The 60,948-nt window shown below is 36.9% G+C and overlaps 2 protein-coding genes and 1 pseudogene across 2 annotated transcripts; 2 read left to right on the forward strand and 1 right to left on the reverse strand.

Moving 5' to 3' along the window:
- The first annotated feature begins 8,708 nt into the window (after positions 1-8,708).
- On the forward strand, positions 8,709-11,824 carry LOC113311534 (annotated as a pseudogene).
- A 30,797-nt stretch (positions 11,825-42,621) lies between these two features.
- LOC113310285 (protein MAINTENANCE OF PSII UNDER HIGH LIGHT 1-like) lies at positions 42,622-44,188 on the forward strand. Its single transcript, XM_026558899.1, has 3 exons — positions 42,622-42,916; positions 43,207-43,341; positions 43,525-44,188. Exons 1-3 carry the CDS (start codon positions 42,740-42,742, stop codon positions 44,002-44,004), a joined length of 792 nt encoding a protein of 263 aa, XP_026414684.1. The 5' UTR covers positions 42,622-42,739; the 3' UTR covers positions 44,005-44,188.
- LOC113310284 (G2/mitotic-specific cyclin S13-7-like) lies at positions 44,045-47,122 on the reverse strand. Its single transcript, XM_026558898.1, has 8 exons — positions 46,916-47,122; positions 46,179-46,384; positions 45,854-46,063; positions 45,624-45,752; positions 45,278-45,526; positions 45,018-45,176; positions 44,745-44,923; positions 44,045-44,625 (listed from the first exon to the last, which is right to left on the reverse strand). Exons 1-8 carry the CDS (start codon positions 46,950-46,952, stop codon positions 44,490-44,492), a joined length of 1,305 nt encoding a protein of 434 aa, XP_026414683.1. The 5' UTR covers positions 46,953-47,122; the 3' UTR covers positions 44,045-44,489.
- Positions 47,123-60,948: the final 13,826 nt, after the last annotated feature.

The following is a 60,948-nucleotide window of genomic DNA, read 5'->3' on the forward strand; positions in this document are numbered from 1 at the left end:
ATATAAAACCATAAAGATTAATACTGCAAACATCATCTTCCAAATCACTTTAGAATTTAAATAAATAAATCTAAAAACATTGCAAGATGAAAACGTTGGACATAGCTATGTGTACTCACAATAATGGCTATTCCAAACCCTAGTTATATTTCTTAAACAAAACAAGAATAAAATTCTCTTAAGAAGTTTCCTAGACAAATGAGAGTCAAAACAATTTAACACCAATAAAAAGAAGCACAAGAGGCTATTCATCATCTTCATCTTCGGAGACCATGAAGGTGGAACGAACTTTGTCCATGTCTTCTTTAATATCGGGATACTTGGTAGCAATCACAAGTAATTGTTCTTGAACACAATTTACTTTGGTATTCAACTTACAAACACCTTTGTAAATTTGGTGAAGAAGCTTCGTAGAAGAATCACTCAAGCCATCAATTGTGTCACACCTTTTCCTCTTGCATTCATATTCCCTCATTCGACTGAAGGAACACGGTCGAACAAGCTTGGGAGTTCCAATGGAATTCCGAATTGGCTCAATGGAGAAGTTGCGACAAATACGCTCAATCAAGCAAGGGAAGCCTAACTTCTTGTCAACGGATGTCATGTCTATCATTTGCAAAACACGAATCCACAAATGTCAAGACCTTTGGTCTCCATCACAAGGTAATAGAATAATTCCGCAAACTCACGTCTCCAAAGAGAATTCTCAACTGTGGTAGGACAAAGATTCGAAATACCCAATTTTCATAAGACTTTAAAGGAAAATTTAGTTGATTAGTGGCAAATTTTTCTCTATTCCACACAACACTCTTTCCACAAAGCACTTTTGAAATAGCTTCTTGTGAATGTCGTTCATCGCTTGGTCTAGGGAGGCGAAAATCACCCAAAGGAATTCCGGTAATTTTCGAAATCAATTCTCTATTAACTAAAATCCTCACTCTATCAACCATGGTATTGAATTCCATGTCCTCAGGGACAACATCGTAAACGTTGGCATAAAAGATTCTAGTAAGAGTATCAAAACCTTCACCAAGGCCATCAAAGATGTTTCCAATCGTGAATTTTTCAAAACAAGATAAATCCTCCTTATACCCACTTGTATTATCCAATTTATTTTGTAAAATAAACCCAGTAGAAGAAATCTTTTCAAATACTTTGCTACAGGATTCATCTACAAATCTAATCCTAATAGAATTTTGTTCAATAGGAAGATCCATTGAAGAGGATGAAGAACCTAGGTTATTTGGAAAACCTTTTGAACCCTTAACCTTCTTCATGATTCTAGAAGGAAATAAGGGAGTGGGCAAGAGATTACTTACTTGACTTTTATCTTGAGGAATCCCTTCACAAGTTGTTCTCCAACAAGCTTTAATGGAGAGGAAAAAAAAATTGAACCCTAAAAGTTCACGAACGCGGACCAATGAGGGAGGAAGGAGGGTTTGCGTACCCGTACTTCTTTTATACCACCAGTTGGGCTTGGACCCGTTCAGAACCGCGACCCACATAAGGAATGTAGGATTTTTAGACATACACGTGCTGGGATAAAAATACCAGCATGAAGAAGAAATACCTGCACAAAACTTTTGAAAAGATTTTGTCACAAGGAAAATAGGAAAAAGAATTCATAAACAAAGTCAACAAGTTACTTGCCCCATTTCAAGTTATATACAAATGGGGTGACACCATTCCTGAATTTAGGTGGTGTAGAATGCATAGAATTTCTCATGCAAATTCTTTGGTTGACACTTGTGGCCAGAATTAGGAGTAAAATCATAATGATAAAACTCAGAATCCGCTGGGCTCTTTTTCTTATGACACAGAAATGACTTTTTCTGATAAATGGTTCCTTTACCAACCTTACAGGAAACCTTTTTATCAACTTCAAGTGAGTTGGTGGTTGGAACAGTTTGTACATCATTAGAACATGATTTGACCGGTACAAAAGTTTTATCAGAACGATTCAATTCTTTTATGGAATTAAGCTTTTATAAGAATTTCAAAACATTTTCAAACGCTCCAAACAGACCCTTGTCAATTGATCTATTATGATAGTATTCCTCAAAGAGATTAAGAGTAATTCTTGTGAGGGTCCATACCTTTGCCCGTCGATCATGTTTCCTTTGAAATTTCATTTTAGAAGGTTTTTTAATTTTCCCTTTAGACTGTTTCTCATCATCTAGTTTCGAAGGTATACTAGATGGTATAATATTATTAAAGACGATCGTAGGTCTAAAGCGTAATAATCTTTGAACAGTTTTTAAGGAGCTCTGGTGTGCGTTACAGATGCCATGAGAAAGGTGTTTGCCTTCTATGATACCAATTGAAAAAGCGAGGGTTTAACAACCTCACCCAATATTTCGATTAGCAACCTGTATGGACTAATTCCAATATACTTTCTAGAGAATCAACTAAACAGTCAGACTCAATCTAAATAAAAGTATATCAAAGAGTTAATATCTCAATCTCTCGATTTGATCTATACTCAAGCAAATGGAAGTCTGCGAGTCTTTATCAAATACTAGAGAGATAAACTTGGATGGTACCAAAGACCAATATCCAAGTGTCAATCAATTTAAATCAACAACCAAAGGTTGGATATTATAATTGATTGATCTTAACGCACAACCTGTGATATTTCAATTATATAACAAAATATAATGCGGAATATAAATAACACAGACACCAGAAATTTTGTTAACGAGGAAACCGCAAATGCAGAAAAACGCCGGGACCTAGTCCAGATTGAACACCACACTGTATTAAGCCGCTACAGACACTAGCCTACTACAAACTAACTTCGTTCTGGACTGTAGTTGAACCCTAATCAATATCACACTGATTCAAGGTACAATTGCGCTCCTTATGTCTCTAATCCCAGCAGGATACTACGTATTTGATTCCCTTAGTTGATCTCACCCACAACCAAGAGTTGTTACGACCCAAAGTCGAAGACTTTAATAAACAAATATGTATCACACATAAAATTCTACGATGATAGATAAATCTGTCTCCCACAGATAAACCTAAGAGTTTTGTTCCGTCTTTTGATAAAATCAAGGTGAATAGAAACGAATTGATAACCCGGACTTATATTCCTGAAGAACAACCTAGAATTATCAATCACCTCACAATAATCTAAATCGTATGGTAGCGAAACTAGATATTGCAAACGATGAGACGAAGATGTTTGTGATTTCTTTTTATCTTGCCCTATCGGAGATATAATCTCAAGTCAATTATTCAATTGAACTTGTACGATAGAAAATGGCAAGATCAGATCGCTCAACTACAAGAGAAGTAGTTTCGTCTGGCTTCACAATCCCAATGAAGTCTTTCATTCGTTAACCTACAGGGTCTCGAGAAGAAACCTAAGGTTAAAGAAGAATCGACTCTAGCAAAACCAACTAGTATCACACAAGAGGTATGGGGATTAGTTTTTCCAGTTGCTAGATGTTTCCTTTATATAGTTTTCAAATCAGGATTTGCAATCCAAGTTACCTTGGTAACAAAGCATTCAATATTCACCGTTAGATGAAAAACCTGATTTAACCAAGCTAATATCTTTCAACCGTTAGATCGAAACTTAGCTTGTCACACAAAAATGAAATGTATTTCATTTAGGTTTGAGTAACCGTACCTAAACGTGTACACTTAGTTGGTTCACAAATAGTTAACCAATGGTTAGCCATATGAGCACTTTCATATTAACCGTATTCATCTTCTTCACATAACTAGTTCAAATGACTCATAAGAACTAGTTGAAGAGTTGTTCAATTGCTTAGGTCTTTATGAATAGACAAAATTGAAACAAAATCGGTTTGATTCACTTGAATCAATTCATGAACAATATAGCCACGGTTTGCAAAGATTGCACTCCTTATTGATTTATTGTTTAAGTTCATGATCTTCCGATTTGAGAAATATAACCAGCTTAGGTACGCGTACGGGTACATGTACCATAGCTACCGGATTTGAGTTTACAAACTCAGCACAAATTTTCGATCAAAAACTTCCGTGGGTACGCGTACCTAAGGTGACTGGTTTAACAGTTTGCAAACTTACAAACTCAACAGCAATTTTCGGTTCGAAAACTTCTGCTGGTACGCGTACCCAACCTGTCTCCTTTACCAATACCGCATGCACACATATGTACACACTTGGTTTTCGGCACATGGATTTATACACTAATGTGCGAACACACTATATATGCTTATATCCATAGTTGGTTACGTAATCTCAATTCTACATTTCAATCATTGAAACATTCTTCTATAATATTATAACAGTCGTTATTCACAACTATCATCATCAAAGCTACTTTCAAGATTGAAACGTCATCATGACTTTCGTCACGGGTTAAGATGAAAAGTGGTTAAAGCGAAAGCTTACCAACACATATTTCGAGAAAAAAAATAGGCGAGTAAACTCGGCTCGAAATAGCAAATGTGTATGTATGAAAACTATCAAATGAGTAGGAGATAGAGTAGATAGACTTTTGAGTGATAGATAAGTTCAAGTCTCCACATACCTTTTAGTCGGATGAAGTTCCACTGGTTCCTTGAGTAGTTCTTCGTCTTCGTAAGATGATCTCCATGGATCTGGAGCTCAACTACACTAAATTGTCCTAAACCGAGACTTAGCTATAAGTAGTCTAGAAATCAAGACATATAGTTTTGACAACTAAACTTGAAAAACATGCTTGGGATAGCAATGCACGCGAGTTCGTCCGAGCAATGCTCTAACAATGTGCTAAACCAGTTAGCACTCCTTTCAACACATCCACAAATATACGTCCAGTCGGCAGTCCAGCATTGTCAGATGTTACTATGTTTCACAGTCTTGTTGGTGGCCTTTAGTACTTTCCAATATTGCTTTTGCCGTTAACAAGGTGTGCCAGTTTATGCATAAATCGACTGAATCTCATTTACTTCTTGTCAAGCATATCCTCCGTTATCTTTATAACATATCTACCTATGGGGTTCTTCTCCAACATGCTCCTTCTCTGTGCATCAATTTTAAAACATATATGCCGATGCTGATTGAGCTGGTAACCCCCTTGATTGACGTTCTACAAGTGGATATTGTGATTTCCTTGGTCCCAATCTCATCTCTTGGAGCTCTCACAAGCAAAGGACTGTCTCTAATTCAAGTACGAAGGCGGAGCATCGTGGTCTAGCCATTGCGACATCTGAATTGGTGTGGGTGGAGTCTCTGCTTTGATAACTTCAGGCTTCTGTTCAGTTTCTCTTACTATGAATCCCATTTTTCATAGCCGCACGAAACATATCGAAATCGATTACCATTTTGTCCGTGAGAGAGTTCAATCCGGTCAACTTGCGGTTCGATTTGTTTATTCAAAGGATCATGTTGTGGATATCTTTACCAAGTCGACGCCTAAGGATCATTTCGGCTCTCTACGATCTAAGCTCATTGTTCTTGATCACCCGCTCCGATAGAGGGGAAGTATTGGAGATATGAATCACCCATCTGTGCAGCGTCAACCTACGAGTCTCCAATAGCTGCAAGTTTCCTAATTGATATGTTCTTCGATTCCAAGGATGACTTGTTGTAATCTTTCTGTCATGTATTCTTGTACAGTAGCTGTAGGGTGTATTGTTTCCTACTAGAAATAACTCGTGTTGTAACGGCACGACATAAGGTTTACAAAGAGCGCTAATAAATATCTAGAGATAGCTCGTGCCGTAACGATATTGTTTTAATATGATATCTGACTGGTGTAATTTTTCTTTTTTACCAGACTTTCAATTGTGTTCCTTTGCAAGATAGTTTTCTATTTTGTTTTAAGCGAAAATAATGTCTATAAACACATGTGAAATTATTCATACACATTATCCAAAAATGAACACAAAATTATTTAAGTAATAATATGTATGCATATCTCACTTATGAGTTATGAATAAAAATAAATAAATATCATTTCCCATTAGATTCATTATGCCACCACTATATCCAATTAATGCATATATGATATATTATGATTTCATTTAATGTTTCTTTGAATATTTTAAGTTAAGAAGTGATGCAACAATTAAAGATTAATAAATTTGAATTCATAATGAGAGGGGTTATAGAAACGACGACCGTCAGATGTCTTTCGCTGGGATGAGATTGGGATGGTCGGATGCAACGTTTGCCTCTCAAAATGTTATCTGACCGTCCAAGCTTAAAAACCCATTATGTTTTGTATTATAGACTAGGTTTCAACCCATGCCGTTATGGCACGAGCAAGGATATGTGTATCAAATGTATCTATCGATTCATACATGTCGTAATTGTCTGAGAAGAATCAGACCGATCGATACAGGTCTAAATGTTTTGAGAAGTTGGTTAATAAACATGTCCTTATCCTCGAATTTTTTAATATTGTTTATGTAAGTCATACAACCCTTTGGGACAAACATAGTTAATCGCTTGAGCAAATTCTATGGACAGTAGAACATTACTTCGTTCATTACTTCAAAAAAATTATCATCAAAGGTCATTCACCAAACTTGTAAAAACACTAAAAACACCTAAAATTACTTTAAAATCAATTAGATTAATCTTGCAAAATCTGTTAGCATTAGAATTTATTTTTTCTCTTTGATATAAATTGTTGGGTTCCCAATTTATATAGATTTGTGTTTATTCATTTTCCTAAAATTTATAATAATATTTAATTCTTGATCCATTTCTTTTCTTGTCTCTTTACCTATTATCATGAACTATTTCTCAAGCATGCATAATTACACGAAGTTGGGGAGAAATGACAAAAACAGAAATCATGACAAAAAAGGGGATAAAGAGATATGTAAGAAACTGAATCAATTACAATTAATTCACGCATAGCCTTGCATAATCCCATGAAGTAGGGGAGAAATAATGACAGAAACAGAAACCATGACAAAAAAGGGGAATAAAGAGAGATGTGAGAAACTGAACCGATTACAATTAATTCGCGTGTAGCCTTGTGTTTGGTCAATTTTTCATAGGTTTCATTTTTCTTCTTGCCCCCCTACCCGGCAAATCTTAAAATCACAACATCTTCTTTTTTGGGAAAATCTGGCCTTTAAAAATTGTTTTAATTTTAAAAATAATAAAAAAAGTAATTTGAAAACTAAAATAAAATTAAAACAAAACATAGAAAATTAACTAAGGGTGACTAAGTAATTTACCTATCTTAGGACACCTTTTCTCACCCTACTACAACTACTTCTTCCACCACCACATTATCGTCACCATTCCACCAGTCTCACAAATACCCACCACCATCATCCCCATTGCCGATCCACCACCAGCACCCACCAACTATCTTATGACCCCTTTTCTCACCCTACTACCACCACCACATTTTCATCACCACTCCACCAGTCTCACCAATACCCACCATCATTATCCCCACCACTGCCCACCATCGCAACCACCATTAATGCTTACTGATATTGTTAATATCAAATAAATTTATTATGTATTAACAAAAATATATTCATTTGCTTAATTAAAGAAATATTTATTATGAAATATCAATTGAACATTTATTATTAAACTTTAATTAAACGCGATCATTTATAGCGGTAGATTTATGTTCTGCAAGTATAAATTTGATCGTTCTTTATCTAGCCTAACTTGTCCAAACTTTGTTTTGTATTCTGGAAATGTAATCAATTTTATTTTAATACTAAAAACCGTGATTTATTCGATCGGGTGCTATAAATAGCTGGGATCCCATTTGCTTGATCCAGCGGTCATGATCATATTGTCTTATATGATTTAGTATCCTCCTCAAAATATTTTTTGTTTTGTCCTTACCAGTTGTGCTAAAAACAGGCAACTACATCTATCACAATAAAATGTTGCCCATTTTGTAAAGACACAAAACTATTATTGTCTACTACTATTCACTAACATCCACCATTGTACATAAAAACTATTATTGTCTACTACTAGATATAAAAGATCTTACTTGAAATCATAGCAGGCTATTTGTGTGCGATCGTCTGACCCTCACCTTTATTCCATGTCACCCGATTTATTTATACACGTGTTAGACCCAACGAAGCTACGCGTAAGGGGGCATGTTGATATTATTATATATATATATTTTTTTGGCTTAGCTTCCTAATAATTTCCTGCAGTAGGTGAGAAATGGGTACATAGTGCCATAGTGGTTGCTCAAAATACCTGCCTTCTACCTCGTGCTACCATACGAACAAAAAGTATCAACTCCGGCTTTCCTACTGCTGTAGTGGCAAGGAACCATTGAAGATCTATGGTTCTATACTAGTCGCAAGTCATTAACTTAACTATCTTACGGAAACTAACACCTGCCTCTGCCGATGCACAATAAATGAGCTCGTACACAAAGCACGGTTTATTTCTCCCCCAACGCTGAAGAGTTGACTCCACTCGCAGAAAACAATAATATAAGACCACTAAAGGTTTACAAGCCATACTCTTTTACATCTCGGTTACTCTATGTGTCCGTACCACCTACGTTTACAGTCATCCGATGCTCTTTCTCAAAAAATCCAACGGTAATCAAATGCTAATCACATGATTATGCATCTTGTTTGCTGTATGGTTGAACAATATATATACTGTGAATTAAAAGGGAACGGGTGAAATAACTAATTCTTTTTGGAAGAAATGATATAAAGAAATTTTTATGATGGTGTTGGTAAGAAAAAAAACTGACTCTGACGTTTTGCGAACTAGTTTGGTGTTCTTTATTGTTGTCTGTATTTGTTAAGAAACAGAAAGAAAGAAAGAGAGACAGAGATAGAGAAGTAGAAGAAGTTCTCGACATTATCAAAATCTGATGAAAGTTTTGAGACTAACTTTTTGATCTGTGAAGCTCTCTTATCAAGTGTATCTTCAGATTCCAATTTTTACTGTGATTTTTTCTTTAGTGGTGATAATGAAGTTATTATTCTTGTGATGAGAGATGGAAGGAGGAACTTCTTCGATTGTGCAGAGAGGGGTTCGGTTACAAGCTCCACTAGTAAGCAAAGATCTCTACTTTACTTTAAATAGGATAAACCCATTTCAAATTTTTGATAAATTTGCTTTCTTTTTTGGGAATTGTTATTGTTTGGAGCTGATTTTTTATAATTTAGTTTCAATACAAGTCTGTTTTGCTTAAAGGAATTTTGGGTCTTCAATTCTGGAGTTTTCCTAGTTGAATGACTGTACTACATTTCCGTCTGGGGGAGTACCAATATGTAGGATGCTGGGTGGTTCAGATCCGTTGGTTTTGAAGATTGTTAGGTTGAATTGTCTCCTCATGGTGAAAAAATGAAGCTACTTTGATATGTTTTTGCTATGTTTATTTTGGTTTAAGAAGGTGTGTGAAAGAGTTTTCATTTTTGGTTTCTGTAGCCCTAGGTTCACAAGTCATAATGCATGGAACTTACTCCTCCAAAGTCCAAAGTCTAAACTGAATTTTCTCTATGTTGTCATGGTGGTTGCCCTACTTTGTTTGCATCTGTTTCATTTCTACTTGCATTTTGTGGAATTAGAATTGTTTTGTGTTTCAACTGTTAGATTCACTACTGGTGGTTGACTTATGACCGATTAGATTCACTTGTTAGTTTTTGGTGGTTGTACACATACCTCGTTCTTAACTTGTGTAGTATCATATTTTACCCCAAAAAATTTGGTGAAGTGTGCACTAGAAATGCAACAGTGAATTATTGGGGCTGAAATGGCAGATTTCGATAAGATGCGGTTAGTTAAACAAATTTAAGGCTCAAAATCTTAGTTAGACAAATTTAAGGTCCAAAATTAACATACTATATTTTATGGGGCTAGAAACCAAGTATTAAAGAGATAATCACCCTCCTAAACTACAAGTCCCAGAATGATCATCTGCAACAGGTTTTGATGTGTCTAATTTGCTGTCTCTAGATTGTCACATCTCCTGTCACAGTGCCATTAACACTGCAAGATTGCTCAAAAATGCTTCAAGGACCGTTTTTTTACTTTTCAAGAGTCAATGCTTATTGCTCAGAACTGCAGTAGGGATTGTAGATTGGTTAAGGCTCTGTTGAGATTATTGTGTTCATGCAAATGGCTTACTATTGCTTTTGTCTCTATATAAATCTTCTTGAGACACCAATGTCTGTGCTTCTTTTCGTGTTGGACTCTTCTCACTACTGTGTATTAGGTATATCTCCATTGCAGGTGATATAACGGTTTCATGTGTACTTCAAAACAAAATCATCCTTTTTCTCTCCATCCTTAGCAGAAATATTGCTCTATATTTTGAATTTTTCTCTTGTACTATTTCTGCTGTTTCGTGCGTGTTGTCAATATGTATTTATTTCTTGCAGGTTGATTCTGTATCATGCTACTGTTGAGTGGACGCGGGATTGAAAACAGTTGCCGGTGCTACAAAGTTTGTTCCTGGATCAAAACTTTGCTTACAGCCTGATATCAACCCTCGGGCACACAAGGTTAAGAACCCACGCAAGGAGAGAACTAGAATTCAGCCCCCTCTCTTACCTGGTCTTCCAGATGATCTTGCCATTGCTTGTTTGATCCGGGTTCCTCGTGTTGAGCACCGAAAACTGCGACTAGTGTGCAAGAGATGGTACCGTCTTCTAGCAGGGAACTTCTTTTACTCACTTCGGAAAAGTTTGGGAATAGCAGAGGAGTGGGTAAATGTAGTTAAAAGAGATCGCGATGGACGGATTTCATGGCATGCTTTTGACCCTACTTACCAACTCTGGCAGCCATTGCCACCTGTTCCCGGAGAATATTCTGAAGCACTTGGGTTTGGATGTGCTGTTCTCAGTGGTTGTCACTTGTACTTATTTGGAGGCAAAGATCCATTACGAGGATCTTTGAGAAAGGTCATCTTCTATAGTGCAAGAACTAAGAAATGGCATCGAGCTCCAGATATGCTGCGGAAACGCCACTTTTTTGGATCTTGTGTGATAAATAATTGCCTTTACGTGGCTGGTGGAGAATGCGAAGGTATCCAGAGGACTCTGAGATCAGCTGAGGTTTATGATCCTAACAAGAACAGGTGGAGTTTCGTTGCGGATATGAGCACTGCAATGGTTCCTTTCATTGGGGTTGTTTTTAATGGGAGGTGGTTTTTGAAAGGACTAGGGACACATCGCCAAGTCATGAGCGAAGCATATACTCCCGAAACTAATAGTTGGTCTGTGGTTAATGATGGTATGGTTGGTGCTTGGCGAAATCCTAGCTTGTCCTTGAATGGGCAGCTTTATGCCTTGGACTGTAGAGATGGATGCAAATTGAGAATCTATGATGAAGCTACAGATTCTTGGAACAAATTCATTGACAGCAAAATCCACTTGGGTAACTCACGGGCAGTGGAGGCCGCAGCACTCGTTCCTCTCAACGGAAAGCTTTGTATAATCCGCAACAACATGAGCATCAGTTTGGTGGATGTTTCTAGTCCCGGCAAACATATCGAGAGTAACCCTCAACAACTCTGGGAGAATATTTCCGGAAAACTTCACTTCAAAAATATATTCTCAAATTTATGGTCGAGTATTGCTGGTCGAAGTGGCTTGAAGAGTCATATACTGCACTGTCAGGTACTTCAGGCATGAAAGAAGTGGATGCTGTAAACTCAACCAAGCTTTGCAAACTTCAGAACCGGCTTATAGACCAGGTCAGCTAGGCCAATGCATAGATCCTCAAATTGTTGGGCCCAATTTTTTAAATTCTTTTTGAATACATCCCAACTGATGTTCTATAGTTTTAGATTTGAGCCATTACACCTGTCAAAATTGATACAAACTAAATTAATAATGTAAGAAATAAAATTGGTATAAGTTTCGATTCTGCTTTTTTTTTTCTTTTTCCTTTCCAGAATAATTAGTGCATCGAGAACCATCAAGTGGAGGATGTTTCTCGGGATCCCTCCCACTGCGAAAATAAGGGTTTAAACCCCGTAATTACCAAACCAACTCCTATTTAAAGGAGTTTGAATGGAATCCACGAACCACTATACTACCCAATCAAAAAAAGATCTACTTGCCCCAATCTTTCTGGGACTTTTCAACCGATTGCGGGAAAAGGGATTCCTACTTTGTCTAGTCAAATTAAGGGGTCTGCCATCCCCCAATTAAAAAGATAATAATTAGTGCACCAGTGCAGTGGGACTTTGTCCCATGCTTATTATTGTGTGGGAGTTCCCACCATTATCAATCCCGCTAATAAAGTCATTTCATATCACCACCCATTAGGATTTTCACACGCTAAAATATACGAGATTTGTCTCGGTCAGTGTAGAATAATTTTCTTTTTTGAAATTCTATTTAGATGAATAATGACAGAGTATCAACAAATTCTTCTCTTTTATCAACCTCGCGTTTTTAGGGGCCACTCAAAAGGATTAAGGGGCCATCAATTTATACCCATCCAAAGACTCTAGTTAAGGGGTACCCTATATGATATTGAAGTTACATAAATGCCCTTCTGGTAAAACCGTATAAAAACCAAATCAAAAAAAATTCTACTCATTTCAACTCTTCTTCTTCCAGTTTCATATCTTCCGATTGTGGAAGAAAAAAAACTTTCCTCGTTCAACCGAAACATCGCCGCGAATCGTAAAATCAAAACATCGTCGGTTCGTTTATAAAACAATGGATAAGGGAAATGAAACCCACAGACCTAGAACCAAAAATGTTGCTCGGGGTATCGATCCAAAGATTGGGATTTTAGCAAGAAATAAAGAAATTCTTGCTGCAAATGAAGAAGAACGCGAAGAACAAGTACCCGACAATGTAGTCGGTGGTGGCGATTCCGATAGTCAAACACTTCGTCAACTTCAAATGGCCCCAATTAGGTAAGAATCTATCATTTTTGGTGTTTATTTCGCTTTAATTCGTCGAATCGAGAAAAAAATTTTCTAGGGTTTTCGGCTATTAATCCAGATTCAGACGATATTCATGCTCATTTACTTCCGAATGTAGTCGTGTTCTTCATTTCTCAAGAACATCGACAGTATTCGGGAGAAAGATTTGATGATTATCTGCCGAATATTGGTGACCATATCTTCCTGGATACAAACTACTAATAATCGGTAGTTTAATGAATTTTTTGGCTACCGAATATATTTAAGTAGACACAGAGTATTCGGAAGAACACTCACTACCGAATGTATATATTGAAAAAATCTCAAAATTTCTGATATAGGAAAAATCCCATTTTGGGGCCAGTATTTATTCGGAAGACAATATAATGTTTTATACCTCCGATTGTGTAGGATAAAATTTTAGAGTTTCTGAACTCCAGTTGATGAATATTCGGTTGTAAACATGTTTAGTTATATTCCGATTATTTTTCATTCGGAAAAATATGTGTCTTCTTACTTCCGAATTTGTACATTCGGGTTATAGATGTGCACTTTGTCTTCCGATTGTGTAGGATGAAAAATTTACAGCTTCTGAACTCCAATTGATGCATATTCGGTTGTAAACATGTTTAGTTATATTTCGATTGTTTTGTATTCGGGAACAATATGTGTCTTTTTACTTCCGAATGTGTTCATTCGGGTTATATTTCCATACTTTGTCTTCCGATTGTATCGTTTGTAAATATTGTTCTTTGTTGTTTAGACAAGTCGAGAAAGGAGGAAGAAAGTGACAGCTAGTGCTAGGAGGGAAAGGAGCGCCAAAGATAATTCAAGTGCTCAACAAAGCTTACAAGAACAAAGCAGTCAACAAGGAGTGCAACCAAGTGCTGAACAAAGTGTAGAACAACAAGGCAGTGAACAAGGGGTGCAACCAAGTGTTGAACAAGCCGCTCAACAAAGTGCAGAACCAACTGCTCCACAAGTTACACCCCACCATGAAATTGAACCAGTTGATCCAGTGCCAAGAGTAGAAGAAGAAGGACAACCAAGTGGTACCCAAAAAGCCAAAAAAGGAAAAGATGGTGTAAAGAAGGATATTGCTAAGAAAGCATCACATCTTGTCCCTCAGCACTTGAAGAAGAAGGGTATTCTAGCAGGCACAATCCTTGGGCTACCGGCGGATGGAGGAAAATTGCTATTTGGATACAAAGACTCATGGGCCAGAGAAATATACGAAACCGAGGTAATAAAATTACTATTTTTTATTAATGTATTGTCTATGTGTTATATCGTAATATTTGTATTAAGGATTTTTTTATGTACTTTAATAGGATCATCAAGATGCGGTCCGTCTACTCAAACCTACCGCCGCACCAACAAAAATGCTTGCGTGGCCTTTATCCGGTGAATGTGAAAGGTTCAAGTCAATTGTTGCCAACTCGGGGTTAGCTAATGCCGCCGAGAATTCATTGTTGGAACATGATCGTGTGGCCATATCGGCGTTCGTGGAGAGAATGTATCCTGAGACCGATACTTTCCATATGCCGTTTGGGGAGATGACGATTACTCCGGATGATGTTGTGCAGATTCTTAACCTTCCCGACCAAGGCACAGCTGTGAAGTTTAACTACACAAAGCAGTTAAGTTGGGCACAACTTTATGCTCTAACTAAAAAGTGCTTAGGTTGGGATGAAGAGACAACAACAACAGAGTTTAGGAGGCATGCAAGTTACAGAACAAGACAGATCAACATTACAGCTTTGATGAATATGTTTCGAGGCACCTTGGAGAAGGAAAAGAATGGAACGTTAACTGATGAGCAAGTGAACCACGCTGCCACCGCATATCTCCTTTGTGTATTGGGATGTGTCATATTCCCCAATACTTCTGGCAACCGGATCGACGCCAACCTTATACAACTTTTGGATCCTCTCCATGAAGTCGGTGACTATTCTTGGGGCACGGCATGCCTAGCATTCTTGATGGAAGAGTTGAGAAAGGCTTCGAGGCTAGGAACCTGCCAAGTTGCCGGGAATGTGGCTCTATTGCAGGTTTTTTCTTTAACTCTAAACTCACTCTATAGTTATTCAGTAGACAATACATATGATGCATATCCATAACCTCCAATGACGCATATTCGGTAGAAATTATCCATCTCTTTTCCCGAATGTTGGTTATTCGGTGGTTAGGTACTTACTTTTTTTGTTTTCCGATTATATATCAAACAATCGGAAATTCTTTTGATATTAGAACCGAATATACAGGCCAGAAAAGCTATAGGTTACTGAACTCCAAATGACGCATATTCGGTAGGAATTGATCCATCTCTATTTCCGAATGTTGGTATTCGGTGGTAGGTACTTAATTGTTTTCCCGATTATATACAATCGGAAATATTCTTTTGATATTAGAACCGAATATACAGGCCAGAAAAACTATAGGTTACTGAACTCCAAATGACGCATATTCGGTAGGAAATGATCCATCTATTTCGAATGTTTGGTATTCGGTGGATAGGTATCAGTTGTTTCCGATTATATATAATCGGAAATATGTTTGGAAATTACTACCGAATATACACAATCTATTTACTAAAACTTGGTTTCTTATGTATATAGGCATGGATCTATGACCACTTCCCTATCCTGAAGTTGGCCGGAGAGAACCCGGGGGGTGCAAAGGTACTCCTAGAGGAACAAAGTATATATTTGAAGACAACCGTTCTAGGACAAAGAGCAGCAGTTGATTCGCATGAGGGAGATTTTGGACCAATTGAAGGCCTCGACGTATGCTTTGATCCATACAAGGAAGATCGATCAGTGGGCATATAAATGTTCGGTCGGACTTGTCCCTTTATTTTGGACCATTGTGGCACCCCACAGGATATGTGATGTATAACCCCTCTAGGGTGATGCGACAACACGGGTATATACAACATCAACCTCTGGAGAAAATGGGGGATTACTACAAATTGGAGTTGGAGTTGTGCTCTTCTAGTGGTGACAATCTCACGATTGTTCACACAGGCCCACCTACTGTTCTTGATAACTGGGATAAGAGGAATGACTTCATTATCGACACTGGTAGACGAACCACCGAGGTGATGAAAATTCTCCAGACTATATGAGTTGGTATAACAAGGTATCACATCCTTTGGTTATCCGTGAAATCAAATCCAACACTACTGCGGCGGGTTCAAGTTATAATTGTATCATCAAACAAACCAGCTGGTTATGATAGACTGGTGCGTGTTCTTATATTTTTGTTCATTTTATATTCCTATAAATCTTAGGTAATTACCGTTTGATGTTATGTCATTACGTATAAAAAAGGTGAATAGGTTCAAGCGTGTTTCCAAAATGTTAACTGCATGCTGAAGAGCGGAGATCCCATGCCAGCTGAGAAGATCAAAGAGGCTAGAGATCTAGTTGATAATATGGATAACGAAGATTATGCTGCCCAGTTTGGGGAGAAAGTCACGAAGAGGCATCCCCCAAGGTGGCAGTATCAAAGACGGGTAAAAGAACTCGAGCTTCATCGAGCGCTGAAGCTGCTCCAACTGAAGCTGCTCCAAATGAAGGTGCTCAAACCCGTGGTCGTGCAGGACTGGGAGGTAGTCACGGTCGTAAAGTAAAGAAGAGCAGATAAATGACAATGATTTTTGTTGTACATTCGGAAATTTGTTTGGGTAACTAAGTTAGACAAGTTCAAATGACAATGATTTGTGTGGTATATTCGGAAGTTTTGGTAACTAATTTAACTTCCGATTATTTCAAAGACAAAATTTGAAAAGTATAAGTTTTTCCAAATTCTGATTTTTGGGCCATCGTACATTCGGAACTTTACAAAAAACCTATCCTCCGAATATCACAAGTTCAAAACAAACCACGCCATGGCTCCAGGTGGTTCCAAGGGCCAATATTGAAGGTTAGACATCCCATATTCGGAAGTTTTGGTAACTAATTTAACTCCGATTATTTCAAAGACAAAATTTGAAAAGTATAAGTTTTTCCAAATTCTGATTTTTGGGCCATCGTACATTCGGAACTTTACAAAAAATATCCTCCGAATATCACAAGTTCAAAACAAACCACGCCATGGCTCCAGGTGGTTCCAAGGGCCAATATTGAAGGTTAGACACCCATATTCGGAAGTTTTGGTAACTAATTTAACTTCCGATTATTTCAAAGACAAAATTTGAAAAGTATAAGTTTTTCCAAATTCTGATTTTTGGGCCATCGTACATTCGGAACTTTACAAAAAACCTATCCTCCGAATATCACAAGTTCAAAAAAACCACGCCATGGCTCCAGGTGGTTCCAAGGGCCAATATTGAAGGTTAGACATCCCATATTCGGAAGTTTTGGTAACTAATTTAACTTCCGATTATTTCAAAGACAAAATTTGAAAAGTATAAGTTTTTCCAAATTCTGATTTTTGGGCCATCGTACATTCGGAACTTTATAAAAAACCTATCCTCCGAATATCACAAGTTCAAAACAAACCACGCCATGGCTCCAGGTGGTTCCAAGGGCCAATATTGAAGGTTAGACACCCATATTCGGAAGTTTTGGTAACTAATTTAACTTCCGATTATTTCAAAGACAAAATTTGAAAAGTATAAGTTTTTCCAAATTCTGATTTTTGGGCCATCGTACATTCGGAACTTTAAAAAAACCTATCCTCCGAATATCACAAGTTCAAAACAAACCACGCCATGGCTCCAGGTGGTTCCAAGGGCCAATATTGAAGGTTAGACATCCCATATTCGGAAGTTTTGGTAACTAATTTAACTTCCGATTATTTCAAAGACAAAATTTGAAAAGTATAAGTTTTTCCAAATTCTGATTTTTGGGCCATCGTACATTCGGAACTTTACAAAAAACCTATCCTCCGAATATCACAAGTTCAAAACAAACCACGCCATGGCTCCAGGTGGTTCCAAGGGCCATATTGAAGGTTAGACATCCCATATTCGGAAGTTTTGGTGGTAACTAATTTAACTTCCGATTATTTCAAAGACAAAATTTGAAAAGTATAAGTTTTTCCAAATTCTGATTTTTGGGCCATCGTACATTCGGAACTTTACAAAAAACCTATCCTCCGAATATCACAAGTTCAAAACAAACCACGCCATGGCTCCAGGTGGTTCCAAGGGCCAATATTGAAGGTTAGACATCCCATATTCGGAAGTTTTGGTAACTAATTTAACTTCCGATTATTTCAAAGACAAAATTTGAAAAGTATAAGTTTTTCCAAATTCTGATTTTTGGGCCATCGTACATTCGGAACTTTACAAAAAACCTATCCTCCGAATATCACAAGTTCAAAACAAACCACGCCATGGCTCCAGGTGGTTCCAAGGGCCAATATTGAAGGTTAGACATCCCATATTCGGAAGTTTTGGTAACTAATTTAACTTCCGATTATTTCAAAGACAAAATTTGAAAAGTATAAGTTTTTCCAAATTCTGATTTTTGGGCCATCGTACATTCGGAACTTTAAAAAACCTATCCTCCGAATATCCAAGTTCAAACAAAACCACGCCATGGCTCCAGGTGGTTCCAAGGGCCAATATTGAAGGTTAGACATCCCATATTCGGAAGTTTTGGTAACTAATTTAACGTCCGATTATTTCAAAGACAAAATTTGAAAAGTATAAGTTTTTCCAAATTCTGATTTTTGGGCCATCGTACATTCGGAACTTTACAAAAAATTATCCTCCGAATATTACAAGTTCAAAAAAAACTGTTTCCTGGAACCAAACAACACCATAATCGGAAAGAAAGTTGACTCATAAATAACCGAATATTACAATCGGTAGGTTGTTTAACAAAATAATCTACCGATTTCGTATAATCGGCTAGTTTTTATATTAATAACTCCGATTACATCCATTACATAAAGTTCAAACGGCCTTAACCTTACAATTTCGTCAAAAGCACCTAAATCCATACTCCTAATTGACCATAAAAGTATTAAAACAGATCATAACTTCCAGTGACCATAGAAATTGTCCCTCTTGATTTTGTAGCATCCTTCATGTTCAAATCGTTTCCCGTAGAGGTCCACATACCGGCGATCCGCAAGATTTCTCTGAAATTACGAATGAGTAACAAGTTAGTACTAACTTTTGTTAATGTGAATTGGAGTTACAGAGATACTTACTCGTTTTTCATACGTCCACCAAGGAAAAGCGTTCCTAACAAACCGTTCCTCATCTTCAAGTTTGTCAATCTCCTTATCGAGCGCATTCTTTCTCATCTTAATGTCATTGGATGATCTTCGAATTCGATTACCATCTAAGGCCTCAAATACCATTAAGATACGGTTCCATATCTGCTCTTCGGATTCCGATTTGTGGAGCTTGTGAACACGATCATGAGCAGTTACCACAACCCACGCTCTATAAATAGCACAATCTTCTTCTTCGGCAAAAGCAATATCCATGTTTTTTGTTATGAAAATTAAAACTGAAGAGAGGAAAGAGTTTGGTGCAATTGGGGTGATAGATATGAGTTTCTTCATATAGGTTTAGGGTCCAACGGCTCTTTTTGTTTTTCCCAAAAACTCCAACGGCTAATTTGACGAAAGTTGAATGTGGAGAAACCAATAATCGATAGGTATTGTATTTAGCATATCTACCGATTATGGTAGCTTTCAAAATTTGAATTTGGGGCAACTTATAATCGGTCGGTTTTGTAATATATTTAACTCCCGATTAACGCTGCATCCAAAACACGAACCAAGTGGTTATGGCTGGCTGTGTACACTCCCGATTAATGAACACAAATCATTCTAATACTACACCGACTACAATTGGAAGTCTGGGTAATATTTTGGCTTCCGATTGCAATCGGAGGATAACAATGTTATCATATCCTCCGAATATATAAGGGTAATTTCGCCATTACGAATTACGCGAGATAAGGGCTGGCTACATTTTCCCTTTGGGTGACCTTTTTTGTTTTATTGTTGGCCCCTAAATCCTTTCGAGTGTCCCCTAAAAACGCGAGGTTTATCAAATATGAAATAATTAAAAAATTGGACATTTTGTCGTTCGTTTTTTTTTTCTTATGGAGAAGAGGCTAACCTCGTACATTATATTAATAACACCGATTTCGAAAACCGGAAACATTATAGAAAATTCTTAAGCTCAAATCTATAGTATTCCTACAATACTTGGTCAATCCTATCCTTACAAACATACCAACCATTTCCAAGAGGATCAAGCCTCATCATAGGGGTAAATTGATTTTGTGGAAAAATCGATATGTATGACTGCATAAAACAGTGAAAAACAGTGCTTGGATCAGATCCAACTGATGTTTTCAAGATCACGCACAACTAAGTAACATGATATGTTTTCAAAGTGACAATACTTACCTAAATCTCTGTTTCCTTGAGAGAAAGACTGATGACGTGGCAACGATTTTCAGGCGACTCCGAAGCCTAGAATTTTCTTTGCAATTTGGTCATGGAGAATAACTCTTTTCCATCTTTTCCGCCTCCTTTAATCTTTTTCACTAAGTCTACTGTGAATTCATCTTTGTCTTCATTTTCTCTGAAGAACAATAAAGATTTTCTGCCTTCTCCCAGTTCTTCAAGAATTGGATGTGAGATTTTGAAACCAAGTGTTGAGATTCATGCCAATAAAGAAGGTAGTTCGTCTGAAATTTCTGAAATAATCAAAGGGCCAGAGAACTCCCACACATCATTTCCTTCGGTTGGTGGAATTGAACCGTTAGTTTCAAACCCTACCTATAATTCTGTCTCGAATTTGATAACTCTCTTTCCTAAACCTAAATCTAAGATCATTGAGTCAAAATTGAAATTCAAAACCCTATCTAAAATAAATGGCAAACCAATAGTTGCCGCATCTTCTAATGATTTTACCGAGAAGATTAAGGAATGTGAAAATCTTATGGTGGGATGTTTTATGAGAAGGAGACAATCCTTCACATCTGTCAAGAATGCAGTAAGCATACTAAAGGGTGAAGTATGTATCAAACTTCATGGAAATTATGCATTTATCTTTGAATTTTCAAATTAAGAGGATACAAAAAAAAAGGGTTTTAATTTTTACATCTCAATTTTTTTTTTTACTCTAAGACCATGGGCACACTTGAAAGAAAAATCTCTTTCTGACATTAAGACATCCCAATTTGGATTTTAATATACGGCGTTCCACTGCACTTGTGGAATGATGATGGTTTTAGTTTAATTTCAAGTTACATAGGAAACCCCCTTTTCGCTGATGATTACAATATCAAAAAAACCAGATTAGCTTATGCTAGGGTCTGCATTAAAATAGATGTTGATTTTAAATATCCTCCTTTGTTGTTTGATTACACAATGGCCATGGAACTGCTTGTTGAATACCAATAAAGACCTCCGAAGAGTGATAATTGTATATTACTTGGACACTCATCTAAGAATTGCACAAGGAGAAGGAAGGGTAAATGGGTTATAAGGAGTATGGGTAGACTTACCTAGTGCAACCATAGGGGAGAAGAGTACTGAGAATGATACTGAAAATCCTAATGTAGATATGACTCCAAAAGATACTTCTGGAGGAAGTGGTTGTGTAATTGAAGTCTGGAATGTTGTTGTAGCAATGAAACAAAGGTCACCGCCTTAGGTTGATGAAATAATTTCATCCAAACGGATGGGAATGGATTGGAAATAGTTTTACTGCCCAGGTCAGGGTCTTCGGCACAACGGAAACATGATCTAACTAGTAAGGGGACAACAAGTACTCGAAGGAGATGAACAGAAGATAGAAAGGTGATACCAACTCCATGATCGCAGTTGACTCTGCATCAAATGTTGAAGAGGTTTCAACTAAAAGAATAGGGTATGAAATAGAGGGAAAGTCAAAGGAAGATTGGACAACAACTAAAGGCGATAAATCGTATGTAAAGAAGAGCAAAGCTGACAAGGTTGTGATCCCAATTAAGAATCCTTTCATCATGCTGAGTGACTTCAAGGAAGGTAGTGTTAGAGCACTGCTCGGTCGAACTCGCATGCGTTGCTATCTCAAGCATGTTTGTCAATGTTAGTGATTAAAATTATAGATCTTGATTTCTAGCTTATTTATAGATGTCTCGGACTAGGACATAGATTGTGTAGTTGAGCTTAGACTTCACGGCGTTCATCATTTGAAGACGAAGAACTACTAAGGGGAGCTTGTGGAACTTCAACGACAAAAGGTATGTGGAGACTGAAACTCATCTATCACTTGGAAAGTCTATTTCTACTCTATATCCTATATTGAGAATAAGTCGTATTACAATATAGTTTTCTATATACACATTTGAGATTTTGAGATGAGTTTATATCGCTTACATATTTCTCGAAATATGTGTTGGCAAGCTTTCGCTTCAACCAAGTTCATCTTATATCATGTGAAAATTGCCGAGTAACATCTTACATGGTTTAATCATTTGGTGTTGTCTTGGAATGTTTCGTTATGATTATTTCAATAACTTGAAAATTGCTTTGATGCTAATAGTGTGTGAAAAAGACTATTGTCATCCTCTACGAAAGTTTCAATGATTGAAATAAGAGTTTAGAACACTTAACCGTTATTGGATATGTCATGTTGTGCACTCTTGCACATATGTAATCCATGTCCGTGAACCATACTATACGCACCCGTTTGCGTACCTGTTGGTTTGAGAAATCCGGTAACCTAAGTATGCGTACCCGTTTGCGTACTGGCGTATAGGTTCATGTTCGAGAATTTCTTCTGGGATTGAAAGTGCGCGTACCTGTTTACATACTGGCGAAACCCAATCTTAGTCAGGGTATTTCAAGTATACGTACCTGTTTGCATACTTGACGGTTAAAGTTCTAAAATCGGTCATGAACATGAACATAAACATTTATATAATAAGGAATGAAATCTTTGCAAACCGTGGCTATAATGTTCATGATTGATTCGAGTGAATCAAAACGATTTTGCTTCAATTGTGTTCTTGTATAAATCTATGATAGTAATTGAACAACTCTTTAACTAGTTTCATTTGAGTCATTTGAACTAGTTATGGTTAAGATGAATAAGGTTGATATGAGAGTAATCATATGGCTAACCTCGGTTAACTATTTGTAAACCAACATGGTGTACACGTTTGGGTACGGTTACATAAACCTAAATGAGGGTACATTTCATTTGTGTGTAATAAGCTGAGTTCGATCTAACGGTTGAATGATATTAGCTTGGTTGAATCAGGTTTTTCATCTAACGACGAATATTGAATGCTTTGTTACCAAGGTAACTTGGATTGCAAACCCTGATTTGAAAACTGTATAAAGGAAAACTCTAGCAACTGGGAAAACTAATCCCCACACCTCCTGTGTGTTACTAGTTGCATAAACTAGAGTCGATTCTCCTTTAACCTTAGGTTTCTATCGAGACCCTGTAGGTTAACGAAGACTTCATTGGGATTGTGAAGCCAAGCCCAACTATTTTCTTTGTAGTTAGTGTTCTGATCTTGCCCAATTCTATCGTATTGAGTACAAATGAAATAATTGACTTGAGATTAATTTCTCTGATATGCAAGATAAAAGTAATCACAAACATCTTCGTCTCATCGTTTGTGATTCAACAATATCTTGTTTCGCTAGTCGATTAAGATTATTTTGAGGTGATTGATAATACTAGGTTGTTCTTCGGGAATATAAGTCTGGTTTATCAATTGGTTCATGTTCACCTTAATTTATCAAAAGATGGAACAAAAACTCTTGGGTATTTCTGTGGGAGACAGATTTATTCAATCTATAGACTTTTCTGTGTGAGACAGATTTGTTTATCAAGTCTTCGACTTTGGGTCGTAGCAAGTCTTGGTTGTGGGTGAGATAAACTAAGGGAATCAAGTGCGTAGTATCCTGATGGGATCAGAGACGTAAGGAACGTAACTGTACCTTGAATCAGTGTGAGATTGATTAGGGTTCAACTACAGTCCAATCCGAAGTTAATTGGTAGTATGCTAGAGTCTGTAACGGCTTAATACAGTGTGGTGTTCAAACTGGACTAGGTCCCGGGGTTTTTCTGCATTTTCGGTTTTCCTCGTTAAAAAATTCTGGTGTGTGTGTGTTATTTCTTTTCCGCATTATATTTTGTTATATAATTGAAATATCACAGGTTGTGTGTTAAGTTCAATCAATTAGAATATCCGACCTTGGGTTGTTGATTTAAATTGATTGACACTTGAACATTGGGATTTGGTACCGTTCAAGTTACTCCTCTTATATTCAATCGGGCTCGCAAATTTCTATTTGCTGATTGCGGATTGAATTACGAGTTAGAGATATTAAACTATTTGATATACTTTTCTCTATATTGAGTCTGACTGTCTAGTTGATTCTCTAGAAAGTATATTGGAGTAAGTCCTCTCAGATTGCCAAACGAATTATTGGGTGTGGTTGTTCGACCCCCCACATTTTCAGGTAGCTTCCTTGCTATTGGAAGCAAAGATAATGGATATGCAGAAGATAGTGATCTAATCGAAGATTATGATGGGGACAGCGATGAGCATGAAGATATTCATGTGAAGATAAAACTCTCAAGAAAACAGAGAGAGATCTCCATACTCAAGTGGAATGGGAAACATGGAAATTCTAAGGAAAGTAATAAGAGATTAGGGAGAGGACAAAGATATCATTCTATGAGATATTAGACCTTTCTGTTTGTTTTGTTTTTGTTCCCTATGTGTTTGGCTTATACTTTCATTGGTTATATATGTTTTCTACAACTTGTTTTAGGTGGGCTGGTTGCCTCCGTCTTTTTACGCTTAGGTACTCCCTCCATCTTGTATTCTATTTTAATTTTTTGATATAATTTATCTTTTGAAGTATCAAAAAAAATAAAATTACCTACCTAAATTTAACTAACATATTCTAGTGTAACAAAAGTCATCAAAATCGATCTTTTGAGGTATAGGTCGAGTTGAATCAGACTGAATCATCTTGGGATTCTTGGTAATAAGGATATAGTTGACTAAGTTATTGATGATCTTGTTCTTGTTGTTATTGTCATTGTTTCCTTAGATAAAATTTATAGTGTTCTTGTTGTTATTGTTTTTAGTATTTCTCAGAAGAGAAACATGATCTTCCTAACTGGGTCTTTAACTGAACGAAGAGAACAAACGATAAAACACCAAAATTAAAATTAAGTTATTAAATCTTACCATCTATTCATGAAATCCAAAAACTAGGGTAAAAAAATCAAACTCTAAAAGAAGTAATCAGAAAAAGAGAATAAAAACTGAAACAAAAAGAGATACTACTAAGTATAAACCTAGAAAGAGTAATGGTTAAATCTAAAACAATCAAATTCAATTCGAAAACACTAAAACAAAACGCAAGAATTAAAACGAATATATGAGACGAAACATAAAACTAATATTGGTTGAGCTTTTCATGCTCATACATGCTCCAAAGGAGCCAATCTGAACATGTAAAATATCGAAGTTGTTTATGGTTGGTTTGGATACAGAATTTTAAAGATAGGATTTATGAGTCTAGGGGATTTGGTGGAATTACATTTCTCTCGTACGTTTGGTTGTCCAAATCCCCTGGAGTCACGTTTCCTGCGGGAATCACTTTCCTAGTAAATCCTTCCTATGGAGGATGACCCCACCCCACTTTCTTTAACCATAAAATCCCATTGTATAATTTAAAGATATCAAGGGTAATGTCAAATAGTACATGGACTTAAAACAAGGTAGCTCTATGAATTTTAGGAATTTTAACTGAGTTACCAAACACAAGAGGAATTTTCATGAATCCCAGGATTTGTAATCCTGTGGGAGTATAAATTCCTCAGAATTGTGAATTTCTCAACCAAACACACTAATAGGATTTTTGTGGGTATTTAGGATAGAGAGATGAGTTGTTTTTTTAGGAGATAGGGAAGACCAAGATGACTGGATATTGTGTCGTTGATACCTATATTTTGTCCAAAATTTTGGAAGTTAAAGTTTGGTATCCAAACCATGCGCTTTTTTTTTCCGACACCTTCAGTTAGGCTTAAGAAGATCCCAAAACCTTTCAAACTAGAAAACAAAATAAAAAAAATAAGAACTTCCTAAATTTCAACTTAGGACTACTATCCATTAATAAAATATTCCTCGTCTCACTATCAAAAGTACTGCTAGGAAAAATAAGAAAAACATTCTCACTAGGTTGTCTATTGGCAAGCAAGTCAATAACCATGTTCATCTCCCTGTATACATGGTCGTCTTACACGTTTAAGGTGCTCTAGGGGAACTCAAAGTTTGGAGCTTTTTTATAAGTTATAAATTTGGATGAGAGCTAGAATTTTAGGTAATAGGAATATAAATTTATAAATTAAAGTGATAACTTGGATTAGGCTATATGGGAAGGATGGAAAAAAAATCGGCATTGTTGGTTCGCTTTTGGGTTATAAGTAGGAAATTTGGCATAAGGTATTAAACTAAATGATCATTATCAATTCATCTATACAAACTAAATTATCATTATCATTCATTTTCATCATCACAAACTAAATTATAATTATCAATTCATCATATAAATAATCAAATTATCAATAATTTTGTTTTTTTCATCACAAATAATGAAATTAAACCCTAAAAATTCTAAAAATCAATTTCAATCACATCTCATTAAAATCACGTAAACATATCATCTAAATCATGCATTGTATCAACTATCAATCATCAATTTCATCAAGTTTTTATCATAATAAAAAATCAACAAAAAAAAAACCTAAAATTTCAAATCCTTACCTTAATCAATTTCGTGGATGGAATTGAATGAAAATAGGCTCAAACGATCAAGAATTGGATGGAGCATAAACCCTTGTAAGGAATTGAGAAAAAAATTTCTAGAATTATTGATCTACAAAATCCATTTTCGAGTGTGATGAGAAAGAAAATGGAATGGGGAAGAACTGATGGAGAAGGGCTTCTGCGCAGAAGAAAACCCGATTCTGAGACGCTGCACGGTTCAGCGTTTTGACTGAGCTGACCAAGTCAAACGCTGCTTTGTTCAGCGTTTCCTTGGACGCTGCACTGTTCAGCGGTCGACGCTGCACTGATCAACGTTTCTCTGCTAGATTGGCCATCCCATAGGACTTAGGAGGTTGCCCATGCTGACGTGGATGGCCAATCTAGCAGCTAGATATCTAGCCCATAGAGGTTAGCCTTATAAGTAGGTAATTTGGCATAAGGCATCCCCAAAATTGGTAATTTGAAATTAAATTTTAGTGACGTGTATACTGTTACAAAATATTTAGAGACAAATAAAACCGTTACAATTGTTTGTAATGTAAAATAAGTGTGAAAAAGTTTTTTAATAACAATTATAAAGTCATAAATTAACTACTTATACCCACTCAGCAAATTCGTGAAAATCTGTAAACTTCTGGAAATTTTCAACTAACTTTGTACCCACCTCAACTTCCATTCATGAGCAACAACAATGGTAGGGGTAGAGCCACCTAAAGATGCATCAATAATTCCATAATGGGATCTCTAATTATAGCACCACTTCCACCAAAATCATTCCGCCTGGAACCATCGATGTGGATCATAACCTCAACATCTTCGAGAAATAACCAAGTGCGAGCGACCACCTTCTCGGTCTTATAATGACACTTAATACCCCATATGTCTAGGACTCTTTTGGTACGAGGCTTATCCTTATCGAAAAGTTTAGCAACCGCACATCTATTATTTCTTTTTTTCTAGATATGATACACAAAAATGCTAAGCGATAGCTTCTTAATTGTGGTAATAACTCATTCATTTTCCAGGAAGTTATTCTGATATCACAATAGCTCAGCATCTGAAAAACTTGTAACTTTTCTCAACTTATCCATTTTAATCAACAAGCCTTCCAAATAATATTGGAGAAATAACACTTAAAAATCAGATGCTCTTCATATTCTAACCCCCTGTCATATAACACACATTTGACATTAATTGTAATAATCCGATTACAGTATTGTCCTTACTTAGTCACTACGGTTATATAGTAGTATGAGATTTTTTTCGGGCATCGCTGCAGAAACAGCTTCCCGGTAGGTCACCTATCCCTTTTCTAGGCCGAACACGCTTGACTGTATAATTTTTTTCCCAATTCCCTTGCCGCATAACACTCATTTAACATTAGTTCGAATGATCCGATCCTTCATCGATATTGTCTTTACTTACCCACTGCGAGCATCCAACAATGTGTAATTTTTTACGAGAACCACTAGGGAAGCAACCTCTCGGAAGATCACACATCCCTAATTTGCTCCCGACCCGGCACAGTTAACTGCAGAGTTTTTTTTATCCCAATTTTGAAGTCATATATACTTAAAAGGTCTAAGTGTAATTTTTTAGAATATAATTACCATTCGTCCAACCAATGCGAAACATAAGGTGTTAGAATATGACTCCATTAGATTGGAGTCGTCCCCGGACACAAGCTCACATCTCATATGTTCCTTGCCACTCATGAGGCATGCACCTGGTCCAACCCACTCAACGTATTATCTCACTCTCGATAGGTGATCGTTGTTGGCTCTGGTGCCATTTTAATGATCTTACCCTCCACCGATAATGTTCCTAACTCCTCAACCATTGCGGTTAGCCACTGGTGAGGTTATCCATTGTGCCATTTTAATGATCTTACTCTACGGGTACCGTTACGATCACCAAGAATATCTTCCTAGGAGGTTATCCATTCCTGGATTGTACCGACCTAGTGTACTTAGCTGCAGCGTTTTTTCTGATTCTGAAGCCAGTCTTGCTTAAAAGACCTCGGCTTAATTTCGGATATATCATTACTTATATTCCATTCAGCCAACCACTATCGAATATTATGTGTTGCAATTGCCAAGTGTTTTCTTGTCATCTTGCTCAACTTATTCAATGTCATTATCTTGAGTAGAAAACAAAACATTTATAAGAAAATAAAATTTTATCTCAACGTTCAACAACTTAAAATTTCAATCAATTTAGATTTATCATAGAACTGCCAAGCCGATTTTTCTTTATGCACCGAAATGAAAGTGTATTTTGGTGCATGTGCACGTGCAAATGCACCTCTACATGGTATAATTAACTTTCAATGAAAAATCCATTAAGATGAATAAGAGCGCGTAACTGAGGGATGATAAATATAAAATAAGGATATTTTGAAATAAAATGAAGAACCCTTATCCATATTATTTTGTATTGGTTAAAGTGCCCTCATCCTCTTCTTTTTTTAATTTTAGTTTCATTTTTTTCCCCAAAAAGCCTTTAAGTCGGCATGGTAAAATGAAGAATACTAACTCCGATTTTAGACAGTCGACATTGGAATGGATAAACATCATACTGATTTTTGGTTGATTTTTTTCAGTCAATTTTTGGTTGGTAATTTTCAACTATGCGACTGTTGTAAACAAAATTCCAAAAATTAAGATTTACGAGTTGCCACTTGCGTTAGGATACAAAATTCACAAATGATTGTGCCAACCATGCCCAAATAGGCATTTCAGCCAATATGGCCGATTTTCTTTTCCAATGCCGATTGTAGTTGCAAATAGATGTATTTTTTTAAGGTTTTAGGACATACAGTCATAATTACTTATGTATTGAATATCGTGTCGACTATTTTTAATGAAGAACACCGTCAACTTTCGTCATGATATTTAAAAAATATACCATGTCTATTGTTGGTTATTTAATTCATGATGAAGAACAACATATACGGTTGATATGTAATTCATCAATTATTGATGGTCTTTTCAAAAGAAGAAGAAAACATTATATTATAATCGACACAACAAAAATGATATCTAATTCTCATTTTTAAGATGAAGTAATGAATTAAAAGTATGAAAAAAAAATGAGGGTGGATCCACTCACACTTCTTTTCTTACACTATTTCATACTTTGGACAACTTTTTTTAGAATAAAACTTAAATGTTAGCGGATTTGAAGCTAATATTTTGGGGACATGTTCCTCTTACGAGATTCTATACATCTACAAAATACGAGCGCATTCCGAAATATCAATCCATACTATCTACCAATCATAATCAGCAGTTGAAATTCCTTTAATTTATTAACGACGAATTTTCAAAGTAGTAGATGGTAGCGTTATATATTTCGGAATGTGTTCATTTTTTCTTTTCAAGAATATAAAGATTTGTAGAAACAATATACATTTCCGAAAAGCTTGATTTTTCAACTCAGCAATTTTGGATTGACATCAAAAAGTTGCCACCAAAATTTCTTAATGTTAAAGTTGAAAATCAAATTGCAAGCATTCTTGGTAATCCTCTCAAACTCATTCCAGAAGATGGTAATCCTATTGATACTAATGATGTAAGTATTCTTATCGAGTTTAATATTTACAATCCTATGTTAAGAGGTTTAATGACAGAAAATGCAGCAAAAGTAACTCAATGGATTCCCATATATTCTCAAAGACAACCAAAAAATCTTTGTCATGCATGTCTAATTCTGGCTCATGATGATAATGAATGTTCAGACAAATTAGATCATGTGCAGACTATTGCTAGTTATATCTTTAAATTTAGAGAAGATTTTGGTGAGGTTATTGATCCCCGGGCTAATAATCCTAAATATAAGCAGGGTGAAAAGATCTTTATCCCTCCGAAGAAGACTATGAGTAAAAAGAGGTTGGAAAAGAAGCCATTTCAAATTCTAGAAGATGGTTTTCATGTTTCAACTATATATACTGTATCAGATCAAGGGGATGAATCTTCTACATCTAGACGATATAAGCGCACTAGAGATGGATCAGCTGCTAGTAGTCATGCCAGTGCTCCAATTCAAGAGAATCCAGATCAAGAACAAATTTCGAGGGGATATCAGCAGGAGGAGTATATGCAATCAGCATACTATGGGAATGGACACAAAATGCATCCAAGTTTTTACAGGCCAATTCCTCGACAAGGCGAACGGGACAACCTTATGGGACAATACTATGGAAATATTTCAACAAAGCAGGAAGACCAGGTTTTTCCTTACACTTATCTTCTTATATTTAGTATTCATACAATTTATTTTAATCCTGGTTTTCCTACGGTTAAATACTCTTCTTGTTGATTTAAAATGTGTATACTTGCATGGAATGTTCAGTGCTTAGGGAATAAACATACTAGAAATCATTTAAAAGATTGCATTCATCAATATAGCTCTGACATTATATTTCTTTCAGAAACTAAACAACAAAATAAAAATGCACATTTCTTATTGCAAGGCATGCATTACCCGAATATTTGGTGTCATAATAATTAAATTAGGGCAGGGGTTTAGCTATTTTATGGAAGGATGGTTTCAAAATTGAACTCATGCATTACACTGATAACATGATCAATTTTATAGTTCATACGGACCATAAAAATCAACAATGGGTTCTTACTTGCATGTATAGCTCTTGCTATAATGACGAAAGGAAAACTCAGTGGTAGTGTATCGATGAAATGGGTATGCATATGAATCTTCCTTGGATTATTATTGGTGATCTAAATATCATTTTGTCTAGTCATGATAGGAAATCGTTATCTACACATAAGGCTTCAGTTCTTGTTATTATTTCTCAAACTATATCTAATTTGGACTTCAAGAAGTCCCTTTCACTGGGAATCTTTTTTACATGGTCTAATCATAAGAAGGATGTGCAGTTTTTTCAAACTAGACTGGATAGGGCTTTAGCTTCAAATGACTGGATATCTTTTTTTTCGAATGCTATTATTTATAATCTTATTCCAGTTGAATATGATCATGCTCCTATTTTGGTATCAACATACCCACAGTCATATAACTTATATAAACCTTTTAGAGTCTATGAAATTTGGACGAAGCATGAATCTTTTAAGAGGATGATTCAGGTAGAATGGAAGACTGATAAAACTGGATCTCCTGCAGCTTTATTTACTCACAAACTGAATAACACTCGAAAAGGTATACAAAAATGGAAGAAAGTACATTTTGGTAATATGGATAGTAAAATACAAGAAGTGCAACATCAGATTCAAGAAGCTCAGATCTCCAGAAATGCCAATATGTAGGCCTGTCAATGGAAGAATATCCGTCGGATATTTAGAAATCCGATATCCGACATGTTAAGCACTACCGGATATTCGATATCCGATAATATCCTATAAGATATCAAAATCAGATATCGATTCCGATAGGCTAAGCTGTCAGATATCCGATAAATATCTGATAGTATCCGGTTATAACAAAAAAGCTTAAAAACCCTTGTAAAACATTTTCATAATTGACACTTATGGGATATTTATCCGACAATATCCGATAATAGACTCGAAATTAGGATAAATTACAAATAAGTTCCTATATTGTCGGATATCGGATATTAACATTTCAGATGGGGTCTAATCCGTTTCCGATATGTTAAGGAAGAAATATCCGATAAAATATCTGATCCGATATCCGATATCCGCTAAAACGGATAAAATCCTATAGGATCTCGAATACTCGGAAACGGATACCGGATATGGACAAATATTGAAAGGCCTACCAATATGGAAGTGGTTAATCATTTGCAATTAGAATTGCAGCATTGGTATCAGGTGAAAGCTGACATTGCTTTTTAACAATCGAGGGATCATCTACTACGAAGTCAAGATAGAAATACGAGGTTTTTTCATGCTAAGGCTAATTTCAGAAGAAGGCACAATCAAATAGATTTTATTAAAGATGATCAAGGTAGATGGTATACTTTAAGAGAAGACATTCAAGCATTACTTCTAAAGCATTTCAGCATCATTACTACTTCGTCTATTCCTTCTCAAGATTCAGCCATCTTTCAGTTGGTAACTCCATGTATTACTACAGAAGATAATGAAGCTCTAACTAAGATTCCCACAATATAGGAAATTAAACATGTAGTGTTTCAGATTAATGCTTGGGCTTCTCCGGGTCCTGATGGTTTTTAGGCGGGATTTTATCAGACCTGTTGGAATGAAGTAGCGGAGGATTTGGTGTCTATGGTCACTCATTTTTTCAGAATAGGGTACCTTCTTAAATAATTGAATTTTACATATCATATCTTAATTCTGAAAAGTTATGTGTGGAAACTCCATCGGATTTTAGGCCCATCAGTCTTTGCAACATAGCGTATAAAATAATATCAAATATTTTAGCTAATCGACCGAAGAAGTATCTTTGTAATATTATATCTCCTTGGAAAGCCGCATATGCACCAGGCAGAAACATATTGGACAATACAATTATTGCGTAGGAAGTTATCGACTACATGAAGAGAACCAAAATGTTTCCAGGGGACGTTACAATAAAGTTGGATATGGCGAAGGCTTTAGATCGAATGAAGTGGAAATTCATTATTAAAATCATGCAATGTTTAGGATTTAATGAACGGTGGTGCCATCCAATAAATCAGTGCATTAGTAATACTTCCGTCTCATTACTGCTTAATGGATCACCTACTCCTTCTTTCTATCCAACGAGAGGACTTCGACAAGGTGATGCTTTATCTCCATATTTATTCATTCTCTGCATGAAAGCGTTTAGCAGAATGTTACAGGAAGCTTAAAGTAAGGGCTTCATTTCTCCTCTTCAACCAGTTCATAAAGGCCCCAAAATATCGCATCTATTTTTCACTGACGAATGCATCTTATTTTCTTCTGCTTCAAGACACTTTATTCTTAATATAATGGAAATAATTAACCAATTATGTGAGGTTTCAGGGAAGATGGCGAGTTTACCAAAATCAAGTATTCACTTTAGTAATAATTTAAGTAAGGCTGCTAGAGAGGATCTTACAGAGTTGGTTCAGATGCAAAGAATTCCCTTGAAGGAAAAATACTTAGGGATACCTTTATTTATTGGCAGGAATACGAATGAGTGCTGTGCTGATTCCTTAGATAAAATGGGTGTTCATCTTCAATCTTGGCAGGGAAAACTAGTGAATCAAGATGGTAGATCTATTCAGATTCAAGATGTTATTGGGTCGATGGCTCAACACAAAATGGGTTGTATGTATGCTCTAGATAAATCAATTAAGAAGATGGAGTCTTTACAAAGGAATTATTGGTGGAACAAAACCAATTCTAAATGAGGTAATTTAATTGTATGGCAGGAATTAAACTTACCAAAAAGTTTGGGGGGATTAGGCTTTAAGAATCTGAGATACTTCAATGAAGCTCTGTTGGCAAAGCTGGCATGGAGAATGGTTCATGACAAAGATGCTCCTTGGGTTCAACTACTTCAAGCACGATATTTCAAGCATGGGATCCTTTATATGGTAAGATTAAACATAAAGGCACCTGGATATGGAATGGGATTCAAAGAGGCTTGCAATGGATTAAACGGTTTCATGTTTGGGAAGTTGGTAGTGGTGATAAAATCAAAATATGGTAGAGTAATTGGTTCAGTAAAGGAGAGACTCAGAATTTTCAATTTCATTTATTTAATGCTCAGCTTTCTTCTCAGAAAGTCTCTGAATTTATAGATCATGATCACAAAATCTGAAAAACAGATAAATGAAAAAAAATTTATTCTAATGAGCATATTTCCAAGATTGAGGATATTCGAATTCCTCTGCAACCAACAGAGGATAAACTGAGATGGTCTTTGACTAGGAATGGTCAATTTATGGTTAACTCAGTGTATCAAGCTATTATTCTACACAATTCTAATAGAAGAGTCACTGATCAACAAAGGAAGATGTGGCTTATGATATGGCATATTGATGTGCCATTCAAGTGTCAACTGTTTACATGGAAGATTGCCAAAAATATTTTACCAGTGATGGCTAGACTACGGAGAGGTGCTACTCTATGCAATTCTCAGTGTGTGATGTGTAAGCAAAGCTTGTAAACTACATAACATTTGATGTTTGATTGCTGATAAGTGTATAATTCGTATGATTTTAGTGTCCATTCTATACTTGTTTTATCTATTATTCTTGCATATTTTCGTATTATTACTCTTGTTTTCTCTTATTTGCCTATATTAGGTGAATCATTATAAAATGAGATACAAAGTACTAAAAAGATCTAGGAAGAGAAGTGTTCCAATTATCCAAGTGCTCAAGTCCAAGAGAAGTTGAAGAAGTGCGACGAAAAGGAACAAAACGCTCAAAATCAAGAGACGGGACAAATACCAAGCTTAACTCGTTCAAATTCAGGATTTATTCTCACTATCTTGAAGAGAATTGAAAGAGTAAAAGAATGCAAAAAGAATGAGGTCATTCCGAGTTCGGACGAAGAAGTTGCGGGCAAAACAAGCTTTTTATCGAATACCGAAGACATGAAAAGTATGCAAACGGGTATGCATACTTATTCCCCTGGATTTTAACTGAAATTTAAGTATGAAAACGGGTATGCATACTGGTGAAGGCCAAAACTCACGGTTAGGGTCTTTATTTCGTATTTCCGGGTCGGGTTCTTGAACCGAACAAGATACTTGTAGGCCAAGCAATGTAAACATATATAAAGAGATATTATGTCATGAATGATATATCATATCAAGGGATCACGAAATTGTAAGTCTTGGAGAGAAGAAACAACAAACGGAGCTAAAGATAGGGTTTCAGAGCGGTTCTTCAATCGTAACGATATCTCTTAACTTTTCCTAAATGTTTATCATGGATGTTTTTGCATCCATAAATAGCTAAACAACTATTGATTGAGGATAAAATGTAAGCTGTAAACTTGATTTGATTTAATATATGAATCTATTTTGATTTCTTCATATGATTATCGTTGTTTTCACTATGAGTAAATATTATGATTGATTAATTGATTGTTCTAGGTGGCAAACTAAATCAGTTTATTGATTAATCTAAAGCTAGTAAAGGGTTAGGATATCCATGTAATTGTTGAATAACCCCTACACAATTAGAAAACATGAAACCTTGCAGAGGGATTCTGTGGAGCAATCACGTATAGAAACAACACTAGAAAGTGGACCTTGCGCTAAGAGTCTAACTACTATGATTAACCTAAGTCACAAAACATAAAGCTTTTGACCAAGCTACATCTTGAGTGCGCTACTACTTGGTGGCCTGGACAAATAGAATCTGGTATTCGAGCGCTTCGGTACCCAGTGACCAAAGGACTTTAGAGGATAACACTGCTCTAGCTGCTTTCCTACGGTTGGTGATAATCTATGATTAGTGACGAATGGTTGAATATATTAACTCATTGAAGGTTTATTAACGAAGAAGGATTCCTCGATCATATCTCTCTCGATTGATTACAACTCAATTTTATTTGCTTTGATTATATTATTTTGTTTAAAATCTAAAACCAAAACCCCTTTATGACACTTTGACAACTAAAACTCACTGCTCTTCGTGGGAACGATCCTTACTTCCATTATATTACCAGTTAATTGTGTGGAAATAAATATTTAATTTGATTGCAGTTACGACAGCCATCAATTTCCCATTTGTTCAGGTTATATGGTCTGGGATTTCCATAACTATTCTTCAAGAAGCACAGAAATTCAAGACAATTCAAGATTGGATTATGTCTTGGACAAATCCGAATAATTTGGTTTCTGTTTGTACCGTGTATTTTATACACGGTGAGCCCGTAATCAAGCCCGTCTAGCCAGCCCATGACGGAAGATTCTAGAAGTTTCCAGAAGGCTTGTTGCCCAAGTTGCTTGCACATGAAGTTTACATCAAAATTAGGGTTACATAAACTCTATAAATACATGTATCCTAAACCCTAAGAGGAGATGGAATTTAGGTTAGCTAACCCGAAGAAAATCCTTTGTATCATCATAATCAATAAAATATATCTTCATTCCACCGTGGATGTAGGCTACACTTGCCTAACCACGTTAAATCCTTGTCTTCTATTTATTTTCAATCGTTTTCTAACCCTAATATCCATTATCATCATAAAAAATCATCGTGTTTAGTGCCTAGAATTTATTTTGGGTACGAACAGTGGCGCCGACTAAGGGGATCCAGGAAAAAGATCGTGCTCCCCGTTTGATAAAAGTTTTGTTTTCCATGTATTTTTGAAAATTAGGGTTTCAAAAAACGTTTGAAGAAGAAGAAAAATTTTCACAACGTTTTATGAAAAGTTGCTGGAAGTCTACAACAGTTTCAGAAAAGGTTGCAGCAGATCCAGAAAGTTGCAGAAAGTCTGAACTATGCGTTCCTGAAAGTTTCTGAAAGTTTTTAAAGTTGCAGAAAGTCTGAACGTTGGATACAGAAAGTTGCAGAAGATCCAGAAAGTTGCAGAAGGTGTGAACGTTGCGATCTAGAAGTTGCTGAAGATCTGTTTCAGAAACGTTGCGGAAATAAAAGTTGTTAAAAGAAAAGTTAACAACGAAAGAGAAACATATGAATTCTTCAGGAGCAAATCGACTTGAGATGAACGTTGATGCACCTACAGAAAATCCTTCAAATCAACATGCAAACAATCGAACTCTAAGGAGCGTTGTCATCCAAACTAACCAAGACGAGAGGGACGGAATGGAAACGTCTGCTTCATCAACAACATCCGACGCTTGATCTGTGAGATCCACTCCAACTCTCACGAGAAACAATATTTGGGATGGAAAGAAATAAGAGAAGATATTAAAGATTTGAAAATAGCCGTTGCTAATTCTTGTCGCAAACAAAAACGAAAATTGATTGAGCACGACAACAATAAAGGTTGACTAGCTGCAAGTCGATACAAAGAAGAAATAAGTAATCCACTTCAAAGACTGATTTCAGATGATTAAAGAGAATGTTTCTTTCCATTATTTCTTAAAACTAAAGTTGGATCTGGGATACTGGAAACCGGGTTCAAAGCTAATAAAGGACCAAGAATAAAGAAGGCTTTACCTCTTGAGAATCCATAAAGGAACAACAAACACGCATCACCGATTCTGCATAACTTTGCCATACAATACATAGAGTTGTATAAGAAACAAATACATGCGTGGAGTTTGTTTGAGTTCTTACCCGGTGAAGGTTCTAGAGTCCCACACAAAACTAAACTCTTACTTTTGGCTGCTACGATTCCAAGATCAATTCGAGGTGTAGCGTACAAATATTGATAGTGAGGCCGTGGGTACGTTATCAAGGAATAGTATATACTTGAGATAAGAATATTGGAGTTGCTTATCGCTAGTTGTGAACAATACCGTGGATGAAACACCATTATAAGGCAGAATTTTCCGTACAAGGAAAAATAAGGAAGGAGTTCGACCCGATGCAAGAAATGTTGAGTTCCTCGGATAAACAAGTACTTGCGACTGTCGGCGGCTACTTTTTCCTCCAAGATAAAATTGATGCGTAAATAACAGTAACGTGCTAACTAAGCATCAGAATCAGCAGTGTACGTCTCACAGTGGCGTTGTATTTTTCTCTTGGATCAATGTAGCAGGTGTGGGACTTCATGACCACGAGCACTCCCAAGTAATGAAGGCTAACATGTGGGAGATTAATCAATTAAAGGAATAGCAAGTGGACATCACATGCCCACACGTTTGGTACTTGCACCAATATCTTACGAAGTTTAAAGTACGTTGGTGATACTTTGAATATGTTTTGGTGATTGAAGAGTAATGACTTACGTGGTTAAGTGCATTTTTGGCACTCCGAATCATTAAGCGAAGCTCGGAGGAATCACATGACCAGCCGGCCAAGACAACATAAGGCTATTTCGGTAAAGGGTCCGGAACGGAGGGACACGCCACGATACGACAACATTTTGAGGCGATCCCAAAAAGGAAATCACGACATACCCAGAAATAGAGAAGACAACGGAAAAGATACCTGATTATAATCCCTGAGCCATCTAGCAAGTGAGGATTAGATATAATAGATTTATTTCCTGCTTCATCTGGGACCGTCTTTGCTATTTGGAAATGTCTCTATAGATAATGGGGGCGGCTAAATTGTCGTCATGCAGGCAATCAAAAGCAACTTGTTTAAAGAAGTCGAACAATAAAAGACATCTTATTCAGTATCATTTCAAGTAATGGGAGCGGCTAGGGTTGAACGAATGAACGCCTGAGGAGGTAATTCCTCACCAATTATTGTATTATAAATAGAGTTTATAATGACAATTGAGAATGCTTTTGCATGTATTTATTAAAGAAATACTTGCATTGGTTTTCTATTAAAGAGAAAAACAAAAACGAAGTGTTTTGCTTGTCAAGAAAATAGTTGCAATATTTTTCTAGAAAAGAGAAAAACAAAGACGAAGTGTTTTTGACAGAAGTAGTTCAAGAATAAGAGTAAAATGTTTCAATAAAAGATGAAGCAAAAGGAAATATGTGACAAAAAGCTATAGCCGGTCAACCTGTACACCGGAGATTGTCGTATAATCGTTATTCGCATGCACAAGAGGTTTGAGTCAGTAAATTCTACGCCAGTACGAGAGCATGTAGGCAATCAGTGTCCATAACAAGTTACGAGAGCAGCCTGCATTCGAGTGAGTTATGGCAATATCTTACCAAAGAGATGGAGCAAAATGTGCCAAAGCAAGACCGAAGTAGCTGGGCAATTAACGTGTCTGGTTAGCTACTGGTGGTACCTGCATTCGAACAAGTGGAAAATAGATAAATAATATGCTATTCTATGAAAGAGAAACAACAAAGTGGCTGGTCACTAACTGCAGGTCAAAACAAGGAAGTGCTAACAGAGAGCACATCTACACGTCAAGCCTCACATGCCGGTACGTGCGTAAATTTATATAAGAAATTTTTTAGTACATTATTGGTACTTTGAATGTGTTTCCAGTGTGCTAGGCACCTGCAGTATGAGGGTGCATGGAAATTTTAAGTATAATTGCTATACTTAGAAATGTTAATATAAACCCGGGCGCACTCCGAAAAGTTAGCTATGCTAAATTCACGGCAAGATGATCGTAAAAGAACGCTGCGACGGACAATCGGGAAGTCTGGTGGTTTATTGAGGAAACCCACAGGGCTTATTGAGTAAGTCCGGAGGTTTATTGAGGAAACCAACCCGTGGGTTTATTGAGGAAACCAACCTGTGGGTTTATTGAGGAAACCCACAAGGCTTATTGAGGAAGCCCAGACCGGACTTATTGAGGAAGTGCAAAGGTTTATTGAGGAAACCAACCCGTGGGTTTATTGAGGAAACCCACAGGGCTTATTGAGGAAGCCCAGACCAGACTTATTGAGGAAGTCCGGAGGTTTATTGAGGAAACCAACTCGTGGGTTTATTGAGGAAACCCACAGGGCTTATTGAGGAAGCCCAACCAGACTTATTAAGTAAGTCGGATGGTTTATTGGGGAAACCAACCAATTGGTTTATTGTGGAAACCCACATGGCTTATAATGGAATCCCAATTCGGTTTATCAAAGAAACATGATCGTGGATCGCGAAATGATCAAGTTCGAGATGATAATTGCATAGACCCTTCAATGTTTATCATTGCATCACTTCTCAAACATCTAAAGCCTCACCTTGCACGTGAGCACATAAGTCTTGCTCTTATCACAAGCATAAATCCTCGCCTTGCACGCGAGTATAAAGACTTGCACCTTGGCAAGCACAAAGTCCCGACCACGAGCCTAACACCCGATGTTGGTCCGCACAAAGTCTCGACAATGAGCCTAATGCCCGATATTGGTTCAAAGACTCGTACTCAACACAAACAACAACCAGCCTGCCGGAGTCGTGAGCGCTTCAGCCTTGTTACGTCGCGAGCAAAAAGCCCTGCCCCAGTCACAAGCACACTACATTCCTCTCAAGACTAGACTAGCTCTCGAGCATCACAAGTCCACCACGTGGCAAAAAGTCTCGCCTAGCACGTAATTACAGTTGGGTGCGTCTTCGCAATATCTCTACTCACACTTGGGGGAGAGTTTCATCATCAACGTTCGACACAAAAGGATAAACAATTTTCTTAACCACCAACAAGTTGGAGGTTAAGAGGGGGCGATGTTTGTACCGTGTATTTTATACACGGTGAGCCCGTAATCAAGCCCGTCTAGCCAGCCCATGACGGAAGATTCTAGAAGTTTCCAGAAGGCTTGTTGCCCAAATTGCTTGCACATGAAGTTTACATCAAAATTATGGTTACATAAACTCTATAAATACATGTATCCTAAACCCTAAGAGGAGATGGAATTTAGATTAGCTAACCCGGAGAAAATCCTTTGTATCATCATAATCAGTAAAACATATCTCCGTTCCACCGTGGATGTAGGCTACACTTGCCAAACCACGTTAAATCCTTGTCTTCTATTTATTTTCAATCGTTTTCTAACCCCTAATATCCATTATTATCATAAAAAATCATCGTGTTTAGTGCTTAGAATTTATTTTGGGTACGAACAGTTTCTACTACAAAAAAGGAAATGATTAATTTGGCAGTAACAGTAATGTGGTGCATATGGAAGAATAGATGTCTACAGATTTTCGAAGGGCAACATAAAGATCCTAAGGCGATCATTCGGCAAATATATAAGTTATGTCATGATTATAAGATTAGCATTCACTCACATAATACACATAGAAATAGAAAATGCACTCATACATATCATAGCCATACATCTTTGCATCATTCAGTTAATCATTTTTGCACCACATGTTCTTGGCAGCTTCCTTCATTGGATTGGCTAAAAATTAGTGTTGATGCCTCTATAAAACCTAACTCTAACATTGCTGGTGTTTCTTTTGTGGTTCGCAATCAATCAGGAGAGTTCTGGAAGCCATGACCTGGACACTGAGAGCAAGAGATGTGACACAACCTGAGGCCTTGGTTATACTTATGGCAGTTCAATGGGTCTTGGAAAAGAAACTCAGTAAAGTAGTCTTGGAAGGTGATAATAAAACACTAATGGAGGCGTTAAAAAATAATCATCTGGATTCTATCAGGTGGGAGGATCATAATATTTTGCTTGAATATTTATGTTTAATTAAGAGTATGAGTGAATTTGAAATCAACTTTAGTCCTAGAGTTTGTAATAGGGTAGTTGATGCCCTGGCTAAGTTTGCTCGAATAAATAAATGTCAGAGGCAGCTTTCTGAACCTCCTAAGGTTATTATACCATTTCTGCTGAGAGACAAGGATGAATTGGTTGCTAATCAACAACAGATCTGAAATATTAGTAGTTCAATATAAATGGTTTGTAACTCTGGATTTCCGTTTGTTGTCTGGGTCAGTTGTAGTCTTCGTGTCTCTGTGTTTGGATTTCAGTTGAGTTGGTGTCTATATATTTGGAGTTGTACTTTCTATCCTTTATAAATAAACTTTATATTTTCTTTAAAAATAATTGTTTTCATTTTATTTCTTAAAAATTTTGATTTATTATTAGATAAAGAGTATTACATTAACTAGTTGGAAGCCTAACAAGGTAAGCTCCAACAACGTACTACTACATTAATTGAACAGATTGCCGTGCTAACCTACCAGCGAGCCTCATGGGTAACCTAATCAAAGGATCCGAAGCGGCGGGGGGGGGGTGAGATTGTGTCACAAGGGGGACAAGTTAACTCTACCTTCCATGTTAATTCCTGCAATATTACGCCATTGGGGGCTCGAACCTGGAACCTCCTAGAGCGCATGAAACTTTGGAAAACAGAATGACCAGCTTAGCTGAGTAAAAATAAAAATAAATGATTCAAAGCGTAAGCATAAGATGGTGTGAGAATAATACTTACCCTCAAAATAAACAAATAAATAAGGGCGAACGGCAACTTTAATCAACCAAAGGGGCATCGCAGTAGGTGTAAATAAGTGGTGAACGGCAATTACGTAAATAAGACTCCCAAATGTTGATTTGGTGACACGTTGATAACACAAAATCCTTTCAAATTGAACCACAATCTCCTACAAAAAAATCTCTTCTTTCTCTCTCTCTCATTCTGTTCTTTGTTGTACTAGCATATGAGCCACTGAGTCCAAGTACTAAGGTTTTTCTCTTTGGTTTGTCCACAATGTCTTGTGCTTCAAAATCTATGCTTTCTGCAAATTCATGTATATTTCCTTCTTCTCAGACTAAATTCCTGAAAAGGGTACACAACTTAAAGTCACTTAACCATCTCTCCATTGTCCGAGCTTCTTCTTCTTCTGAAGATGAATGCAATGTTGAAGAATGTGCTCCTGATAAAGAGGTCTCTTTCTCTTCTCGTTTTGATTTACAGATTTAATGGTTTCATTATGTTAATGTTTGGCGTTGTAGTTTGGACAGATTACCTTAGACAAAATAATCAAATATTGTCTTGTTCTTAGCCTGTCTTTTGAGAATTCACTATAACAATTGTCAATTGGATTCATCTTTATGGTTTTTGTTCTGTTTCAGTGTTGTAAATATAACTAGGCTTAACTAAATGTATGTACAATTTGTTAAGAGTATCAAATATATGGAGGATTGATTATTTTGATTGTTATAATAATAATGTAGGTTGGGAAGGTGAGCATGGAATGGTTAGCTACGGAGAAGACTCAAGTTGTGGGAAGTTATCCACCTAAAAAGAAAGGCTGGACCGGCTATGTCGAGAAGGATACTGCTGGACAGACTAACATCTACTCAATTGAGGTTGGTAATCTTGTAGTCCAATTTAAAAAAAAAAACTAACAATCTTATCTTGCATCAAGAATTCACTTGACACTATGCTTATCTCAAATTCATTAGCCACAGGTGTTTTGTTCATAAGTTTGAGAATTTAGATTTTACTGTCATGGAAAGCTTCTGAGCTAAATATGCATTTGAATTTTGCAGCCAAATGTTTATGTAGCAGAAAGTTTGATCAGTTCAGGAACCGCGGGAACTTCATCCGAGGGAGCTGAGAATACGGCCGGTGTTGCTGCTTTTATAGCTCTAATCTCGATTGCTGCGGCATCGTCTGTTCTTATCCAAGTCAGTAAGAATAAACCACCTCCAGTTCAGACATTAGAATACTCGGGACCATCTCTTACTTACTACATCAACAAGTTTAAGCCTTCGGAAACTATTGAAACTACGGAAATCAAAATCGAAAACTCTCTGGCATCACAGTTAGAGAGCTCAGCACCATCAGTCTCTGAAGTTGAGCCAAGTACACAGTTAGAGAGCTCAGCACCATCAGTCTCTGAAGTTGAGCCAAGTACACAATTAGAGACCTCAGCACCACCAGTCTCCGAAGTTGAGCCACAATTAGAGACTTCAGCACCATCGGTTTCTGAAGTTGAGCCAAGTCCTGTGTCAACTAGTATGTCTTGAGGGTTCCCCTTCAGAGCTCCTCCGTGATTTTTCTATATCATTATATTTTGTACACTCCGAGTCAATGTAGAATCTATATACAAAAATATCACTGAACAGTATCCTCTACTTTGTGACGAGTCAATGTACAAAAATATCACTGAACAGTATCTTTCTTGCTTTCATTTCCATTCAAGTTTGCCTATTATTCTTCTACATTAGTTCCAGTAACAGACAGTTAAGGAAATCAACAAAGTAAAATCACACCAATACAAATGCTATAAGAACCCCCAAGCCAAGATGCACGCGAAAAAACTCATAATAAACCATCAAACTTTGTTGATATTGCTATATAACAAACACATATATGAGTTGAAATTGAATTATGTGTTCTTAGAAAATGAAAATACAAATGAGCTCATTGAATTCTCTGGTACAGTATTGTAATATGAAACAGCCTACAGAAAAGGCTTTGTTTCTCTATCTCTCTATATTTCTCTGTCTCATCATGCCAAGAGGCTTTTGGCTGGGGAGAGGTAGGCAATAGCACTGCGTTCAGGACTTGCATATTTCCTGTAAACAGTCCGAAGATTGTGTTCTGCAGCGCCAGAGTGAAAGCTGACCAATTGTTTGGCACATTCTCTGTCAAACCAAATAAGGAGAAAGATGGATGAGATTCTGGTAATTGGCAAACACCTCAAACAGAATGAAGTTATGTTCATTATTAGTATGAAAAATACAACAACAAGGGAAGAACTTACATCAGCTGAGATTCACAGAAGCCTGTATGAAGCTTAAGTGTTTCATCCCACAGTGGTGTCTTGTTCAGGGTGCACCTTGCTGCATAGACTGCAGAGGCAGCCAACATGGATGGAGAGAACATTATCATGCTATACTGCATCAGACCCAACTCCGCCAAGAAATAAACCATGTGCTCCATCTAAAATCGAAGAACGTTAAGAGTCAGAAACAAAGGTACACAAAGCTTTCTGCATCATTTAACAAGTCAAAAACAGAAGGAGAATTACTTATACCTTCTTATCAGCCACGGCAGCCTTGATAAAACGCACAAGGAAAACGTAAGGAGTAGGGACAGTTAAAGTCCATCCAAGCTTTCCCAAGATTGATTTCTCCATAGCTAATATATGTTCTCTTGTATAAGCCCTGTCTGAAATACAGACAAAGTCGTTTACCTGCAAAACACACCAAACCCAGATGGAGAAATTAGTCAACTCAATCATTTTAGCGTATAAAGTTCATTGGTAATGCTGATTTTAGTTGTGGGAATATATACCTCTGGTGCCCAAATTTCTTCATATTTACTAGCAATCAGCATAGAACTCATGCCCAGTAACTGCAACTCCCTTTTTGGAACAATGTGTGTGGATAGGTAACGATCAACAATATGGATGGTAAGATAAAGGGTTTCAGGGGCGAGTTCAAATTTGCTGTGAACTTCAATCAACCAGTCTACAAGAATCATCCTATGGCTCTCATTAATTTGTTGCTGTGAACCCATATAGTCATGAATTAGGCTTGACTTCTGCATGATAGGATCATAATGTATAAAGTTAGATACAATTGCTTTGCTTTAAGATATACATGTATGGATTTATCAGTCAAAAATCGAAGAGAGCTACCTCTGCGAGCTTGTAATACTTGTACAAATCCTCGACGTACTCCACAGCTGCCAACTGATTATCAGCATCTCCTCCATCAATGTCCACAATGGGGTCCTTCTTTGGTTTATGAGCTGAACGACAAGCATACTGAGACAGATACAAAGAGTAGCATTAGTTAAGTAGTCTGATAGAAATTAGTAAGATGGAGAAACAAACAGGACAATGAATAGACTTTCTAAGAAATCTACCTTGCTACGAGCAGATAAAACTGCAGATAAGGTTGGAGCTTTCTTCCTTGATGCTGCTTTCTGGGGTTTTTCCTTCTTAACCTCTACTGTATCTGGACTAATATCAATTACCTCCACTGGCTTGGGTTTCACAACTTCTTTCTTTTGAACAGGCTTTGATATCCTTTTTTTAGGTACAGCAGCTCCATCATCAATCACAACAAATTGTAACTGTGATAAAGTAATCAACATAAGACATTTGTGAGACATTGCACAGTTTTAATTCATGTGATTCAAGAAAAAATATTGGCAAGGGAAAGAGATCTCTATGGTTGATTATTAATACCTTATTTTTATTCTCCAAATTAGCTTGTGCATTAGCAAGTAGCTGTTTACAGAATCCCCTAGTGACAGGACGATGTGGTGGAATTCCATTGACCTGCTGTGCTTTCCCATCTGCACCTCTAATAGTCTCTACATTCCCGATATCCCCTAAAGGTTTCCGAATTCCTCCCGCTGGTGCTTTTGCTTTAGGAATTTCAGCAACCCCATCTGAAACATGTCATGGAAATCTTTTACTAAGCAAGACTAACACAGAATAAAGGAAAAAAATACAAATTAGAGATCCAAACCAAATTAACCTAAAACGATGAGATTCCGTAAAGGGTATACCAAGTTCCAGATGATTCTTACAAACGAGGGCGATCAAAAATAATTATCTCTAAAATAGATCGAATGAATCAGAACAATAAGTACTTCAGATGTTGTTGAAACCCTAGATTTAAAAGATACAACTTTTACTGAAAAACGGATCAAAAAATCAGATGCCCTAGAAAATCCAACAACCAAAAAAGAAAGGGTTCTCCTAAAACAACAAGATTTCCATCAAACATCAAATTCCCTGATAAGATTGATACTAATTTAACAGAAGGAAATACATAATCTGTAAGATCCAAAATCTACAGATTGATACTAATTTACATAACAATTCATCATTAGACAACAAAACCCACAAATAAAAACACAAAAAGAAGAGATGAAGATCATCAAAGAACCAGAATATCATAAACTAATGAATAGTACCTCTTTGTCTCTGAGGAAGAACTACTCTTGACGCCATTTCTCTAAATCCTAATATCCCAAATTAAGTTGAAATCCAATCAAACTCCTCTTGCTCCGATCTTAAAATCTCTCTCTCAACAAATCCCCTTGGTCTCTAAAATTGCTCTGTGTTCTTCTCCTTCTTTCTCCTTTCCTTTGAAATCTTTCTTTCTATGTGCACAGTAAATAGATGAGGGCTTATATTCCAATTTAAAACCTTGTTTTAGGAACCTCTGCAACGGTCATAATTTTAGGATTAAATAAATCGAGGCCGTTAGATTCTATCTAGATTGGACGGTGTAGAGACTAGGTTAAAGTCGGTTCTTTGTTTTAAATATTTTGTAGCCGTTGTAGTTACTTCAATGGGTTTGTATAGGATAAGAAACTAGCTATCTACCACTACCACCGTTGCTTTTAAGGTCAAGAGTTAGGGCTTCGATGTATCTAACGGCTACAATATGAATGAAGACGGAAGTATTTATTTGGGGTGACCGTAAGTGTTTGCTCCAGTGGCTGAGATATTTTCACCCAACTTCTTACATGTAATTGAATCTACTTTTCTATATTTTGGACAAGAGAAAAGAATCGAGTATTTCTCAATTCTTACGGGTAATCCCGATATAAATTTCGTAAAAAAGAACCCCGCAATACAATCTTTTCACTATTTGCCACTAAACTTTGGTATAAACGTGTATTATGTCGTCTAATATGCTCAAAAATATGGCGAAATGTAGCGGTGAAATTATCGTGATGGATAAATACCATATCATCTTTGATGTTTTGATGATCCTAGCTAACGAGTTTGGAACACCCTATGATGCAAAAAAATAATAATAATTTATGCACAAATACTGTATGATGGTTTTTTTCTTATTCAAGTATGATAAAATGTATTAAAAGTTAGTCCATTACCAAAAGAGTAATAAAGTTGAACCAAAAGGAAGTACAAGATAAAAATACAGTTACACGAAGTAAAATTGCCTAAATGAAAGCAAAGTAAATCTAGTGCAAAGCAACTTCTCAATTGTTCGATACAATGTTCAAAGAAAAGCCCCTAAAGATACCGGTTTCTACACCCCAATTAAAAATCAGGGCCTTAACATTGTCTTTGATCCTTTCCATAGAATTGCACTTGTCATTGAAGAGTCTAGCATTCCACTAACCAAACTGCCCACCATATTACCAATGGGATGATATCCTATATATTTCTTCTTATACTGCTGCTTGAGTTCAATTCCCAAATAATGCTTTTTATAGAGTCTTTAAACACCCATTTCAGATTATAACCACTTAGGCCGGTTCCTGTGGGCATGGCAAAGCCCCAGGTTTGCCATTTTAGTAACCCACTATGGGCATGGCAAAGTGGCAAATTTGCCACTTAGTCAGGCTAGGTCTAGCTTCTATCGAGCGGTCGAGCCCGAGAGATCTAATCCAATGACCATAAATCCCCCCTATAAATGCCCAATTCTAAATTTATTTCAATTCACACCTTCTTCCTATGTTTTAGCTTTTCTAATTTTTTTAAAATATGAACATGACTCAGTTAATAGAAGAGCAACATGCTGCCGAAATCAAATAGCTGAACACCGAGCTAATGTTCAAAATGAAATAAGACGAGCAAGAAGAGCAAGAGCTGCACATCAACGCAATTTTAGTATTGTAGAAGATGAACGCATCTGCATGAATTATGTTTTTTCACTAATCATCCCATCATTGATGGCGCACTACACGCCATTCCGCTTTGGGGATGCGTTTTACAGAATTTTGAAAAACAAACAATGAACTTGAATAATCGTTATGTGCTGGTGTTGGAGGCGCGGTTTGTTGTAATTTCTAAGAATGCTAACAAGTACATAATTTCTTGACCATTCAACCATACAACCTTCCAGAATAGGCATCTTCCACCATTATGCAATTGAATGGTGGAGTTTTGTGCTCTCCAATATACCATCCCAAAGGCTTTTACCTACAACTTTATTAGACATATAAATAAAAAAAGCCTTTATATTCACACCAAATTAACTTAAGATGAATAAATCTTCTCCATAGAGCATTTTCTTCTTTTCCATACCTCCAAATCCACTTACAATGTAAAGACTTGTTAATGAGTCCTAATATTTTTAATCCACACTCCTCCACCTTCTTTAGGTAAACAAACTTGGTATCCCATCCTAACTTATTTTCTTAGTTTTTTGATTCACAATTGTTCCTCGTAAAAAACAAACACGCCCATAATAGTTCAAAAAAACATATTGGGCCACCAAAACAGTAGCCCACAATAGCTGAACAAATCTTTTTTCCCCTATATTGAAGCCCAAGAAGCCACTTTTCAGAAAATGGGCCTGCTATATCAGGTGCGGTTTTCATCATGGGTGGTTGAATCTGCATTAAGGATCTGAACATCATAATAGAAAATCGATACAAAGCTTACCCCAAAACTAAACCCCCACTCGAAAAAACGTAAATGAAAACCTCTCAACTGATATAATTAAATTAATAAAATATTCTATTTGTATTTTATAAAATACATAAGTGATTCACAAACATCACTAGATCGCTAAAGTTTTAAGTTATGGATACATATATTTTTACGTACATATCTTCCGATAACTGAAAAACTAATTTGGAAACGAGTGAGCACAGCATCCCGAAGGGTGCTCAATGGAAATAAATACCACATTCATCACTAACATGCTTCACAGTTCTACTAAAAAAACGAGTAAACATATTTCACATAAAACACACAACAAAAGATTGCTCTAACTCACCTCCTCATATACGACGTACCATATCATAATATCTATGAAAGATCACCACCGGATAGTCTTCAGAGTGACGTCAGGACAATTTACACATATGTTATCCTCACCTCAATCTACTCAATAGAGAAGACAACGTTAGGATAACTCCATACTCAAATGATATTGCTATCCACACGAAATGCATACATCCCATGATCTAGGAATTACCATCAAAATCTAGAATATACAAAAGAGTTTTGATTACTCTAACCCGCCTCCGCATAACAATCACATAAAAAGTCCAATCCCTTTATGGAACCAGAATTTCTACCAAAGTAACGTTAGAATACTTAAATATTACTAACAAGACTAAACAATCAAATAAAATATACATACGACCAATCTCCCCGGATAATATTATATAATCTTGGATTCTTTACGCCCATATTCATAAATTTGTATATAAAATATAATATTAAACACCTCAGCTGCCACCAGACAACCATTCGAGCCTATATCTTAATATTGGACACCTTAGTCGCCTCTTATGGGACCATCTGGGCCTGTAAAAAATAATAGTGTCTGCCTTGATAGCATTTGTTAGTGAAATAACCATTTTACCCTTCATACAGTTTGGATGATTTCTTTTTGGTCTGATATCGAAATAACATGTTCAAGTAGTCCATCTCGTATAACTTTTCGAGACCTATCCAAATACTAGCTTCATCCCCAGGCTATTGTTTGATTAATATTTATATTTAGTTAATCAAGGAATTAACGTCTAAATCGTCTCTTGACCGGTCAAATTGAGTTGACGAGCTTGGGGATCTTTATACAATTCATCTGTAGTCTTGGCAGGCGGACACCCGACCTGCTCGTGGATGCACTAGTCCAAAAGGGGTTGTAAATGACGAATGAAGTCTGTTATAAAACATTATTTATCACGGTTTTCATCTGTTATTCAAACCGTTATTTATTTGGTGTGACTTTTTATAAATGATGAATAGATAACGTTATAAAGTATGGCGAATATAATTTGTGATTTAAAGTCACATACAAAATCTATTATTTAGTACCACGGTTATTGTATGTCAAATAAAGTAACAGTTGATATCCATCATAAAGGAGGCGTTTAGTACCACGGTTATTGTATTTTAAATACCGTAATGATTAATATCTGTCATAAATCATAATATATGGCCGCTGATTCAGATTTTGTGAATCTAAAGTTCTTATATTGGTTCAACTGAATCTGGACGTGAAAAAACAAAAAAATATGAAAATCAAATTGAATTGAAAAACAACGGTTGAAAATAATTTTTTTATTAATTATCCAAAATAGCATTCGAAAAAGTAGAATCTCTGGTACAATTTTCAAAATATATTCTAACTACCAGAAATCACATAATTCTATCTACCATCACCTTGCAACTTTAATTTGGTTGCTCTGCTACTTAAGTTATCTTATCTTTTGGCCATTTAATCATATCACCTCTCAAACATCTTGCAGTAATCCATCCATGATCCATCAGTCTTGCAGCCATAATCGGCATCATTTGGCGGCTTTGCACTATGCCTCTATCAACATATGAACATGCAATCACTTTTTTCCAGAAGCTCCTCAAAAAGAAAACACAAAACAACGAAGATGTTGTTGGTAACTCAACCACCCGTGATGTAAACAAGGAAAACCGAATACATAAGCTTTAGCTGGCATATTACATCAGAACCCCTTCTCTTCTAAATTATGCCTCCTGAAAGTACATCACAAACCTCATTAGCTATCTGATACACGCCATGGGAATCAAAATTTGATAAAAAAAAACATTAAAGGTTAACTTATAAGTTTGTATTTCATGTACACTTCTGTGCCTGAAGGCCCTGCAAGTTTCAAGCAAGATAAAGATAAAGCAAAGCATCATTCTTCTACTCTTTCCATTTTGGTTTTAGGTGAATGGCAAAGAAAAAAGAAACCGAAACAAGAAGTTGTTAGATAATATTTCCATCACACAGTGATAACAATAAGTTAATAATGTATACCTGGTGGAAACTGGTGGAAACAAGTAGAGTCAACACCCGAATTGGTTAAAACCTATGGTTGAGCATAACCAAGATCCTGCAGTCCCATGCCACAAGATAATTAGAACAATCAACTAACATCGAAATCATGTAACTTGGAACGATCTACCCAAGGACAACAACATGGTGCCATAAGTCTCAGAATTTACCTAAGCTTTTAGATGGCTGACGACACCAGATCCCTGGTACTGAAAAAAAATATATATATGTGCATATTACGAAGTGTTTAAAAAGCGTACTAAAACAATCAAATAACTGACGATTTAGGCACTGACCGGTGAATTTAAATAAGGTTGTCGCATCTGAATCAACCACAGATGCATCACAACCAACATCTGTAGCCACCAGACTTTGATGTGACTGAGAGCCTTGTTGGGTAAATAGGACCCGTGGTTGTGATTGTGACTGAAACTGTTGAGCTAGAGGTTTTTGTGGATGAGGTAATTTTTACTGACGTCGTTACTGAAATAAGGTGAACTCCTCCCACTACAATTATTTCACATTAAGAGAGAAATGAGATCATGTTCCACAACTTAGAGGTGCAAAACCATATTGGAAAACAATAATGTGAATATTAAAATAATAAGGCAAAGAGAATAATAAGGAAAACATTACCATGCTTTCACTTATTGCACTGTTATAGTAGTACTTGTACCTTCAAGGGAGGTGTATTCTGATCAACAACAAGAAGAAAGTACAACCTTCCCCACCGGTAGGTGATAAAGCAAGAAATTTAGCGGATGTTATGGAAGACCGGGGAACAACAGCTGCAGTAGCAAGACTGTGGAAAACTGTCTGCTTTAAACATGACCATGGCGACTGCAACGAAAAATATATGGTCAAAAAGCTATACGCATAGATAAACTATCCGGCTGATTTTCTTTTTCGAAAACACTATCCATGGCCCAAATTTAGTTGGTTATCTGCCGAGTTGTTTATATCAGTGTGTTATTTCTATTAGATCATACAATTGTCCCACCAATCATATGCACGTCTTTGATTACGAATCAGACATTCTATTTTAAAAAAATTTAAAACAAATCTATGCAAACATTAACACAAAAGCAAACAATACAAGTACACTATTTCAGATTTCGTCCATATGGATTAAACATGAGTTATTTCTTGAAAATCCAGTAAATATTGGATCGGGTGTGGGTGTATGTATATAAATCCATTGGACACTCGCACGCGCCAGGTTAAGGGTATTTTTAGAATCATGCAAGGTATGAAATTTAGTAATTTATACCCGGTGGTGTATCTACTTCATATTGTTTTATGAAAGTTTTAGTTTTACACATTTAAGAATATTTATCCAAGGATGATTTAAGATGTTATAAATCATAAATTAAATACTAATATTTTAATTAATTTTTCTTTCGTCTTATTTAAATAGAATTTTAATATAAATTAGTGGATCCATCGCATTCAACCCATCCATCTGCTCACCCGTGAATGTTAGATCTACGAGTCAGGACTGGATGAGGATGAAAATGCAGTACTCACAATTTAGATGAACCGGATGTGGGTGACAACAAATCCACGGATTTTACCATTTTCTCACCCCTAGTGTGTTATACCATGTCGTACTCAAATTTCAGTGTACGTGTGGTGTTGTTAACGTGTTTGCACTGCATAACTTTACACCACTTTACGGTGAGCAATTGTCACCCAATCCGCAAACCTGATCCGGCCAACCCAAATTTTTATGGGTGCGGAGTTAAAAACCCGTTGGATAACCACATAAGTTGAGTTAATATTTAATAACTCTTATTCGTGATGCTTATCTAGTTCACCAATGTTGACATTAGTTACTTGGTTGAAGTACTAGTATATAAATTTTCTGACATTATTATTCTAGACATTGCCACCTCAAAGGGCATTTATTAAAGAAAACAAGATCTTTTATACAGGTTTTGTTGGTGTTCTAGCTGTTAAAGTGATAGGTGTCTAAAACACCTAATTTTACATCTAGTATTTATGCTTTCTTTGCTAGTTTTCTTGTAAATTATGTATCTTATGTTTGCTTTTGAGTTTAATAGGTACTTTGGAGTCACTGTGAGCAAAAGAAGAAGAAAGCGTCCAGTCGGAACGATAAGGAACAAAAAGATCAATTCATAGGCGAATGAAGCTAGCTACGATGGAGCAAGGAGGAGGTTAGGTGGGCGGTTCTATGGAACTGACATGCCTATCATTTCAGACTGTCCTTATTTAAAAAATCGAGTGCCTTTAACAGTTTCTCTCATTACCAATACCTAAATTTCAGAGATGAAATCATTAGGTTTTATTTTTCTTTCTCTCTGCCTGAAATAGAAAACCCATGGCGGCAGTTGTTTGAGAGTCCGGGAAAGAATGGGAAATTGAAGCGAGAAAGAAATGAAGAATTGAAGGTTGGTTGGGGGTTTTGCTGTGTTTACAAAGCAACAAAAGAAGCTTGCAGTTCATGGAAGATTTAATGGAAGAATTTAAAGAAGAAATTGAGGTTAATAAATAAGATTGGAGTTGGGTATCACTCGAATTGAGAGTAAAATCCCAGTATTTGTGGGTCGAGCTCAAGGGATCTGGGGTTTGGAATTGATTATAGAAATTGTTAGGGTTGTTGCTAATTGTTTCTAGTATTGAATTCGAAGATGGTAATGATGATAAGAAGATGAGAAGAAGAGCTCAGATTCGTGGTTAGTAAATCTGGTGGATTAGTGGAGAAGGAATTTTGGGTTTGTTAAGAAGATGATGCTTCCGAAGTTTGAGAGGAAACTAAACTGAGTGAATTCTGGTGGTGATATTAAATGAGTCCTGGTGGTGAACTGAAGTTCTGAAGCTGAAATTGTTGGTTTGGTTGATGAGCAGATGGGTTTGAGAAGATGCAGTTGTTGCAATAGGTGTTTGGTGATTGCATTTCACAGTGGTTGAAGTGATGAAGCTCTGTGTTGATATGAAGGATTTAGATGAATGTTAGGTGGTCTGCAGTAGGAGTTATTGGGTTACAAGGATTTAGAGATGATTAAGCTGCCTAGGTTTGTTGTTGCTTGTTGTTGTTGAGGACTGAGATGTGGCAGTAAAGCCATGGCATTGCAGGTGGTCTGGAACTGAGTTTGAGAGTGGAGTCTCTAAGCAAGAGAAGGTGGTGTTGCTGCTGTTGTTTCAGCTGGAAGGAAAGAATGGTCCCGGAGGTCTGTAAACTGGTGGTATTGTGTTAAGACTCGGATGAACTGGTGACAGGGAGCCTGTGTGTATGGTTGTCTTACTGTGAAATGGCATTGCAGTTGCAATTGTTTGAGGTGGAATATGGAAGTTGAAACATGTTAAGGCGCATCGCAGGTTATGGGACTGGAGTTGTGTCCGAAGTGCAAATAATGGCTTAAGGAAATGGAGCTGTAGATTCAAGTGTACTGTTACCTGAACTGAATAGCGGGTATGGATTGAAAAGATGATCTGTTGAAGCTTGGTGGATGCTGACGTAATGAATGGAGAATAAGATGTAGAATGATCTTGTTATGAGCTCTGGGTTGTGTTTAGAAGCGTTGGTGGTGACTAAAATGTTTGTGGTCAGGTCAGGTGGTAGTGGCAACAGTTTTACTGGATTGCATATGAGGAAAGATAGGAGATGAAGTTGTTTGTGGTGATTTCCATGGGTCTGAATGAGGGCTCAAGTGCAGATGAAAAAGATTGCAGGTGCTTGAGGAATGCAGCTAAATTGCAGGCTGAACTTTGCAGTGGAACATCTGGTGTTTGGTGATGCAAGATTGCAGTATGATAGCAATGGAATGGACCTGATGGTATAAATTGAGTTGTTTTGAGTTAAGCTGCAGGACTGGAATGTGTGGAAGGAACTGAGCTGCAGGTGTTGATTATGGTGGTTTATGATTGAGAGTTACAGAAAAGTATGTGGTGATGCTGTTGCTGCCTAAGAGTGTGATGACTCAGGTTGTGTTGCTGTGTAGTGTTGCTTGAACTGATATTGCAGCTGAGATGAGAATGAGAAGGCAGAGCTGGTGCTTGAAGTTGCAAGTGTTGCAGGTGATGGTGTTGTGTGTTGTTGGTTTAAACTGGAGGTGTGTAGTTTCAGGTGCTGAATGAGATAGATTAAGAAATTGGTGGGTCTGTGAGAAGTAGAAATTGCAGACAAGGATTTATCTGATGAAGTTGCTGGTGTTATGTAGTGGTGGCTATGAGCTGAGAAGAACTGAGATGGAAAGAGTTGTGTTGAAGTTTTTACAAGTGATTGCAGCTGCAATTTAAGTTGCAGTGGGTAAGTGGAGTGTTGCTAGCACTTGGCAAGCAGGGAAGAGAAGTGTGTTGCAGTTTGGGCTGTTGACACAGAACAGAAAGAGATGAAATTGCAGGTGGGATATGAACTGTACAGGTGATGGCATTACAAGGATGGATGCTGTTGGTGAATGTGTAGAATTGTGCAGGCATGAGCTAGTAATGAAGCGACAGAGATATCCATGGGACTGAAGTTGTGATGTAGCTAGTGGAGAGTCTAATGGAAGCATCGCAGGTGGTTTTATTTGTGGCAGGAGATGCAAAAGTGCAAGAATTGAACTACAGGAATTGGTTGCAGCTGCAGTTCAAGTGAGTGATTTGAAGCTACAGGTGGAAGTGGTGGTGCTGTGATGTTGCTGATAGGATTAAAAATGATGAACTGTGCAAAATTTGGATGGCCAGGTCCAACACTGAAGATGCAGGGCCATCATGGCTGGATGGAGCTATGAAGCACAATCACTGTGCAGCATAAATCTTAGGCCAGTGCAATGGCCTTGGCCAAAACCTACTCAGCTAAATCAGCTCTGATTCAGTGACTGACTCGGTATGACTCGGTGTTTGACCCGAGTTAACTCAGTTGACCCGACCGAGTTGACTCGTTGATCGGTGAGCGGGCGGACTTTGCCTGTCACCTGAGATTTTTTCCAGCGACTTTGCCGGCCAACTTCCGACCGCTTTTCGACCACTTTCCGGCGACATTCTTTTGGACATATTTTCTACATGGGTTTTTCTCACTAATGGGCTTATTGGACCACTTGGACTTTGGGCTTTGAAGACCTAGTTTTGGAAAGATGAAAAGTTACAAAAGGAGAAAGTTTCTACAACTTTGGATATCACGTATTATTTTCTACTTGGAACTTTGGAGAGCGGCTATACAACTAGGGTTTGCTTTCGTTTATTTTTCATCTTCTTCAATTATTTTATGATGATGATTATGATGAACTCCATTATTATGAGTAACTAAACTCAATTATTGGTTATGGGATAAAGTTGATTTCTCAAGCATGTTATTTGATTCAATGAATTAGTTTTTTCTCAAAACTTTATTGTTTATGATTCATGGTTTATATTGTTTGTGATTTGAATGCTAGTTTGGTTGAGTCCGGAATCAATTAGATTAGTCTTCATCTCTATTGCCAGATTAGGGTTATTATACGAAAAAGTGATAATTCCTGATTGCAAGTAGCATAGTGCCATTATTACTTGTAGTGATACATCTCTTTAATTGCATATGAATCATAACCTTGGTTATATTGAATTAGTGCTTTTACACATTTGATTGCCTTGATTAGTCTTATTCCTTAGAACTTAGTGCTCTTGGGTAGTTAAATCTAATTGTGCTTTTACACTTTAGGTTGCTCTCTAAGTAGAATTCACATATACATCTTTTAATGTGGTTGTGATGAAATCAGGGAATTAGCGGGATATTCTTGCGATCAAGATATCCTAGGACTTTTAGTAAATGAGAGATTAAAATTATGAATTCTAGTCATTGATGAAAATACATGTTTGTGAATGATACTATTCCGTGACCAATATCTTCTCCTTATTGATTATTCAAATTATTTTATTGCTTTCGATTACTTTTATTGCTTTGTTTATTTAGATAAAACAACCCCCCCCCCTTTGGTTACTTAAGAATCTGAAAATTTGATAACAACAAAAGTCTCTCTGTGGGTACGAACTCTTTCTTATCACGTACTATATTTATATCTAGTTGAGTGAGAAAGTGAAATTATTTTTGACGCATACGAGTGCGATCAAATTTTGGCGCCGCTGCCGGGGAGGCATACGACTTGTTATTAAGTTTTTAGTTTCTTATCATCATTTCTGATTTCATATTTTCTTTTTGTTTTCTTGTCTTGTTTCTCACTTGTTTGCGAGAATTGTTTTCAGGTACCTAATCCCTGGCTTCTAAAGATTGGAACTATCCAAGGTGCGGGATAGCTACTCGAAGAGGCACAATACTCCAACCAAGTCAAGACACGACGGAATAACAAGAGTTAGAAGTGGAAGAAGAATTACAACTAGAAGAAGAACAAGAGGCTCCATTTGTAGAAGAACCACTAGTTGAAGAAGAAGAAGCAATGGGTGATGCAAATCGTACACTCAAGGACTTGGCTTCTCATAGGCTTGATGCACAACGGTGGTGTAATGAGACAAACTCAACCTTCGAGATCAATCCAGGGTTGATTAGAGAGTTACCGAAGTTTCATGTCATGGCTAATGAAGATCTAAACAAGCATCTCATGGATTTCCATAATGTTATCATGGCTATGCTTCCACCGGAGACTAATGCGGATGGAGCAATGTTGAAAGCTTTTCCGTTTTCTTTGGCGGACAATGCTAAGGAGTGGTTGTATTATTTACCATCCGGAAGTGTCACTACATGGAACGGGTTGAAGAAACTCTTTCTAGAGAGGTATTTTCCTGCGTCAAAGGCTACTCAAATTCGCAAAGACATTTGTGGGATAAAGCAACACGTAGGAGAATCTTTGTATGAATGTTGGGAGCGATACAACAGATTGGTGACAAGCTGTCCACACCACCAATTCAGTGACGCTATGATAATACAATACTTATACGAAGGTCTCCAACCAAGTGATATATATCTTCTTGATGCAGCGGGTGGTGGAGCTCTAGTGAACAAGACGGTGTCCCAAGCTACCGAGTTGATTGAAAGCATGGCTGCGAACTCGCAACAATTCTACACAAGAGGTGAACCAATGGTTAGGCGAGTGCATGAAGTTACGGAGTCATCATCACACCGTGATCAAAGGATGGATAACGTGGAGCAAATGATGCAAAAGATGGTTGCGGTTGTTTTACCTTCATATGGTGAAGAGTGGGAGAAAGCTAGTGCGGTCTTTCCAAATCAACAAAGACGGTATGATCCCTACTACAACACTTACAATTCGGGATGGAGAGATCACCCCAACTTTATCTATGCAAACAAGCAAGGCGCGGTTCAACAACCTACTTTCAACCGTCCGGGTGGATTTTAACCACAATAACAACAATTCCAGCCGCAACATCAATAATTTCAGCAGCCACAATAATCGATGCAAAATCAGGGTTCCGATATCGATGCAAAGCTTCAAACTTTTATGCAAGACATTTCTACCATGTTTAAGGAAAGTCAACAAGAAACTAAGAGTGTTATCAAGAAGTTGCAGACACAAATGGGCTCCATGGCGGTTGATATAAACAAATTGAAGGCACAAAATAGTGGGAAACTCCCTTCTCAACCTATTAACCCAAAAGAGGGTGTCAATGCTATTACGTTGAGAAGTGGTACACAACTTGTGCAACCAGAAGTTACTGATTCGGGCAAGGTGGAAACACCAAAGGAACCTGTTATGGAGGAGAAGAGTGATGATTCTCCCCAAACTTCTGAGGTACCTATTCCTAACTCTAAAACTCCGGTTTCTACTTATGTTCCTCCTTTACCTTTTCCTCGCAGATTTGCAAGTTCCAAGAAGGCGGAACTAGAAAAGGAGATTTTAGACGTTCTAAAGAAGATTCATGTGAACATACCACTCATTGATGCTATCAAGCAAGTTCCCAAGTATGCGAAAGTGTTGAAGGACTTGTGTACCAATAAGCAAAGGCTCAAAGGTAATGAAGTGCTAAGTGTGTGTGGGAGAATGCTTCGGAAATCTTACAACACAAACTCCCACTGAAATGTAAGGATCCTGGTAGCTTTGACATTCCAGTCACAATTGGTAACACCACATTTAACAAAGCTATGTTGGATTTAGGTGCATCCGTTAATGTTATGCCTGCATCTATGTACAATTCACTTGAGTTAGGTCCTCTTAAAAAGGATGGAATTGTATTGCAATTAGCCGATCGCTCTAATGTTTACCCAATGGGTATTGTTGAGGATGTTCTTGTGCAGGTTAATCAACTTGTATTTTCAGCTGACTTTTGCGTGTCAGAGATGAATGAAGGGTCACCGGACTCGTCTCTTCCATTGTTACTTGGGCGTCCCTTCATGAAAACGGCGAAAACCATTATTGATGTGGACAAGGGAACGCTAACTATGGAGTTTGATGGAGAAACAATACGTTTCAACATTTTCGAGATGAGGAGATATCCTAGTGATGCCCACTCTTGTTTCTCCATTGATGTTATGGATACATTGACACAACAAGTATTTGAATTGAATGGTGATGATGCTTTGGAAACCGTTTAACTACATCCATGGATAATGGTGTAGAGTGTGGTAATGAAGTCAAGGAATCCCTTGGTGATCTTAATTCACTACAAGGATACTCGGGAACTCATAATATCTCTTTTATTTCTTTACCATGCAGTGATGAAAAGCTTGTACCTTCCATTGTTAAATCTCCAAAGTTAGAATTGAAACCTCTTCCCGATCACCTAAAGTACTTGTACTTGGGTGACAAGGAAGATTTACCTGTGATTGTTTCTAGCAAGCTTAGTGAATTACATGAGCAAAAACTTCTAAGGGTGCTAAGGAAGTACAAGACGTCCATAGGATGGACAATTGCCGATATCAAGGGTATAAGCGCTGCCGTGTGTACGCACAAAATCCGTTTGGAGGACGATGCAAAGCCTACAAGGGAAGCGCAACGTCGTTTGAACCCTCCCATGATGGAAGTTGTGAAAAAGGAGATACTAAAGATTTTGGACGTAGGTGTTATTTACTCCATATCCGATAGCAAGTGGGTGAGCCCGGTACAAGTAGTACCAAAGAAATCAGGTGTGACGGTGGTGGAGAATGATAAGAACGAACTTGTCCCAACTCGTGTGCAAACCGGTTGGAGGGTTTGTATTGATTACAGGAAATTGAACGCCACCACTAGGAAGGATCATTTTCCATTTCCTTTTATTGATCAAATGCTTGAACGTTTAGCTGGACATTCTTATTATTGCTTCCTTGATGGTTATTCAGGTTACAAT

This window comes from Papaver somniferum, chromosome 9 (genome assembly GCF_003573695.1).
Source record: "Papaver somniferum cultivar HN1 chromosome 9, ASM357369v1, whole genome shotgun sequence".
NCBI lineage: Eukaryota > Viridiplantae > Streptophyta > Magnoliopsida > Ranunculales > Papaveraceae > Papaver > Papaver somniferum.

Excerpts from the sequence above, each read along its gene's own strand:
- LOC113310285 (XM_026558899.1), top strand. The coding sequence starts at position 42,740 with ATGTCTTGTGCTTCAAAATCTATGCTTTCTGCAAATTCATGTATATTT. Across the intron at positions 42,917-43,206 it reads AATGTGCTCCTGATAAAGAG|GTTGGGAAGGTGAGCATGGA; the intron begins GTCTCTTTCTCT and ends ATAATAATGTAG. Across the intron at positions 43,342-43,524 it reads CTAACATCTACTCAATTGAG|CCAAATGTTTATGTAGCAGA; the intron begins GTTGGTAATCTT and ends TGAATTTTGCAG.
- LOC113310284 (XM_026558898.1), bottom strand. The coding sequence starts at position 46,952 with ATGGCGTCAAGAGTAGTTCTTCCTCAGAGACAAAGAG. Across the intron at positions 45,177-45,277 it reads AAGAAATTTGGGCACCAGAG|GTAAACGACTTTGTCTGTAT; the intron begins GTATATATTCCC and ends TGTGTTTTGCAG. Across the intron at positions 44,626-44,744 it reads TTCTGTGAATCTCAGCTGAT|AGAATGTGCCAAACAATTGG; the intron begins GTAAGTTCTTCC and ends TTGGTTTGACAG.